The sequence below is a fragment of the Mytilus galloprovincialis genome, chromosome 7 (genome assembly GCF_965363235.1).
Source record: "Mytilus galloprovincialis chromosome 7, xbMytGall1.hap1.1, whole genome shotgun sequence".
Classification (NCBI taxonomy): domain Eukaryota; kingdom Metazoa; phylum Mollusca; class Bivalvia; order Mytilida; family Mytilidae; genus Mytilus; species Mytilus galloprovincialis.
This window is the reverse complement of record NC_134844.1, coordinates 32,925,920-32,998,008: the sequence shown is the minus strand read 5'-3', so window position 1 is coordinate 32,998,008 and position 72,089 is coordinate 32,925,920. Positions and strand designations below refer to the sequence as shown.

General features: G+C 31.4%; 2 protein-coding genes and 1 pseudogene across 2 annotated transcripts; all 3 read right to left on the bottom strand.

Moving 5' to 3' along the window:
- Positions 1-22,397: 22,397 nt before the first annotated feature.
- LOC143082796 (excitatory amino acid transporter 1-like) lies at positions 22,398-34,047 on the bottom strand. Its single transcript, XM_076258652.1, has 11 exons — positions 33,848-34,047; positions 32,999-33,073; positions 32,111-32,233; positions 30,453-30,531; positions 28,016-28,058; positions 27,152-27,278; positions 26,164-26,290; positions 24,998-25,231; positions 24,446-24,640; positions 23,778-23,912; positions 22,398-23,480 (listed from the first exon to the last, which is right to left on the bottom strand). The coding sequence occupies exons 1-11, from the start codon at positions 33,990-33,992 to the stop codon at positions 23,294-23,296; spliced, it is 1,470 nt and encodes a 489-aa protein (XP_076114767.1). The 5' UTR covers positions 33,993-34,047; the 3' UTR covers positions 22,398-23,293.
- A 5,127-nt stretch (positions 34,048-39,174) lies between these two features.
- Positions 39,175-53,497, bottom strand: LOC143082797 (excitatory amino acid transporter 1-like; annotated as a pseudogene).
- A 1,992-nt stretch (positions 53,498-55,489) lies between these two features.
- LOC143082795 (excitatory amino acid transporter 1-like) lies at positions 55,490-68,013 on the bottom strand. Its single transcript, XM_076258651.1, has 11 exons — positions 67,782-68,013; positions 64,179-64,253; positions 62,180-62,302; positions 61,621-61,699; positions 60,782-60,824; positions 59,436-59,562; positions 58,949-59,075; positions 58,215-58,448; positions 57,228-57,422; positions 56,615-56,749; positions 55,490-55,981 (listed from the first exon to the last, which is right to left on the bottom strand). Exons 1-11 carry the CDS (start codon positions 67,924-67,926, stop codon positions 55,774-55,776), a joined length of 1,491 nt encoding a protein of 496 aa, XP_076114766.1. The 5' UTR covers positions 67,927-68,013; the 3' UTR covers positions 55,490-55,773.
- Positions 68,014-72,089: the final 4,076 nt, after the last annotated feature.

Genomic DNA, 72,089 nt, shown 5'->3' with positions numbered 1-72,089 from the left:
ACGTATAGAAAGATTGGTTGATGTTATCAGTAAAATACTTTTCGGTGTAGGAAAAGGTAATATATAGCATAGTGTAAAGTGTGTTGTTGGAATTGTTAGCCAGATTAAATCAATGTAAGCTGTGTTAGGTAATTTGGTTAGGCTTAAAACTAGTTTGAAGTCACTTTTCGCTCTGACAGCTCCAGCTGTCGAGGAGTTCAGAAACTTGTTACATTTAGTAACGCAGTTAAATTAGAAGGGTAATGATCTGTATGAGTCAGATGTATGTGATTTAGTGGCGTTCACTGATGCCTCAGAAGTAGGTTTCGGGGGCTATAGTGTGCCCGTAGTTGATGGCATATGTGCTAAGTCTGTCTGTGACTCTTTGGAAATTCTGAATGACCGTGTTCTAGAATTACCAGGTAACAGTTTGAATACTGTAGTAGGTAGTTGGACAGTATTAGAAAGTGGTAAAAGGTCAACATGGCGCGAGATTGAATCAGTATACAGAACAGTGAAAAGTTCGTTTAGAAAACCATTAATAAGAATGTAACTAATATAGTTAAAAATGGTAGCAAAAAACAATCAGAACTTCAAAATATTGCTTGTGAGCTTAATTATTGATGTTCAGAGAACAATATAAAAATTAAACCACATTGGATTTCAAGACAACAAAATAGAATTGCTGATGGTCTAAGTAGATATTCAGATTGTGACGACAGGGGGTATTGAGGAATCTGTAATCTTAATGTTAGATAAGTTATGGGGTAGACATACAATAGATATATTGTTACGGATTACAACGCTAAATGTTCGAGATTCAATTATAAGTGCTGATGTAAGAATACAGAAGCAATTGATGCGTTCTCACAAAACTGGTTAGGTGAAAACAATTGGTTAGTATCACCACCGAATATTATTTTTAAGGTTATAATGAACATTAGTCCTGTTGTTCCAGGAAGGGAAAATAATGGGGTATTTGGGAAATATATTCAATTTCCTATATTGCATTTAAGATCAGATTTTATTTTGAATTTTATGTACAGGGTTAAAGCTTGGACGGTTTATAACAGAAGCCGTGGAGGATAGTGGTATCGGAGAGGATCATTCTTTACATAATTTGGTGGATAGTTTTTCGTCGAGACTGCTTGATGCCAGAAATGACAGTACTGTTAGAAAATATATTTATTCTTTAAAAAAACGGAAAACATTTTCGCATGAACATAATTTGACTTATTTCCCAGCATCGCCTATTCATGTTTCTTTATATTAAGTTCATTTGCTTATTTCAGGTGTTACATACAGTACAATAAATAGTGTTTTTTATTCTATTAAATGGGCTCATGACATGTCAGGTCAGTTAGATCCTACAGAGAAAGCTTTTGCAAAAAAATATAGTTGAGTCGGCTAAACGTACTTCTAAAGCTGCAGTTGTGAATAAAATTCCTGTCTCCAATGATAATTTGATAAGTTTATGTTCTATGTTTCAAGGGTCGAATGATTTAACAGTAGTTAGAGGTCTGGCTATGATTTAACTGAGTTATAGCGCTTTTCTTAGATTTAGTGAGTTGAGTAATCTGAAGTGCAACGACATCAATTTTAAAGATAACTAATCCATTGTAAAGATTAAGAAGAGTAAAACTGACCAATAGAGGGCCAGAGATGAAGTTTTAGTTTCCAAAGGTCAATCAATGGCTTGTCCATTTGACATGTTATTAAAGTATATTGGTTTGGCGCATTTAGATATTTTTTCAGACAAGTATTTGTTTCGTCCAATCTACAAATCTAAAAAAAATTTGGTCTAGTTCTAGTAAATAAACCGATATGTTATAGCACAGCTAGAGAATACATACTGAATCGTTTGAAATTAGTTGCACCAGAGTTAACTCTTGGTTTGTACTCTTTGAGGTCTGGTGGTGCAACTGCGGCGGCTAATTCTGACGCTAACGAAAGGTGCTGGAATTGTCATGGTAGATGGAAAAGCGATTCTAGCAAATATGACTATGTGGCTGATTAAAAGTGAATAAGCAACTATGTTTATGATTTATGAATCGCAAGTTTAGTGTTAAGAATATTTTGTTTTAATTTGAAATTAATTTTTATACTCTAGTTATCTTTGTTGTTTTCTATATACAAGCAACAAGCTAGTCGCCAAAAGCTCTGCTTTACTTGAGTGAACATAAATATTTTCAACATGTACGTTAAAGAACGTTTTAAGACATTTTTATATAAGTATGTTCAAATTGGCATTAAAACTAAAATCTTCTGTTATATGGTGGTATGGTTATATAAACGTAATCAGATTTGTTAATTCAGACTTATTCTTGTCTTCAAATTATTTTCATATAGTCGCAGTCTTTTGACTGATAGCAGATTTTATTTTTTGCATTTAAATATTTTCTTTAATGTCTTTTCAACATTCTTACATCAAGTGCGGTCCAACACTTGGGGTTTCGCCTGGCATGGAAAAAAGGACATGGGTTTCTAAAAGTTGTTTTTCATGGTCGGCCACGAAACAATTTGATATAAGCAGAAGATATTAGAAGTCATTATGATTGATTGCCACAAATTTTTATGTGTATTGATGTGACATTTTTATACATATTCATTGAATAAAATCGGCAGCTCAGAAAATATACAAGCAGCAAGCTAATCGACAAACATCCGTTTGTGTTTTAGTTGTCTTTTGGTAGAAGTGGTGCTATATTAAGATCATTAGGTATAGAGACGACCCATATATTGATAAAAAACTATCCGCTGAATAAAACATTATAGCATGTTTTTTTTTGTTTAAATAGAGCAGCCTTACTTGTGCATTTGCACCTAATTCGTCATTAAAATAACTTTTCTTAAAATCTTAAAAGAAGTACATCTAAATTTGAAACCAATCCATCAACAGTACTCATCTCATCAATAGTTAATGAAATGAAAATTCTGAAATTAGATTAATACATACGTTTAACATACATTTTTTTTGTGTTTCATATAACTATATCAAGAATTTGAGCGAAGGTTAAGATTATGCTTTCTTCAAAAAGGTTGTAGTTATAAACTGGTATTTTTCAACAAAGAACCATGTCAACTTTATATAGATACGTTAATTACATATGAAAAGCTCCAGAAATGACAATATCAGCCTAGGTTATATTTATGCCTATTACGACAACGCTAATAACAATCCGCTGATAAGTCAGGCCAACTGTTCATCGTAGTTGTATGTATAAACGATACACACATACCAGATAATTCATAAAAAAAATAAATCCTTCAGAAAAAGTGAAATCAGTATTAATTTGTGAAAAAGTCCGTGTCTTCCTTGTAATTTGGTAGTGTACGACGAGATCAATCTCACACGTACCGTCTGTAGTAAAATTTATTAATAGTTGTAACAACTGTTACACATTGTCACTGCTAAATCCTTAATACACTATAAAGGTCAAGCCGATTAGTTCCAAGGCCAATTACTCAGGAAATATTTTAGAAGTAAGATGATATGGGTGTTACATGACACATATTACAGTTTTTCTGCACACATAAACACACACAGCTGGTTTTTTTCGATGTTCTACTTCAATACGGTCAAAAAGTTTGATTGTATGTGTAGAAACTTCGATCGAGTTCAAAAGAAAATTTAAAATTCAGATGACAATTAACAATTGCGAAAAAACTTTTTGTAGTTATTGTTGACGAAAAACTCCCAAGGTAAAATTTGCTTAATCATTCTGAACATCCAAAGTTACACAATGATCCAAAAGTCTGGTCCGATGTCAATTGCATGAAAGTGCCTCTTGATATAAACTGTCAGAAGTTGTTTCATCATCTTTCCGGAAACCAGTTAACATAAAGTACACCTTCACCATATCAAGCACATGAGGGACAAATACTTGCCTCCCGATGCCGCTAAAGTTATATTTGCCCAAGAGCAACACACACACACACTTATATTGCCATGGCAGGTTTATTCCAAAGAGAAAGATAACATCCTATTTCAAATATTTATAATTACACAAAGGGACACAACTCCCATGACAATATTTATTGTTTAAAAAAAGGAATAATTGAACATCTTGTATTGTTTTCAACGGTGTCAATAATCTACCTGCATTTGAAAAAAATATGTGGTTGAAATGACAAAATGCATAGCCGCTTACTTTAAATTCGATATTCATTTCATCTTCACCGAATATTAAAGTAAGGGAAACGCATATTATCGGTCTGGAAACAGCAGTAGAAAGATGGCCTATATCATGAATTTTGTTCTAAAAATAAATCAAAAAATTAATGGTTACCATCAGATTTTTTGTATTCGAGTAAAGTGCCTGATACATGAGGTTTCGGCTTCTTTTATACATTTAAGTTTTCGTGGGTATGAGTTAATAGAATTCTACAATAGTACAAACGTACGTGTTAAATTATAAATACGATAAGCATGATAACCAGATTATCTATTTTTATAGTCTTAGTGACTCTGTGAATTTATTAAAAAAATTAATAAGAAGTGCGTTAAAACTCCGCCCACTGAAACAAGTTGCGGATGGGAGTTAACGATAGATTATTTTGTAAAGTACAAATATATAATGTGTAGTATAGACACATGACATTCTTATTAATATATTAACATGATATAGATATTTGATAATACAAGTACAAAATTTGATTATCAATCATACCAAAATACAATCAAAATGATCAAGTTAAATAGTTAAATTTAAAAATTTAAAAATTATTGTTATTGTAAGTAAATGATTAAATTTACAATCACAATCAATAAATATCATTAATAAACATAATATGGACAAATATGTCTTACAATAAGTAAAAATGAATATTTTTTAAGCTTCTTTTTATATTCTAAAAGTACTAAAATTATTGAAAGTAATCATGTAACACGATTGATAACTTATATAACTTTATCCAAATGAATTGGGAACTAATAATAAATTGTGATTTTGTTATGTGTAAAATTTACCTGTATTATGAAAATCTCACTTTTTCAAAACAAAACCACATACATTTTGTTATTTAATAATTATATGGTGTGTGTATTCTAAGGGTAAAAACTAATATAATGAGTTAATTGATGGTTTTATTCCAGACGATGACATATGTTTAGGGCAGGTATTGCTGACTAACAATAAGTAAAGAATAAAAAGGAAAAAAATGCTGAGATATGAAAAAGGCATTAATTGCAAGTATTTCTTTGTTAAGGACATATTGACAGTTACAGCATTTTTGCATGTTGGTAAATATTGTGTTCCTGATCATTTTACCACTTAAAGTTTCGGTCTATTTGTTCTGAATATAAAATAGTAAAGCAGAAAATATGTCAATAGTACACGCATATGCATTTTAGAGTAAGAACTATCAGTCACCTTTGTTTTTGTTGTGTTGTAACTTTGCAATGTTTAATTTGAAATGTGTTGTTTTTTGAAATATTGTTTTTTTCTATCTTTTGATTGAAAACATACGTTTCTTACCAACAAATTAAGCCAAAACGTATAATAATTTTTAGAATAAGAAGGGATTGTTATTCTATTAATAACCGTCTGCTCTTGGTTCAAGTTCTATAATTGCAATGTGGTAGACAATTTAACAGTTTTCTTAATATGACCTTTACTTATGACAATTGTTATCTTATAGATCGTTTCTGTGTGTGTTGCATGGTCGTTTGTTTTTTGTTGCACTTCTGTGTTGAGTTATCATTGATATGTTCATATTGCAAAAAAGGAAGGAAAGAAAAATAAAGCAAACTTATGCTGTAGGCGTTTGCAAATAGACATACCTCTACTACATTCTTAATTTGATACTTTATATATTTATATAAAGCTTTATAACTGTAGAAAAGAAAGAAAAAACCAACAAACTTATGCTGTAGGAGTTTGAAAAAAGACATACCTCTACGTATATATATCTGGAGAGATGGTATGTATCAGCGACGATAGTGCGTACGCTAGTTTCACAATTAACTTAATGCGGAAAAATGTAAATCAGGAAAGACAAAACATTTTAATATTTGTGTTTATTCGGGTTTATGACATAACAGGGTGGAAAATACTAAAAACTGAAGAATTTTGTTACTTCAAGGAGTGAACGAAATTGAACAGGAAATGTATTAAACACGAGAAATTAAAAGATTATAAAGTATTAAAATCCAAGCCATCACTCTGATGCATTGTCTTTGTACTGATGTAATAATTAACCTAAAAATTAAAAATAAGTATAATAAAAACCACAAACTTATGCTGTAGGCGTTATCAAATAGACATACATCTACAACATTCCTAATTGTATACCTTATATCTTTAGAAATCGTTAATGTCTGTGTCATTTTTGTCTCTTGTGGACAATTGTCTCATTGGCTATCATACCACTTTTTTATACTTACGCTTAGCAATCATCGCATGCAGTAAGTGAGGATGATATTATTTGAACATTTCCGTAAGTGGTTATTAGTAAGTTTGCAAATAAACGAACAGTTTCATAATTTAAATTAACAAATGATCTCTTATATATGTAATAAGTATCGTACGCACATTGGAACTTTTCCTCTTCATTCATACGTGTACATACATTTTTAAATAAGTGTTATAATGGACCCTTTGAAATTCATTTACACAAAATATTGAAAGTAAAAAGTAATATTGTGGCTTATTTTTTTTAACATCTCAGCACGTTATGAATGCCTGAAATCATTCCCTTAAAACAATTTCAGAGATTTATATATGCTCAGTATCTATCCTCAAAATAAACAAGAACGATGTTGATCGGTAGCTAGATTTGATAATGTCCTTCACTTAGAGATTAAATCAATTTGGTTATCGTTGTCCTTTCCTGTTAAATTATACTAAAACAAGTACTAGTAATAAAAACAAAATCTTTTTTGAAAATGCCTTTAACATCAAAATTTAGCGCTGACTTTTGTTTGGAGAATGTTAAAATTAAGAAATTCTATTTTAAGTAAATGATAGAATTCGCTAAGATTCAATTTTCAGTAGGATATTATTTACAGCTTATATTTTAGATTTATTATTTTTATCCTGTACGTTAAACACATAATGTCTTCCATACATATCAATAAAAATCCAATTCAGTCCAACCAAAAATATCAGCAAATTCCATATATACTTAGTGAAAAGTTGAAAATTTCTACCCAACTCCCCTCCCCTCGTAAAAATTCCAATGAAAGGGAGCTTGATTGTTTTAATCAATAAATCATCAACCTTTTACTTAATGATTAAGGAGGTTCGCTACTCAGTTTCAGTATAACAAGCTTTTCATAACACTAATATATATTGATAGGGGAATAATAAAAAAAAAAACCACAAAATTTAGAAAAGTTATAGGTCAATGTGATTGTTTTCTAGATATTAGCCATTGAAATTTTTGTTAGAAAATGTTCTCTCTTTATTTTGTAATAGCTTTATCATTGACAAGTTTAAGTTTTTAAAAACTATTACAAAATTCATAAGATTTTATAAGACTTTGACAGATGGCTTATAATTATACTTGTAAAATATTTATAAAAAGAAAAATAGGGGTCAATGAGAGGATTAAAAAAATCTGACAAAAATCCCAAAGCATGACACGCGAACATCCTTAATAACATGAAATGTAATGTTTTGTAATTATATCATATCTATATATTGATATATAGATTTGAACTTAAGCTGATTATCTTTCGTAGAAATTTACAATAATTATAATTATCGGAAATGAAGCGGATAGGGCTGAACGTATGAACTGTATTGACACTGTTGCACGTCTGCTGCAATGTTAAGTAACGCCTACTTCAGATTATTAAACATATATAAAGCCGGACTTTAATTTCATTATTCATTATCAGCACGATGTTAATCATAATATAAACGTTATAAGTGTAGCTGTTTGATGATTATTAAATTTGAAGATATAAAGAAATATAATTTTCCTTATAATGCAGTAACAACTTCAACATCGGAAAAGAACGGTCATAAATTATACAAATTTGAGGTATGATTTCTGTTAAATAACTGTGTTTTATCTTAACGCTTTTGAACAAATGTTACACTTTAGTAATGCATCGTCATATTGAGAATAAAGATGTAAGTTGATGTCTTTTTATTTCATGAGTTAAAGGAAAGCGGCGAAGCAACACCATGTTGATGAAGATTATTTAGTACTCGTTGTTGATCTAAACTTTGTTCATTTTAATTTATAATATTCAAATGCATGAATGTAAGATTACTGTCGATGATAAACGAATTGTGAATGAAAAATGTATATTATTTATCATGTTGAATCAGATGATCACTCAGAATAACAATTTGCATTGCCCTTACTTTAATATTCGGTGATATATTAATGAAACATCGAATTTAAAGTAAGCGGCGCTGCATTTTGTACTTTCCAGCGGCTGCACATTTTACACTTTTCATCATGTGTTCATTTCACTTTTACGTTATTCAATATAACCTCTACATTCAGTTCTTCTGTTGTTTTCTGTTGAGCTCATTTAATCTTCATCATTTATTTCATATAAGAAACTGTTCATATCATTATGAGCACACATCTGAGACAATGTAAAATCCAATATAGTGGAATTCGATGCGACTGTCATAAAAGTGAGAGATTTAGCTAGCTATAAAACCAGGTTCAATCCACCATATTCTACATAAGAAAATACCTGTACCAAGTCAGGAATATGACAGTTGTTATCCATCTATTCGTTTGATGTATTTGAGCTTTTGAATTTACCATTTGACTAAGGACTTTTCGTTTTAAATTTTGTTCGGTGTTCAGTATTTTTGTGATTTTATTTTTTTAAATTTTAACTAGAGTTATATCACACACATCTTATCGTACTTACGCTCTTGTAAAGAAAAACGACAGTATGGTCTTTCAAAAAAACAAAAGTAACGAATTTTATTCAAGTTAATTTTTCCAACTCTAAATATTATAATTTTAAGTCATTTCTTTATTATTCCCATATTGAAGACCTATTGTTGACCTTCTGCTGTTGTCTGTTATATGGTCGGGTTGTTGTCTCTTTGACACATTCCCAATTTCCATTCTCAATTTTAGTGTTATGAAAAGCTTGTTATTTTGAAACTGAGTAGCGAATCTAATAATCAATAAGTAAAATGTTGATAATTTATTGAATAAAAAAATCAAGCTTCCTTTTCTTGATTTTTTTCGAGGGGAGGGGAGTCGAGAAATGTTTTTCAACTTTTCACAAGAGACCTAAATGACACAGAAAGTAACAACTATAGGTCACCGTACGGCCTTCAACAACGAGCAAAGCCCATGCCACATAGTCAACTATAAAAGGCCCCGAAATGACAATGTAAAACATTTCAAACGAGAAAATTAACGGCCTCATTTATATATTAAACTGAACGAACAAGAATGTTTCCCCAGTACACGAATGCCCCATCTGCACTATCATTTTCTATGTTCAGTGGACCGTGAAAATGGGGTAAAATCTCTAATTTGGCATTAAAATTAGAAAGATCATATCATAAATAACATGTGTACTTAGTTTCAAGTTGATTGGACTTCAACTTCATCAAAAACTACCTCGACAAAAAACTTTAACCTGAAGCGGGACAGACGGACGAACAAGCAGACGGATGAACGAACATACGGACGGACGAACGAACGGACGCACAGACCAGAAAACATAATGCCCATAAATGGGCCATAAAAACAAATATGTAACACATAAACAAACGACAACCAAAGAATAACAGGCTCCCTACTCGGAGCAGGCACATATATATATAATGTGGCGGGGTTAAACATGTAAACGGGAACCCAACCATCCCTTTAACCTTGGACAGTGGTTTAACAGTACAACATAAGAACGAACTATAAAAATCAGTTGAAAAAGGCTTAACTCATCAGATGGACAAAATCATTCTGAACATCCAAAGTTACGCAATGATCCAAAAGTCTGGTCCGATGTCAAATGCATGGTAGCTATAGAACTATACAAAAATACAAGTGGACGTGGCCGGGTACTTGTACACCACAACAACAGAAAGACAATAGGAAAAGATCTGAGAGTACTGATAGTTCAAAGCCACTAACAACTGATAAAAAATTCATGCATCTAAGACTAAATTATCAATCCGTACACATCCAACATCCAATTGATTTAGTGTATAGAAACAGTCAGAGAAAAGATGACCTTGTGCAATGCCAATATACAGGTATCGACAGATTGTAGATCCATGAATGTGTATATGTATACAACATACTAGTAATATTTAGTTTGCTTTTAATTTACTTATACAAAAATCAATATTTATACCAATAAAAACAATATTCAATGATCTTATTACAGTGTTGATTGTGTAACCTTTTAGAATAAGTTTATTTAAAGGAGCGATACGTTTACAAGGATCATTTCTAAATTTACAGGCACGGGTAACAACATTTCCGTAAGAATGAGGATGTGCTATCCCGTTTGAAATAAGTGCAACCAAACTTCAATACCAAACTTTATTTCTATGGAAAAATTAAGTAAGGGTTTTAAGTAATTTATGGCAACAGTTAATTTAGAAAAGGACAACATATCCATAATGAAAGTGAAATCTCTCATGTGGATGAATGTGTCCAATGTAAATATTTATTTTCCCTTTTCATACTATTTTTTAAAAGACTTATAACTGTACTAAATACTATCATGTGTATCATGTTCATACGAGGAAGAGGCGGTTTTCCATATGAAGGTTTCTCCGTGTGCTACTGTAATTGGTTTAATAATTTTATTTTCATGTCAGAGATTCCAAACGTGTTCAACTTCCCTAAAGATAATTTTAAATAAGGGATAATTAGATTCTGTGCACAACTCATTTTATTTAATGAATGATACCAATTGGTAATCATCTTTTTTCTTCTGAAAATTTTAATGACACAAAATGAATAAACCTTTTGTTAAAATCTAAGAAACCAGTTATTAATCTTCATATGTAGGTCATATTTTTCATAAAAGTAAATAAATTAAGAAGTGTTTTTCCTGAAGTTTAGCCTGTAATCAAAGTTTAATAAAGTGTGTGTCTATCCCGTTTATTGTCTGCTAATTTTAATTCATAAAAAATAAATCATTGATAACAAATTGAATTCTATATTAATGTTTGAAAAAAAGTTTATGTTTTCCTTGTAATTTGCTAATGTACGACGAAATAAATCTCACAGTCTGTAGTAGAATTTTCTCAATTCTGAATTGTTCAAATCTGTTACACATTTTCACTGCTAAATCCTTAATACACTACAAAGGTCAAGCCGATTAATTCCGAAAGATAAGGGTATTAACTAAGGAATTATTTTCGAAGTAAGATGATATGGACGTCATATGACACAAGTTACAGTTTTCTGCACACACACACAGATGTTGTTTACTTGATGTCCAACTCCAATACAGATAAAAGTTTGATTGTTTGTGTAAAAATTTCCATCGAATCAAAACGAAAATTTAAAGATCAGATGACCATTAACAGTTACGAATTTTTTTAATGACATACATGTAGTTTAATGACAGTTCTTTAAATCTTGCATAATGCAGTTATCTATTTGCTGACGAAAAACTCCTATGGTTACTTCTGATTATTTGCTTAATCATCCTGAACATCCAAATTTTACACAATGATCTGAAAACCTGGTCCGATGTCAAATGCATGGTTGCTATAAAACTATACACCCTGTTGTATTCTTAGATTGTAACGTAGTCAAAATTAATTTCGCCGCCAGCCTGTTGGTCTAAAATGACAGAAGTTGTATCACAATCCTTGGGGAAACCAGCTCACATAAAATACACTTAACGGTATTATGTTGAAGTCCTCCACCATATTACGTTCACGAGGGACATACACTTGGCTTCCCATGCTGCTTAAATTATCAATTTCCCAAGAGCAACAAAAACAATTCTACTGCCAAGGCAAACTTATTCCAAAGAGACATATAACATCATATTACTATTCTATATGATATAAGCCACAATTCTCATGATTTTACCATAAAACATATACGACCATACATATACATATACATATACAAAATAATATCTGGTATTGTTTTCAACGGTATCAATAATCTACAGGCATTTGAAAACAAATTGGTTGAAATGACAAAATGCATAACCGCTTACTTTAAATTCGATTTTTTTATTTTCACTGAATATTAAAGAAAGGGTAACGCATATCATCTGTCTTGAAACAGCTGGAGAAAGATGGTCTTTATCAATTATTTTCCCTAAAAAAATAAATGATTATCATCTGATTTTTTGTATTCGAGTAAAGTGCTGTTGAGTTTACTTGTATGCATTTGTTTTTTTTTAAATATATCTTAAGATGGCAAATTGTAAATTATACACAAACACGTATATGTTGTACATATAAATAACTTGTACGTGTGTCTTTAGTTAAATTGTAAAAATGAGTCAGATACTTACTACATGTTAATACAAACAATCTACCTGATAAGTTTCGGCTTCTTTCATAAATTTAAGTTTTAGTGGGTAGGAGTTAATAGGATTCCATAATAGTACAAACGTACGTGTTAAATTCTAAATATGATAAGCATGATAACCAGATCATCTATTTTTTATAGTTTTAGTGACTCTGTGAATATATAAAAAAAATAATAAGAAGTGCGTTTAAACTCCGCCCACTGAAACATGTTGCAGATGGGAGTTAACGATAGATTATTTTGTAAAGTACAAATATATAATGTGTAGTATAGACATACGACATTCTTATTAATATATTAACATAAGATCGGTATGTAATAGTTCAAGAACAAAATTTAATTATCAATCATATCACAATACAATCAAACTAATCAAGTTAAATCGTTAAATTTAAAAATCGAAAAATATTGTTATTGTAAGTAAATGATTAAATTGACAATCACAATCAATACATATCATTAATGAACATAATATGGACAAATATAACTTATAATAAGTAAAAATTAATATTTTCTAAGCTTCTTTTTGTGTTCTAACAGTACTCAAATTATTGAAAGTAATCATGTAACACGATTGATAACTTATATAACTTTATCCAAATGAATTATGAACTAATAATTTAATTTTCGATGCAACGCGTCTTCTGATTGGCTGACGTGATTTTGTTATTAGCCCATAGACATAATTTAGTCATGTGACCGTGACGTCATCAACGTTTTTTCATGGTTTTGTACGGTTTAAAATGGAATTAAGAATTATTATCGAAATAACATAAAAAATGTGGTGCACACTGTTAAATAACCCGCTACGCGTGTTATTCAGTGTGCACCAAATTTTTTTATGTTATTTCTTCATAGACAGAAAAAATATTACAGTCACTCCTTAAATAATAAATTGTGATTTTGTTATGTGTAAAATTTACCTGTATTTGTAATAAAGGAAAATCTCACTTTTTCAAAACAAAATCTCATTCATCTTTTTATTTAATAATTATACGGTGTGTGTATTCTAAGGGTAAAAACTAAAATAATGAGTTAATTGATGGTTTCATTCCAGACGATGACGTATGTTTAGGGCATATATTGCTGACTAACAATAAGTAATGAATAAAAAGGAAAAAATGCTGAGATATGAAAAAGGCATTAATTGCAAGTATTACTTTGTTAAGGACATATTGACAGTTACAGCATATTTGCATGTTGGTAAATATTGTGTTCCTGATCATTTTACCACTTAAAGTTTCGGTCTATTTGTTCTAAATATAAAAAAGTAAAGCAGAAAATGTGTCAATAGTACACGCATTTGTATTTTAGAGTAAGAACTATCAGTCACCGTTGCATTTGTTGTGTTGTAACTTTGCAATGTTTAATTTAAAAACACGTTTCTTACCAACAAATTAAGCCAAAACGTATAATATTTTTTAGAATAAGAAGGGATTGTTATTTTATTAATAACCGTCTGCTAGTATAGTTCGTTTCTGTGTGTGTTGCATGGTTTGTTTTTGTTGCACTTCTGTGTTGACTTGAGTTATCATTGATATGTTCATAATTATAAATAAACTGTTAACAAAACTTTGAATTTTTGAAATAAAAAGGCTTTACTACCTCATAAATAGATAACTTAGCTGTAGGTCAAAACTTCTAGGAATTTTCGGTCATTAATGCTCTTCAACTTCGTACTTGTTTTGGCCTTTTAACATTTTTTGATTCGAGCGTCAATGATGAGTCTTCTGTAGACGAAACGCGCGTCTGGCGTATATATAAAATTTTAATCCTGGTATCTATGATGAGTTTATTCATTGTCTTTGTTATGTCGTTGTTTTCTTCTTATAGTGATGTCTTTCTCACGGTTTAAGCATGTAATCCAGATTTGTTTTCTCTCAATCGATTAATGACTTTCTGACCGCGGTATACTTCTGTTGCCTTTATTTGGAGTATGTAATATCGCTATGTCTATGTACCACACAGTAACTGTTGTTTGGCTTAAATGCCACAAAATGTTTTATCTACAAAACTAGAAATCTTAAACAAATGTTTTTAAGCTTTTCTGCCTAATGTTTTACTGGTTTTAAGAATTAATTCCTAGCTAATTGTTAATGTATGCCACTCATCTTTTATTCATACTGAACAACCTTTAACATTAGTTTGTTTCGACAATTACAAGTTTAAAATATGCTGTAAAGGATGCAGTGAGAATGTCTGATTGAGATATCTAATCACTGATTCATACTGTAGGCGTTATAGCCATTTAAAAAATACTATACACCCAAGAAACAAATGTATACAGAGATAGGTACAACCGACGCTAATCTATATCTAAAATAAGAAAGGATATTATTTTACTTTCTTAGCAAACATGAGAATTAATACATTTAAATATGTCTTTACAGAAAAAGCTATATCAGAAATACATAAAGATTGTCATAGAAAGTCTAAATTAGCCGAGACGAAATAAACTGTGTATATAACAAAAAGTTTTACTCACGAACCGGAGTTATCATCTACATTGTAAACTTGTAATAAATAACAACAGTATTTTCTTGAAATTGTGTGGAGATAAATATAGATGTAGTCTGTCGAATCAATTTAAATGACTTTTTCATGTAGGATAAAGGTTAAAAATGTATATGTTTATATTTCCTATAAGTGGTGGTATGGTTGCCAATGATACAACTATCTACCAAAATTCAAAAGAAATGAGAGTAAGCAATTTAAGGAAGAACATTCAACAACACGAAAACCCCATACCATATAGTTGGCTATTAAAGGCCCGCATGAAAAATATGAAACGGTCAAATTGTCTAGTTGTTTTAATCATTTATCGCGTTTAATGAATTTAGGTAGCATATATTTTAATAGGAAAATTGGTGTCATTTTTCATAATGACAATTAATGCCTATTCTAGAGGTGGCGTGAATCAGATGTGGATACTTAAAAATTCCAAAGATCTTTTTGAGTACATACAATCTAATTCTCTTTCATCTCGTAATAGTATTAAAACATTTGACTTTTCTACTCTTTACACAAGTATTTCACATTCCAAATTAAAAGACAAATAGAAAGAGTTGGTATTGCTTTGCTTCATAAACAAAATGGACAATGTAGATACAAGTATTTTGTCTTAGGGAGGGATAAATCCTACTTTGTAAAGGATCACTCTGATTCAAACAAAAAATTCTCTGAAACTGTCATTATCAAGATGCTTAATTTCTTGATTGACAACATATTTGTTACGTTCGGAGGACGTGTTTTTCAACAGACTGTCGGCATTCCAAATGGAACAAAGTGTGCCCCTCTACTTGCCGACTTGTTTCTTTATTATTATGAGGCTGACTTCATGCAGGAACTTCTTAGGAAGAAAGATAAGAAATTAGCAATATCCTTTAACTCTATTGTCCGCTATATAGATGATGTTCTTTCACTGAATAATTCAAATTTTGGTGACTATGTGGAACGCATCTATCCCATCGAACTAGAGATAAAGGATACTACAGATACAGTTTAGTCGGCCTCATATCTTGACTAACATCTAGAAATTGACAATGAGGTCGGTTGAAAACAAAGTTTTACGACAAAGGAGATGATTTCAGCTTTCCAACTGTGAACTTTTCATTTCTAAGTAGCAAGATTCCAGCAGCACCTGCATACGGGGTATATATCTCCCAATTAAGGAAGAACCGTTTCAAAAATGATATCGGATATGTTCCTTACGTCGTAACTACAATCCTCTTCCCTTTCATGAATGTGACCTACCCAATTGACTATGTATCGGATTTTTAATCACAGAAACAACACGACGGGTGCCACATGTGGAGAAGGATCTACTAACCCTTCCGGAGCACGTGAGACTACCCCTTGTTTTTGGTGGGGTTCGTTTTGCTTATTCTCTAGTTTTGTATGTCGTGTCATGTGTACTATTGTTTGTCTGTTTGTCTTTTTCATTTTTAGCCTTGGCGTTGTCAGTTTATTTTCGATTTATGAGTTTGACAGTCCCTTTGGTATCTTTCGTTCCTCTTTTAAACTTAAATATCGATTTTCGTTAATTTTTAAAGTATTGGGTTATAGATAGTTTAGTCAATTTTAGACTTTATAAACACTCAAGTATTTACAAAAAAGATGGAAATGAAACAAAAACACGAATATATGCGTAGGCGTGTTATTAAATGGACTACGACATTCGCGATTTAATTATGACGTATATCCTTGAGGAGGTACCGCAGACGCTTTTTCGTACATATGACAATAAATTGACGTATAACAGAAGAGAGGTATCAATGTAACTTAATTGTACGTTTACAAAACTGTTGGAAAATTAAAGATATTTTCTGTGAGTTATAATATAAGGCTTTACAAATATTTAGGTTATTACAAAAAGGAAAGAAAGAAAAATAAAACAAACTTATGTTGTAGGCGTTTGCAAATAGACATACCTCTACTACATTCTTAATTTGATACCTTATATATAAATCCTTATAACTGTAGAAAAGAAAGAAAAAAAAAAAACAAGCAAACCTATGCTGTAGGCGTTTGCAAAAAGACATGTTTCTACGTATATATATATATATATATATATATATATATATATATATATATATATATATATATATATATATATATATATATACAACTCGTCTAAACATCAACCCAACAATGTTAGATCTGTAAATTTGCTTTAAAAATTTACAGATCTAACATTGTTGGGTTGATGTTTAGACGAGTTGTATATACATTATGTACACAGCCATGTATCACCATCATTGATGGCGATCCGATGGATACATCTGTTGTAGAGTTGTCACTGACTCAGACGTACTTATATATATATATATATATATTTTGACAGGTCGTATGTATCAGCGACGATAATTCGTACGCTATTTTGACAATTAACTTAATGCGGAAATTGAAAAACGAAGGGCGAGACTCTACCGAGACCTTCCCAAGTTTTGCACCGAATACAAAAAAGTATATTTGTCTGATATTGACCTAATATTGTTTTATCCTGCAACTTAAATTAATGCATTGATAGCTGTTCAAATTGTTCACAAAATTTTAAACTTATTTTCATCCTTTAAGAAACCCCTGATTGTGGAAAAAGTTCTCCATGATGAAATTGACATTGCACAAAATATAGCTGTGTTACTATGTTTAGAAAATAAACACAACTAGTTGCAGTATAAATGAATGTATATGGTGGTCTTTTGTCCAACGAAATTGATATATTGATGTATGGATAATCATAATAATATCAGGCATCTTTTATGGAAACTCTTACGCTTATCAATTATCGCAGGCAGTAAGTGTAGATGATATTATTTGACCCTTTTCCGTAAATGGTTACCAGTAAGTTTGCAAATAAACGAATAGTTTCAAAAATTGATATAAAAAATGAGCTCAAATAAATGTAATAAGTATCGTACGCCCATTAGAATTTATCCTCTTCATTCATATATGTACATACATTTTTAAATAATTGTTATAATAGACCTTTGAAATTTACTTACATAAAATAATGAAAGTAAAAAGTAATATTGTGGCTTAATTTTTTTTTACAGCTCAGCACACTATGAATGCCTGAAGACATTCCCAAAACACAATTTCAGAGATTTATATATGCTAAGTATCTATCCTCAAAATGAACAAGAACGATGTTGATCGGAAGTTAGATTTTATAATGCCCTTCACTTAGAGATTAAATCAATTTGGTTATCGTTTACCTTTGCTGTTAAATTATACAAATACAAGTACTAGTAGTAAAAAGAAAAATCTTTTTTGAAAATGCCTTTAACATCAAAATTTAGCGCTGACTTATTGTTTGGAGAATTTTAAAATTAAGAAACTCTATTTCAAGTAAATGACAGAATTCTCTTGGATTCAATTTTCAGTAGGATATTTACAGCTTATATTTTAGTTGTATTATTTTTATCCTGTACGTTAAACACACAAATGTCTCACATACATATCAATAAATAACCAATTCAGTCCAATCAAAAATATCAGCAAATCCCATATATACTCCCCTCTCCTCGAAAAAAATCAATAAAAGAAAGCTTGATTTTTTATTCAATAAATTATCAACATTTTACTTATTGATTAATAGGTTCGCTACTCAGTTTTAAGATAACAAGCTTTTCATAACACTAAAATTGAGAATGGAAATGGGGAATGTGTCAAAGAGACAACAACCCGACCATATAACAGACAACAGCAGAAGGTCAACAATTGGTCTTCAATATGGGAATAATAAAGAAATCAAAAAATTAGATAAGTCAATGTGCTTGTTTTCGAGATATTAGCCATTGAGATTTTGGTGGGAAAATGTTCTCTCTTTATTTTTCATAGCTTTATCATTGACAAGTTTATGTTCTCAAAAACTATTAAAAAATAACAAAGATTTTATAACACTTTGACAGGTGGCTTATATTTATACATGTAAATGATTTATAAAAAGAAAAAAAAAGGGGTCAATTGGCAAAATATTTTAAAGCATTCAAATGGATAACACCGGAGGATTAAAAAAATCTGACAAAAATCCCAAAACATGACACGCGAACATCCTTAATTACATGAAATGTAATGTTTTGTAATTATATCATATCTATATATTGATATATAGATTAAAACTTAAGCTGATTATCTTTCGTAGAAAGTTGCACTAATTATAATTATTGGAAATGAAGCGGATAGGACTAATCTTATGAACTGTATTGACACTGTTGCACATCTTCTGCAATGTTAAGTAACGCCTACTTCAGATTATTAAACATATATAAGGTCGGACTTTAATTTCATTATTCATATAATCAGCACGATAGTAATCATGATATAAACGTTATAAGTGTAGCTGTTTGATGATAATTAAATTTGAAGATATAAAAAAATATAATTTTCATTATTATGAAGTAACAACTTCAACATTGGAGAAGAACAGGCCTAAATTATATAAATTTGAGGTATGATTTTAGTTATATAACTGTGTATAATTATCAACACATTAAAACAAATTTTACAATTTGGTAGTCCATGGCTTTATTCATCATGAATATATACGTTGATCATTTATAGATTCTATGAAGTCAAGGAAAGCGACGATGCATACTTCTTGTTAATGAAGATTGTTTCATACTAGTTATGGACGTACATCGTATTTATTTGAATTCTAAGTATTCAAATGCAATGTTACTGATGATGATTATCCGAATTGTGAATAAGAAATGTATACTATATATCATGTTGAATCAGAAGATATCTCAGAGTAACAATTTGCATTGCCCTTACTTTAAGATTCGGTGATAATGTTATGGAACATCGAATTTAAAGTAAGCGGCGCTGCAATTTGTTTTTTCCATCTGCTGCATATTTTACACTTTTCATCATGTGTTCATTTTACTTTTACGTTATTCAATTTAACCTCTACATACAGTTCTTCTGTTGTTTTTCTGTTGTGCTCATTTTATTCTTCAGCATTTATTTCATATAAGAAACTGTTCATATCACATCTGAGACTGTGTAAGTTTCTTTTTTTTCTGATTTTATTCGAGTTCTTTTTTCAACTCCAAATATCATAGTTTTATGTCATGATGATAAGAATCATTCAAAAGTATATCCAATGACAAACTAGAGGTAGTGCCATTTAAGCTTTGTAAAGTGTTATCCGTCCTGTTCAAAGTGATCAGGAAAACCCAATAAAACAATCCGGATAAACAATGAAAGAAATGCTCAATCTCATTTAGGATAAAAATTTTGAGAAAGCGTCAATAAATGTAATGATAAGAGGTCGAGAATTAGAACGGATATAAACGTGTACTTAGGTATATAAATATGACAAATTCCATGTCATGTCAGAGTAGATGACAAAAATTTTCCCGATGAAGTTGTCTGCTCTTTGGTGGTTGTTGTTTCTAATATATTTCCCATTTCCATTCACAATTTTGTTATTAACATTATATATTATAATAAGAGGTAAAGAAGGAAACGTGGATACAGATGTGTATTATAGTGTACACATATGACAAGGTTCATGTCTTTCAAAGTTGACAAAACTTTTTTTTGAGAAATAGAATAAAAAATGCCAAAGTATATCATGTGTTCATGTTGCACTTAGTAAGTCACATGTTTCCCAAGTTTTACCTCTTTTGGGGAGATACATAATATTCATGTATATTTTATTTTCTTTACATACTGGTTCCCAGATATGATATCTGTGTTTCATCTCACAGAGAAATAACTCTGTAGGGAATTTTAAAAGTTTCGAAACACATGGTAGCGACACAATTTAATTCTACGGCAGACCAAGTGTGAAGGGGTAGTTCAGAATTTTAGTATAAGTTTAAACTCTTATACATGTTTTAAATATACAGCACAGTCCTATATTTTGACTTTTGAATACAATATTTGTTCATATCCATTTTCCGTTCGAGGATATGATTTTTTACGAAACTTCATCGTAAAAGTCGCAAAGAGAAATTACATTGTCTATATTTATATTATCCCAACCAGAAGGAACGGTGAATGATTCACAAAATTTAATCAAATATCAGTTGGATAGTTAGATGGATGAACGTACGGACGTGTAGGCGGGTAGGTTTCCATTATACTATATACCAGCCGCCTTAAACGGCAGAAGTAAAACAAGATAACAATAAATGAAATGATCTATTGACATGCGTACTAAAGACTTTATCAGATATTTGAAAATATTTGAAAGCCAGGCAGTTTGCGAGGTTTGGCTAGCCAAAAAACTAGGTGCAACCCACCATTTTTCTTAAAATGTCCTGTACCAAGTCAGGAAAATGACAGTTGTTATCCTATAGTTCGTTTCTGTGTGTGTTGCATTTTCGTTTTTCTTTTGTTGTTGCACTTCAGTGTTTCTGTTGTTTTGTTGTTTTTCTGTTATAGTTGATGTGTTTACATCAGTCATGCCAAGAAATTGCCTCCGTTGAAATTCTGCAAATATCCCATAGAGAAAATTACATGGATGATTAATATTGACAATTTGGTATATGACCGTGTTCTAAGCGACATGTACATAATTTTAATGTCATAAATTAATTTGTAGAATGAAATCAAATCTTTAACTACTAATGAGTGCCGTAGGAGGTCTACCGGAATTTTTAGCTAGCATTTCTTGGCATGTTAATAAAATTGAGAATGGAAATGGGGAATGTGTCAAAGAGACAACAACCCGCCCAAATAAAAAACAACAGCAGAGGGTCACCAACAGGTCTTCAATGTAGCGAGAAATTCCCGCACCCGGAGGCGTCCTTCAGCTGGCCCCTAAACAAATATATACTAGTCCAGTGATAATGAACGCCATACTAATTTCCAAATTGTACACAAGAAACTAAAATTAAAATAATACAAGACTAACAAAGGCCAGAGGCTCCTGACTTGGGACAGGCGCAAAAATGCGGCGGGGTTAAACATGTTTGTGAGATCTCAACCCTCCCCCTATACCTCTAACCAATGTAGTAAAGTAAACGCATAACAATACGCACATTAAAATTCAGTTCAAGAGAAATCCGAGTCTGATGTCAGAAGATGTAACCAAAGAAAATAAACAAAATGACAATAATACATAAATAACAACAGACTACTAGCAGTTAACTGATAAGTTCGTAATCCAGATTCGTTTCATGTCAATCGATTTATGACTTTCGATCAGCGGTATACTACTGTTGCCTTTATTTACGGAACATTAAGTCCCATGAAACAAGAAAAAGATAAATTCAGGTAACAAACAAAACTGACGTTATCACATGAACATCTAAAGGTTCAAAACTTGGTGCTTTTACAGGATAAGCTTACACTGAAATACATCCATCAATACTTGATGCGACATCAAGGTATAACACCTTCTAGTGTAAAAGAGACTTGGACCATCTGTACGTGTTTATCATTGATATTCAGGTTCATAGTTCTTGGAATGAAAGGACATTTTGCTAGATATATGAGCAATTATAACAATCATGTTAATAAACATATTTTCTTTTCATGTTTGCATAATTATTTGAATGTTAAAGGCAAGAAATTTACAGAAAATGCATACATGACAATACATACATGACAAAACAATACATGACAATACATACATGACAAAACAATACATGACAATACATACATGACAATACATACATGACAATACATACATGACAATACAATACATGACAATACATACATGACAATACAATACATGTACACCATACATTTATGTGGAGCGCATTTATACCAAAGGTGTTATTTGGAAACTTGGATCGTATTGTTATACCGCGCAATAGCTACTGGGATATTTTGTGATACCCTTGACCGTCCGTCCCATTTTTATTCGCACTAAACTTGAGTTTGCCCAAAATGTTATGAAACTCATAAATAATACTAAGAACCAAAGGTTGCAGACTTGGTTCGAATTTGGGAAGCAAGTCAGTAACCATTCTATCTAGAGTAATGTCCAATTACACGTAAAACTTTAAAAATTGCATATTGGTTTTTTTTTTTTTATTTCTGCATAAGTTTTCCTGAACCAAATTTACCAAAACTCAAACACAATGCTTAAACCTTTTAAAACGCAGACAGATTACCTTTTTGGGTTGTTAGTCATTTACCGTTTTATAATAACGCCCTGTATTAACTTGCAAAGCTTGAACGAAGGCATTCGTATCATCGGACACATTTTGTGTTATAACAATAATTATTAACGAAATATACAATGATGGTCAAATAATATATTGATTATATTGTTATGAATTATAACAGACATAATATGCTGATCAAAGGAAACTTATCTGAATGATGAACTGCCTGCAAGATACAAACGAGTGTTGGGCTAAGGTACATTAAGCAAATGATATCAAAGGCATTGATTAAATGTTTACTCTTGTAGGTGTTTTTCATCATCGACTACCAACGCTAATTGTATTCCATTGCCATTTTCATTTATTTCTGGATTGTCTTCCTCATCCTTGTTTTCAGTCATTAACGAAGACAAACACAGCCTCTGTGTAACCACTACACAGGTTGATTGTACGCTGTAGTTTGTACATGACCTCATTCTGTCTCTGAATACAAGATAGAAAAGTTGCATAAGATTTTCAAAAAAGTATAGTAAAGGTTTGTCCTATTAATGTCACACAATTTCAAGTCAACTATACGTAAATAGCAAGAACTGCTATCTTATTTGTCCGCATTTTCTCGCTCAGTTTTGAGATCACGCGATTTCATACGTTTTCCTTTTGTTTTAATTTTATGTTGAAAATATATTAACGAGATAGATATATCAAAACACTGCTATTACTTTTTCATATACATAATCTGTTAATAAAGCACAGGTAAGATCCATAATGCGGTATACTTACAGAAGCCATTCGAAAGAGAAAAGAAGCGCTGCCGCTTCAGGTGGGATATTCAAGGCTGTGAGTAGGATAATCACAGTAATCAAGCTTGCCCCGGCCACAGACGGTACAGCCAAGGAAGAAAATGCTGTCAAAATACTGAAAAATGTATTGAACAAAATTCAAAAAATATCTGCCACTCAAAAAACTGAATATGGAAAACCTATTTCACAGCACTGGAGCATAAGATAGTTTTAAATATGATGCAATTTATAAACAACAAGATGGAAAAATCTATTTTGAAATAGCACAACGTATTTACAACAAGACCAAAACCTATCTTACCCCGTCTTGAAACCTTTATGCATTTTAAGTTAAGTTTACAAACCATGACACAAAATATGTGAGAAAAGCTTAACATTATGTAATGTCAAAAACAAATTACATGAAGATGTAGGATCGGTAAAAATATGCAAATATTTTTACAACTATGCATTTAAATAAATCAAATAGAAAATCAATGTAAGTACGGACAAACAATATTTCAAGATTTTGTGTGTCAAACTTATATCCTTTAGAATTAGTTTAGTTCGACAGAGTCCTACTTAATACTTGTATTCGTTTTTCAGCCGTGCAACTAACAACTATTTTATATGTAAAAAATGTATCATACTTGAATAGTGAACACTCACATGACTAAAATGACCGAAGCAACGTCCACGTCCTGATCAGTGATTTGCATGACAAACAAACAGGATATACTTATGTAAATACAGCTTCCACAGCGTCCGATAGCAGCACATAAGGGTATACTAAATCGAGTGACTCGACGGTCCACTTTGTTTGGTCCTTCTAATTGCCGAATACTCTCAGGGATAGCCATGGCTCTATTATGAGAAATGGTCAAGATCACCATTATATGTATTGTATTTCATATTTCTTAATATGCAATAGCGTTTCTCACGAAGTTTACATGTTATACGTATTGTACTATGTGTTACTTGCTGGCGTTTAATTTTATTCTTTGTATTCATGTGACATGTTTAAGGCTTGGTGAATGCTATATTCAATGATTTGATTGTTACATGCATGTTGTTCTAATTTCGAGATAAGCATTTGACTCCAAAATACTGTTTGTCTCTCTCAGTAGCTTTGATCGTTGACAAAATGAGTGTATATATATATATTTATAACCACCAATAATATCTTGTCATTAATATGTATTAATATTGTGTATTACTTACGTGCTAGAAGTAGCAAAAACTATAACAAAAGCATTAACTAATGTGAAAAGGAATTTAAACGGATTCATTTTCATCAGAGTGAAATACGTAATTGGTACTGCTGCTATTACCACGAGTAAATAACCAATCATTTGTGTTGCTATGTATAATCCAAGTCTACTGAAATCATCCTCCAAGTTCTTTGTTCCTCCAATAGTTTTACCAATCAAACTTGCCACACCAATTGGTGTGAACCTGAAAAAATGTTTTTTTAAGTAAAATTACGAGCAATTACAATTGTAACCTTTATTTCACGGTTTACGTAACTTGGACATGGATAGTACGAGCTTGGAACGTTATCCTATGTTCATTGTTGATTTTACTTGAAGCCTACTCTTATTATCTTTGGTTTTTGAAGGAATGAAATGAAAAAGATACTTTATAATTCCAGGTTAGCACCAACACATATAGTCAACTTGATCTAATGTCAACTTAATATGAAGAAATTCAAACTTTGTTTTAGAAATTTATGATTAAAAAAACGTACAATTTAAGAAAGATTTGTTATAAAACATTTCAGAAGCTAAGTTCTGGCTGCAGTGCTACTGAGCATATGATGTCTTCGGGGAATGATAGTTCACCAGCAGTGGTATCCACCAGTTTTGTAAATAATTATTGTTATGTATGTGCATACAACGAAAACTCTGTTCTATCATGGTTATGAGGACGAACTCAAATTGACACTTAACAAATTGATTGTCGACATCGCGAATTACTTTATCAACATGAAGTGTCCGTGTATGATCTGACGAGTGAAATGTAATCGCCTTAAAAAATCTAAAGACATAACAAATAGTCGTGTGATCTGTAAATTTGCCGTTAGTATTAGATTCCAATTATTGAAAATTCGACCAATGCTAGATTTGTACGGTTGGTAATGAATGCATAGCAAAAGTCGCTATCCTTATTTACTCGCCTATACTCCCTCCTGGCATGTATACTAAATATATATACTTTCCACATGATATTTGTAAGTCCATATCTTTTTGCACATTAATGTATTTTTGTATGCAATCACTACTATATGTGACTCCTGGTGTTTTCCAATGTATTACCTAAATCCACCTACTATACAAAACATCACATTGTTAAAACACAAATTACATCCACAAATATATTTTTCTTACCAAACTAGCTTTCCTAAAATCAGTAAGATAATTTCAGTAGCTGAGTAGAAGAATTTGAAGAAAGGTTGTCCAATTTCTTTTGCTGATGCCGTGGCAATTCCGAACACAGCACAAGCAATTAAAATACCTGTCAATGAAGAAGAAAAATACGAACATGTAATTTATTATATTTTGAGAACCTAAATTTAAATGCGTGATAAATTACAGCCGATTTCAATGAGTGTGTAGCTAAAGTTAATATCTTTAGTTAGCTTGTTTGTTAGCTGAACCGTGACGTAATTGTTAAATAAAGTATACTACCCTCCTTTTGAAGTAGTCTAGTCCTACAGACATATAGATTGGTTATCTGTCGGACTAGTCTTCTCTTAAAGGAGGATAGTTTACCTAGCAATGACTTTACGGTTCAGCTAGCAAACAAGCCAACCAAAGATATTACCTTTGACTATACACTCATTGAAATCGGCTGTACCAAAATTTAAGGATAAAATATATGAAATTATGAAATATGAATAAGTGATGAAATAATTTTCTCGATTTTATGAAAGTGTTTATTTTGTTGAAACGGATTCTTGCAACGAAATTTTCAAATTGTGTGACTTTCTGTTTTAAATTAACGTTGTTCAAAGTGATATTTTAGGATAAAGTTACAAAACTCAGATTTATTTCAAATTGGTAAAAAACTGCATATGTTTTCGATTGTTATTGGTTTTTTTTTTTCATACAGGTACTGAATACAGAAAGTTGATTCACGAATGTAAATTGGATGTCCTGATAACATACAAACAATAAGATGAGTTAAATATCACCTCTATTTACGTATACTATGATAAAAAATTAAACTCTGTTTCTGCAGAATACCTAGATTCATACTAAACATACTAAACCGATAGTTTAATTTTGAGATAGAATATTTTGTATTCAGTAAGTATTCAATCTTCTATTTGTTTTATGATAGAAATAATTGAAGTAGTAAGCTCAATAACTTTACCTAGAATATTTGTACTATTAGCAGACGACAGATTTTTACCAGTCACCACAGTTTTTATTACTTCTACGATTGTTCCATTTACTGTTTCATTTACCCTGTATTGTTCTGTATCATAGCTCGTCATTGTCTGAAAAAAACCAGAAAGTTGTAAGATATATATCTTTGTCAAACTTCAATGTGATGCTTCGGGTAGTGTAGAAAATTTCATGAAATTTTGTATCCTCAATGCTCTTAAACTTTGTACTTGTTTGGATTTATTCATTTTGATATGAGCTTCCCTGATGAGTCTTATGTAGACGAAACGCGCGTCTGGCGTACTAAATTATAATCCTGGTACCTTTGATAACTATCATGAACCTGACTAGCAATGTGTCTTCAGTGATATATGCTAGATGCCCTAGCGTTTGTTCATCCAAATCATGATGAAACCTTGATGTGCTGATGTGCAAGAAGAGTAACAAAACTAGAGAGAATCCTGGACAAGAAGTCAGTGCTGTACACGAAGAATATACAATCTAATTATTTTGTTTTCATATGATATCTTAGGTTTATAACTGAACATTGCATATCAATAGATATATGTATGTTGACTTCATTCCCGAAGTTTTTATTTACTGGGGTGTAGTTCCTTCTTGGCCTAACAGTCATCCCTACTCAAATGTGGATTTCAAACCCTATTTGATTTGGAAAATAATCTGTAAAAAAAAAAAAACATTTAAAGACTGTTCACATATATGTTAATAATACATACGCCCTTTTATTGTAAATATCATACACTGACAATGAACAATTAAGGTTCAATGTGCTATCATAAATTTAATTAACAGTTTTATTTCCGATTCCGTAGATGAATTACAAACTTACCTTGCGAAATGTCGCAGCTATCAAATTGCCAGGAAAAATGTTTCTATTAAAAAGAATATCAAAATGATAACACGATATATTGATGAAAAAAGAGAAGTATGAACTCATCATAGATACTGGGATTAAAATATGTGAGAATTGTGCTTCATAGACTGTGACGTAATATACAGTTGACGTAAAACCTTCCATGTTTTAGTGGAAAAATTAAACAATAAAGTTAAAGGTGAATAAAAAAGATGTAGGATATACATTTAAAAAAAAAAAGAAGCAAATTAAAGACATTTTGATATTCATTGTAAATCATTGCAATATTATACATAGTCTTCCTGGTCGATCTCACAATAGCTGTCTGAAATTATTGTCAGATATTTTATGTCAAAAAAATTTAAAAAATGAGAACAGCGCGTTATAATTGTATTCGTCCAAAGACATTTTCTTGATTAAACTACATCAGCGACTACAAAAGCCGAATATTTGAGCACCAAGGAGATTTAGAACCGAAACCGTTGAGGAGCTATATTACGGAAATGGACCTTAAAAACCAAATCAATATAAGGTCACCTTTGCTTGAGGGAGTTGAAAAATTTAGTTTCTCTATCTTATAATTCCAAAATTTATAAACGCACAATCTTAGAAATGTTTGTTATAAATCATGTTAATTCCGAAAAACTGACTCAAGATGCGATGATAAAATTGAGAATGGTAATGGGGAATGTGCCAAAGAAACAACAATCTGACCATAGAGCAGACAACAGCAGAAGGTCACTAACAGGTCTTCAATGCAACGAGAAATTCCCGCACCCGGATAGTCCACCATAAGAGGTATTTAAGTTATAGTATTATTCAGTGTTTACAATGGTCATGTAAATCAAAACAAAGTAGGGTCTAAACAATGTATGTTAAAACATTAGTATTGTCTAAATAAAACCACGATCGTTCGAGTCAGTTAAAAAAATATGTTGTTTCTATTTTATAATTACATCTTCAAAATGTCAACACTATGATTAATAACAAGACAACTAACAGTACCACTAGTACTATTTTTTGTGACTAAAAGGGGGTTCCAATAATGATAATGAAAACAATTTGAATGTTCCTTTTTTACCATTATGTAAATAGATAGTGATCTCAATGGCACCAATATTTGTTTTTGGAGGTTTCATTTCAGAAAAAAATATTGAAAACAGCTTTTTATATATTATATTCGTCCAAAGCCTTTTTTCTGGCTTAACCTTCACTTGGAAGGCTCAAATCCGAATATTTAGAAAAAAAAGGTCAACGATGTAAACATGGTAAAAGAAATGAAACAGTCAAATGTAGAACTTCTTCGTTTTTACTATTTACATTTCTGATTTCTAACATTTAATCAACTACAAAAATGTCTTCTCAATGCTAGATACCCTTAAATCCAATACTTATGACATAAATTGCGAAAAAGTTACCGGGAATTTTACTCAAATAAATATAAGCTTGACTTGATGTATTTGTATTTTCACATATACAGACAAAATTCAAAATGTATCATATTTTGATAACGATACGAATTGAATTCGCTGAAGTATAGGGTTACAATTGAAAAACAGTTTTGCCTATCTAAATTTCAATAATCATGATAATAGATCTCTTTTAATTTTGATATGTAATAAGTAACATTTTTCACATTATACAATGTATTCATTTCAATATACCATTCCAGTGAACAGAATGTTTTAATTTCGATACAATTTTGTCCTTTATTGTATATTTTTTCCCCAGTATGCATTGAATGTAAACTGTTCTAACTTAAAAATATCAACCTATATTCCTTTTTGTAATATGGATACATCGACATGAGCAAAAGTTACACATGCTACAGCTGTAGAAGGAACATTTACTTTTTCTAAAAAAACTATAATTTTTAGGTACTAGTTGTCAAATCCGAAGTTAGAATGCAGCTCTTTGTGGACAACTATTAGTCTTTTCATATGGTTTTCATTTGGTCATTGCATTTTTTTTTTATTTATTTCGAGATAAGATCCCTCTTGTTTCTTGTGTCCCTCTTTTAATTACTCCTTATTTAACCTTCTTTTTTTCAACTGAACTTGGTAAACAAATTTCAAAAAACAACACAGTATATTTGACCAATGAAATGGAATTACAGCTTAAACAAAGGTAGCTCAACGGACTCATTCCTCGATACAAACAATAAACTTATATAATTGAAATTACTGTGTAAGAATACATGTTTTTACTTTTAAAAATTCTTATAGTTACTTATGTCCCCATTAATGTTCAATAATAGGAAAGCTTATAATAGTTATATATCTAGAGAGGTCAAATAAAAATAATAAAAAGATCCACAATGTTTCGAAAAGAGAAACATAAAAACACTGCTTTTAATTGCAGTTTTGGTATGTGTCTGTACAGTATATTAAACATTATTTCACCCTTATTTTACCTCAGTAAATCGGCAAAAATATCCTCCGTTTCTAAAGGAACCGAGTTAAAAGCATGGACTTCTGTTTTAGCAATTTCCCCTAAAACAGAAAACATATCACACTTTTCGTATCTTCTTAACTTCAATTCACAGAAAATGCATTACATAATAGTATTGATATGTGACTAATACATAAATTATCAACTAGAAAATGCTTTTATCAGGCTTACAGTTCTTTACATTCCTCATTTCCATTCTAAATTTTATACTTTAATCAATTCTCTTCCTAATAAGTCGACATATTCTGCTTCCTTGTCATTATTTAAAGTATGAAATATTATTCCCCCTTGTTGGTAAGTATCAATTAGATGTAATAAAATACTGCCTTATAAGTAGATACCCAATAATCATAAACATGTATTACCAATTGAATATGTATCATAATAAGAGAAGTAGTCATTATCCAATCGAAAGTAAGAAATATATCAAAACTTCCTTTGAGTTTTCTATACTTTCTAGTAATCCCGTAAAGCAGTAAAATGATTCAATGAATTGTCAGTTACATATCTATATATATATATATATATATATATATATAACTGTCATTTCAATATAATTACATTAGATGTATGTTTCATTATAAAACGTTATTTTGATTGGCTAAATGCACAGCACGTGATATTCCTCAAACAATTGCATTACACAATAAAACTTAGTATTCATGATAACACGAGGTCCGACAATAAAGTGCACAGTTGAATTAAATAAAAAAAAAATGATAAAAAAAATTGTGTTTTCATGATCCTAGCTAAAAAATGTAATTATAAATATTGAATGCTTCTTTTTGTAACTTCATAGGGTTGTAAAAGCGTTGACCGTGCGCACATATTAGAATGAAACGCTTCTGCGCTTCATACAAAATGTACTTTGGTCAACGCTTTTACATCCCAATGAAGTTACAAAAAGAAACATTCAATTCTTAACTAAATTGCAATGCAGCATTTGCCAAAAAAACAAAGACAAAAAAATAAAACCCGAAGAATAACGTTAACAACGTCTTTTGACAATTGATTATCAAATATAGTTTGTGTGGTACTTGTTATTTCCAGTGGTCTGAGTAGTTCACTTATTTACAGCAAACATGAGCCTCTCAACACTGAGGTCGTGAGTTCAAACCCGCCCATGGTATCAGACAAATAATAGTACACTAGAATCAACACAGAAAACTAAAGACTGGGCAACACAAAACATATATAAAAGAGGGGCTTAAGATACCAGAGGGACAGCCAAACTCAGAGATCGAAAATAAACTGACAACGCCATGGCTAAAAAGACAAAAGCCAAACAGACAAATAATAGTAAACAAGACATGGAAAACTAAAGACTAAGCAATACGAACCCCATTAAAACCTTGCATTGCTCTCGGAAGGGTTAGCAGATCCTGCTCCACATGTGGCACCGGTCTTGTCGCTCATGGTATTAAAAACCCGGTAAATAGTCTAATTCGGTAGGTCACATTTGTGAAAAGGGAAGGGGATTGTAGTTACGACATAAGGAACATATCTGATATCAACTGTGGAACGCTTATTCCATAACAGTCAACCAACTTGTGATGGCGTCCGTAAAATGTTTGATTGTTTTAATTAAGTTTAAAGATAAGTAATTCAATACTACCTCACCTGGTCGGACGATAACGCAAAGTATACTACCAACTAAGCATCCAAGGAAATTCATTGACATTATATAACCAAGGCATACTAAGCTAATTTTACCATTTGCTTTAGGATCTAGGGTTGCTGTTCCTGTTAAAAAATTTACATGGATTTCATCAATGAAAATAGTATAAAGGAATATCAAAAGTATAGTTTCGTTTAAGATACAAGTGTAATCATTTATCAAAGATTAATGAAAAATTAACCCATAAATACACAAAAAATGAAACAGTACAGTTAAAATGTAGCAGTAATTAGAATTAGTATCAGTTTTATGTAAACTGGTAACGTTTCATTCCTATACAGATAGCCTCAACTTCTGTTGTGTCACTAAGTGTTTGTCTCATGTAGGTTTATTTCGCTTTTCTTTTTATTCATATATGACTTTTTTTCAATCGTTCCGTGATGATAACGTTTAACATGGCTTTTTAACAGTTTTGATGGATTTTCACTTTTTGTATTTACCTTAATTATCGGCATTTTTATAATACTTTTATACTATATTTTTAACATGTTATATTTTGAAAATGATTTCTTGAAATTGTCCTAAATCGTTCATTAATGATTTTCATAATAGTTTCTCTGTTTTAGTGAAAGTATCATGTACTAATTACACTTTCCGATATGATTGGAAACATAAAATCAAAAGGAGAAAAAAAAACCCTTAAAGAAACTGATTTGTTTTACTTTTCAAATGTCTCAATTTATGACTGTATTTGAAATATGCAAACGTATCCCATTTTTTTTTATATTCTCAAATTTTGTATTTAAACAAATTTAATTAACGGTTTCTAGTATGAAAACACTACACCTAACAACCTAACCACATGCACTCACATTAAATATCTGAATTACCTGTTATAACTGAAGATACTATCAGAGGAACAATCATCATTTTCAACATGTTTAGGTAAACCTCCCCTAAAATACCTGAAGAAATACAAATATCTACTGGTAAACATGTTATTGATGATAACAAAATATTAGTAATATCATTCAATAGATTATTACACGAGAAAAGACATAGCTGCAAATGTTTGCACCTATCCTAAGTCAGGAATCTGATGTACAGTAGTTGTCGTCCGTTAATGTAGTTCATACGTGTTTCTCGTTTCTCGTTTTTATATAGATTATACTTTTGGTTTTCCCGTTTGAATGGTTTAACACTAGTTATTTTTGGACCCGTTTTAGCTTGCTGTTCGCTGTGATCCAAGGCTCTGTGGTAAAGGCTGTACCTTGACCTATAATGGTTTACCTTTATGAATTGTTACTTGGATGAAGAGTTGTCTCATTGGCACTCATACCACAGTTTTCTATATCTATAGATCAAAACTTCGTATTCTTTTATTATTCGTTTACTAGTACTCTTTTTCTAATGGCTTTTAACCAATGGTTGCATGTAAACTATAAGAATAATTTAGGATGAAAAAGTAGCTATGTGTAGCTTCCTACCGGTTAAAGTATCCCTGAATTGTTTTGATAAACGCCCAAAATCAGTAAGACTGTAACTTTCAATTGCAGGTCACAAATAAGAAACTACCAAAGGTTTATGTTTTAAATCAAGAAAATAAACACCATCAACCCTTTTCAAACAAACAGGTAACGACGATGACCAGTTATTATATATAGATGTGTCTGCATTGCCATTAAATAATATCCCTTAATTAAACTTGCTTGTATGTAAAAAAAACTTAGTTTACTTACCAACCCACATGAGTGTACTATCTGTTGGGTTTGTATTCCGAACAATCACACCTATGATGAATCCAATTGCAGCCCCTACTAAGGTTAAAAGGACCAGCAAGTTTGCTTTCACAATTTCCAAGCACTTTTCTCTGCCTTTTGGCATATTGAAATTATTGGAGAAGAGTCGGTATGAACACGTTTTATTAATTCATCAAATGTTGGACACATTTAGCAAAAGTTATATATATACCTTAGAAGTACTTCATTTATGGAATGAGGAAAGGTGTAATTTTTTTTTATTTTAAAACTGTGTGTCGAATTTCATACTTTTACATATCAAGGATATGCATCTTAATTGGGTTCGAATTCACTGTCGTTTTGACATATCTAGATGATCACAACCAGGAACAACTCAAATAGGCAGAAAGATTTCTTGGTGTGTTATATGAAATATGAAACCAGACAAAACCAAGTATGATCACCTTTGAATTAGGCGTTCAATATCTTTTTTCAGTTTTAAGTACTTGAGACTGTGGCTTAAATATTTTTAAGCTTTTTTTAAAAAGCTTTAATTAATACAAAACTTTCAAACCGATGACCTCACTTTACCATTTCAACTATCAATTAAATTCCTTTTTTAAGAAAATCTCATACAAACCATAAATGTCGTCACCAGTGTAGTCGTAAGAACCGAAGAGATATATGTAGTTGTATGCTAGTTTTGTTTTAAATAACTATTTTTTTTTACCATTGACAATGATTAAAGTCATAAGAAACCTCAAATTAAAAAAAATAATGCATACGTGTTTTTATAACACAATGAATAGTTTTCTTTATAAAACTTATGTACATATACTTTTTTTCTGAAGAACATTCTTTAATTTGTTCATATTTAAAAGAAGTTTACTTTCTTTTAATTGCTTCCTTCCAGGAAGCAATTCCCAGACATATTTTCCGTATTCAAAGTGACCTCAGTGTGACCCATCTCGTAAGAATTCGGTGATCGCAATACGCATGGATGTCCATAAAATAAACTATTATCTGATTGTACATGTTAAACACGTGCTTAATATCCATGTTGTATTGTTGATTGTTGACAAACAGGTGACAATCGTTAAACTTCGGCTTCAAAACACGAACTTTCATTACCTGCCATATTTTCACAACAACACTGACCGATTGAAAAAAAAAATTGACGATTATACGAAATTTATGCGAAAAAATTTATCAGATCGTGCACAGAAGACTAAGTTTATGATGTTTGTATGCATTGGTTCAAGAATTGGAATAACATTATTTTTCACCGGTCATTCGTTTATTATGACTTTAAACTAATAGAACATATTCATATTTATTACCCGATTGATCCTTGTCCTGACATGTTTATTCTTTTAATTTCAATCAACGATTGGTTTGTTTGATCTCATTTTGGCGTCAAGTGTTCTTGTTTTCCTCTAAAAAAATTATGGTGACGTCATGACAAAAAGGTCATCATGACTGATGACGTCATAAAGAAAGTACACATCATTTAGTAGATCAGTAGGGGAAAAAAGAGGAATAAATGTGTCTGCATCTCGACAAAAAATGATAAAAACATCAGAGGAACAGATTCCACCACCAAATATCGTGCCATACGATATATGATTTACTTTGTTTCGTTTTTCATTGATTGATTTAAAAAGTGTATGTTTTAAAGTTTTGAAAATTTGAAGCGTGTTTAACCCGTATCTTTTTCATTAAATGTCCTGTGCCAAGTTCTCATCAAGTAGTCCTTTTCTATGTATGTTAGCGTTTGTTTTTTTGTTGCAGTTCAGTGTTTCTGTTGTTCCTTTGTTTTCCTCTTATAGTTGATGTATTTCCTTTGGTTGAAGTTTGTTACCCCGGATACGCTTTATTGATTTATGACTATTGATCAGCAGTTACCGTTACCACTGTTGCTTTAACATGTTTAATTGACACATTGATGTTTAACACACCACGATCTGCTCATGTTCTTACAGGATGCGAGGTCTGCTTTCTTTAGAATAGGCAAAAAGACAGTTTATAAAGTATCAGCACAATCTATCCGTGTCTGGTATTGACATATGTTTCAGTGTGAAGAGATTTCTAGAATCTATATGAACCTAGATGCAAGGCTAGTTCAGTACATGTTGATCTCAATAAACTGAAAGTAAAGTCAGCCCTATCTAAAACTCTTCCTTAGTGATACTACCTTTTCAGAGCCATCATTTAGGCAACATATTCTCCGAGGTTAACTCTAAGTTAACGTCTGAATAAATGACCAAATCGCCAAACCACCAGCCGGATCACCTTAGGAATATGGATAGAAAATGGAAGATCGTTCAATTGTTCCAGTATGTTTTGAAGGACTAATGTACTCCAAATTTCCACACGTAAAGAAACACACAGCTTACATATGCTATGAATAGAATGTGTCATGCATTTGTTGTTGTCAGGGCAATGTTGATTTTTAAAACAAGCTTACTCATCAGACTTTTTTCAGAGGATTGCTTCATTGAGGGTGGTGATTGAACTATGAACCTCAATGTGTAATTGCACAATTAGTCATGTGTTTTGCTGCTACTGGCCTCTGACTCCGATGTAAACGGAGATATCTTTTTCATAAAAGGAAAACACGACGAACAAAACATAAAAAACTTCCCAGAGGTATCTGGCCTTGACGTGGTTGTTAGGTTTTCAAACCAAAACCAACAGAAGACATTTTGTATCGAATATTTTAGAAGTGTTTCATACCATGATATCGACATCAAAACATCATTTAAGAGTATTGTGTTACCATTTCAAAGTACTCAATATCACATGTGGCATGTTAACAAAACTTGAATGAAAACGTGTTTACATGCTATCATTAAAGTATTGCTTAGCTTACTACCAAAAGAAATATTTTTGTTAATTATTACCGATATTTTGTTTTTATAATCTTATACGTTTGAAGCGGCGGGGGTGGGGGGTGGGGTATTGGCATTTATCGCTGACTTTCATGCATTAAAGTGATAAACTGAATTTGTGCAACGATCATAGAGCATAATGCAATTCGTCGCTGGGCTTCTAAATTGTCGTATCTGACTTTTTGGGCTAAAAATGCTTTTTGACACCAATGGTCTGGGCGGGAGGAAATCTTTGGTATTACAAAATAGCATACAGTTAGACCAATCAAAATGTGTGAAATAAGACATATTACAAAATTGCCAATGTCAGTTGTTTGTAAAGTTTGCTTCCTAAATGTTGTATGAAAACTTGAAAATCGTTGTAGAATGGCTTTGGGAAAAAAATAATTGTACATTTCTTTATTTCTGTGAAAATAATTTAAGTTCTTGGATAATCCAGAAATGTCAAAGTTTTTATTTCACTGCTATTTACAAAAATGTTCAAGTTCACATACAACATTTTGGAAGCAAGCATTTTGCCAAAATTTTCAAAGCCTGTTTGTGAGACATTTTTTTTTCTGAAAAAATTGTACAACATTTTAGAAGCCCAGCGACGAATTGATTTTGTTTTAAAAATTCATCAAAAGGGAAGCCGATAAATTTCTAAAAATGAATATCTAAAAATCCAACATTGATTCTGTTCTCAGAGGACATTCATAAAAAATTTGCACCTTTTGACACCCTAGGACAAACCTCTAAGAACATTATATTACTCTTTAAAATAGACCACATACGCCGTGGGGTATTTCGGTCCATCATATATATGATTTAACCTCAACCTATAAACAAAATCCAAGGGGTCGCATGAAATCCAACTGCGAGACTGGGAACGTCGACTATATTTATTCTCTCACAACTCAACAACTACGGAAAGAAGTGACATGTCAGAAACAAAATGTCAAACCTAAAGTGTAAGCAAACGATGATATTGCTCAGTATGACATTTTAGCCCAGTCAACATCGGTTAAGCCGTTCCTGCTATGCATGCCTGACCAGCTATGATATATTGTATCGATCGACATATTCGTGATGGCAACGGTAACACTCCTGTTATGTCGATTTCAGTCTCGTTTCTCATAACTCTTTAAGAGTCATTTTGTGTAATGAGTACATTCCTGATAATGCAATCCATCTATTGGGAATTAACACGAACGTGGCATATTAGAAGAGATTTATTAACCATACGACGTGAAAGGTATGTTAATGTTGAGAAATGGGAGTTTAATATTGTAACGCTGAAATCATTACGTTTGTCATAGATTCTAATTTGAAGTCATCTACTTGTACCAACATCGAGGAGTAAAATAAGATATGAAGCAAATCTTCTAGGTTCGATTTTATCATAAATTTCTTTGAGTTTTCTTTGGTATGTGAAATGCAAGCACGCATTGCAATATTGAATGCTGACTGACACGACAGCATCAACCTATTTGTGAGTTTATTTGAAGATTTTTGCAAGTTTGTTTTTCGTTTTGTCATTGAAATGGTTTTATATGAAGCCTGCTTCCTTTGAGTATCACAAGGACTGCAAGTTGAGGGCACAATTAGAACCCATTGGATTAACCACTGTATGCTGAAATGTAAAATAAAATATTGCTGTTTATATTATTATCTTCGGTGTGTTTGGTGTTGAAATCGGTGCGGTTCTTCTAAACAAAAAATTTAATCTAAAACAATAACTGTGTATAAAAATTTCAATCTTTGTAGAAAAAACCTTTCTTAATGAAAATTTCCATCTGATTAACAACGCTTGTTAAAATTCCCAATATTTATCAAAAGCTTGTTTAGTGTAAGACCTTTAGAAAAATGTTCAGTCAATCATTTTGACGACCCGGCTACATATCTTTTTTTGTATGGTTTTTCGTTTAATCAATGTATCCAGTATCACGAGGGAATATTGGCTGTGTCTTTGTAATACCAATGCTAAAGGAAAACAGATTACCTTAGAAATTTTAAAAGATTTTTCTTTTTGCGAGTTATGTAGAGGTAAATCTGGAATTCCAAGTTTTGTTTTGAACTCTCTTGTTCGATAGTTTGAAACCATATAGTTTAAAATTAATATGACAACAATGTCGCTCCTGAAATTAATATAATGTTGCGATCCACTTTTTGCCAATTGAAAGTTAACTTTAACCTAACTTTTTTTAGTTCGAATCGTCGAGTTTCGCCTGGAAATGTAAAATGACTATATAAAATGACCTAGAATTTGAATATTAGCTACTTCGGGTGGATTTTGTAGGAGGACGGGGATTTGGCCCCCTTTATGGATCTACATATATATGTATATACTTTTCACAGGTATCATTCCTAAAGTTGTTCTCCCGCCCCTTTCAAATTGTAGAATTTACCATTATGTGTGTACTTCAGGTCTGTTAATCCATTTCAAACATCTGTAACTGTATTGAGTGTTGCATTATTTATTAAATGTAAAATATAATAAACTGGCAACATTAACATTATATCTTATAAAACATACAATATTTATGCAATATATTATACTTAGTTAAAAGCTATATAATGTGGTATATTATTGAACAGAATGTATGTTAGGTATTGTGCATTCATCTTTATTCGTTGGATACCAATTTTCGTGAGTTTCGTGGGTACAGTTAAAACACGAACTAAAGTGTTCAACGAATAAAATATTTTCAATAAACTTTGTATACAGATATTGGCAAAACCATGACGAAAATGCTAGTTTTCAGCTATCCACGAAAATTGATACCAACGAAAATGAATGAACCCACATTATGATATTTTGAGGTATTCAATTTTTCCATTTTTTAAATACACTGGATACGATAAAATACAAAATATGTTAATAGTTATGTAGAACTGGTAATGAAAAATATAAGTTTGGCGTTGTATTTCAAAGGCGTTGATTGAATGTTTCCTATGATAAATATGTATCGTCGTCAACCATCTCAGCTCCTGGAATTCCATTTTCTTTTTCATAAAATACATCCAATGTCTCATCATATCTGTTATCAGTCTTTAATGAGGATAAACACAGCCTCTGAGTAAACACTACACATGTCACTTGTACGCTGTAGTTTGTAATTGACCTCATCCTATCTCTGAAACGGGAAATTTATTAACAGTGTTGTACGATGACAGCATGAATACATTAAACAAAGTACATCTAAATGTTTGTCACGTATTTGGCATATACATCAAACACATACAGTTATACCACCCGGCATCAAAGAAGAATGTGTCTGAGAACACAACTGCCGATCAAGCTTTGCAATTTTTCAAGTAATTTGGGGCATAACCCTATATCCATAAGTAGCTTACAATATAAATTCAAAATCTGCATATGTGTTGTGGTTCTCAGCATTCTTTAGCGTTTCATAAAACATGAATGGGGAAAACTTATTTTTAGTGTGCTAAAACATGTAAAACAAAACGTAACGAATTGCATTGTTCGAAGTTATAAAGTTTTATAAATATAGAACGGTTACTCATTGCCCTAATTCTAGCTCTGTCCAGAGGTTTTGGTTCATTGTATTTGGTTTGAATTTCATAAAAGGAATATGCTCAATAAGGGCCATATTTGGCCCCAATTATTAAGTTCAATGTAACGAGATGAAAAGTGTTGAAAGTATACTTGATTGATTGATTGTTGATTGCTTAACGTCCAGTGGCAAATATTTCATGCATGTTCAGGACGAGAACAAGTTAACAATAAATACTATAGGTAGGTCTTGTATTAGAGGCCATCCGGAGTGATCGTCTGGGCAATTTGGACTGCCACTGAAAAATGAAGGTATATCGGATAGGGAAAGAAATTTTGCCTTGCAACAGGCCATCTACGGAACCCTCAACGAGTTGGTGCAAGGGTAAACGTATACTTAAATACATGTGCGAAAGTCACATATATCTATTTCTGTCAATGTTTTTTTTTCTAAAGCGTTCATCTTTTTTACATCCCAATTACATTTTTAGGTAAAAATACTGGATTTTGGCGAAATTTGACAAAATCAACCAGATTTCAGCCACATTAAGGACTAGGAAACATAGATCGCAGCTAGCAGGCGTCGACAAACTAAACATTCAAGTTATACATATAAAATGTCATAACAAACAATATTTTCAACGATCGACGTATGCGCTCTATGTTTCATGTCCAGTAATCAATGGAAATGTAGTTATTTTCATTGATTTTTTAGTGGAAAATCAAAACTAGTACTATTTGTGACGTCATGAATAAAACGCAGGAACGTAAATTGTCAACAAATAGAATTATTTCTTATCTTGTCATTGTATTAGCTATGATTCATTGTAATATTGGTCAATAAATCCTGATTTTAAATTTAAGCTAAATTGAAGGGCTAATTTATGGCCATGTCGAACCTACTCCCTTTGATGAGGGAAACTTAAGTAAAAATGCGGACAAAAAAATTTGGATGACCGGGAAAGTGCAAGGACAGCCGGACGGCGGGATGGCCAAGGACCACACTTGATGGCCAAGTTGCCTACGGTGAGGAATGAATAAAATAATCATATATAAATATTCGAAAAATAAGAAACAAATCAGATTGCATTATAAAATATACGTTATACTTACAGAAACCACTCGAATGAATACAGAAGTGCAGCCGCTTCCGGTGGAATATTTAACGCAGTGAGCAGGATGATAACAGTAAGCAAGCTAGCCCCTGTTACAGATGGAATGGCCAAGGACGAAAAAGTTGTTAAAATGCTGAAAAGAAAATCATTCATTAGTACTGAATTATTGGTACATTATATAAATAATAAAACTATGTAACTGTTACGATCAGCATATTGAAACACAAGAATGATGTGTTTATACAATAATATCTATATATTTTTGTGGTCGTCTTTTTCTATTTTGAATATATCAACGTTATCTAATTCTAAAAAAAAGAAATTGTCTTGTATGTACGTAACTTAATCTGACAGTAGGAAACTCACATTACTAAAATGACCGAGGCAGCGTCCACTTCCTGGTCAGTGATTTGCATGACAAACAAACAGGATATACTTATATAAATACAGCTTCCACAACGTTCAATAGCAGCACACAATGGAATAACAAATCGAGTCACTCTACGGTCTAATTTGTTTGGTCCTTCTAATTGCCGTATACTTTCAGGAATGGCAATTCCTCTGAACGAAAAATAGTCAGGTCTATAGTACATGTATGAGTATGCTCTGCATTTTGAAAATGCAAAAGTGCTTCTGATTTACATGTTTCATTAATGTTTTGTTTTGAAGCAAAATGCTAGTGCCCCTATGTTAAACATTTATGAATAAAACAATGAATTTACTACAATATTTATTAATCATACATAAATGAGTAAACATATGTAAGATTGAGTAATATTGATTTCAAACTCTACATACGTTTCAAAATTTTACTCATATATACGAAATTCGGTATTTGTTTAGCAATATTTTTTATCGAATTTCACGAGTAGTAATATCGTTTGCTTAGGCGATATTCATATACTCACGGGATTTGTTTGATTCTATTTCCATCATAAAATAATATAGGGCTATTGCATGAATATTGGGGAATATTTTCCCGGGTAGAATTTAATATAGCACGAGCTTGCGAGTGCAATTTAAGTTCTACGAAGGACAATATTCCCCAATATTCATGCAATAATCCCTTATTTATTGGATAGCAATATAATACTTGAAAGTAAAACTTGGTTTAAACTAAGATTTTGTTGTTGAGGACGTCGTGAATTTTGAAGATTTATTGCACTAGTGCAATATTGGAATTTATTGCACGCTAACTTTTGATTACTTTCTGTTGGAAATATTATATTGCTATGCAATAATAATATATATTAAGGGATGGTCTTTCATATCTGTTATATAGAGAGGTTTTGTTATAGGAGCTGATGCAGAGTGAAATATACATCAATCAATCTAAGCTACAATGTATTCAACCTTTATGAACTGGTACTACCAATGGCTCATTTTGACTACTAGCATTTGTATTTCAGAATTCTGTTAATATGTCGGTTTTATTTTTAAAGTATATGAAATTTAAACTCATTGGAATACAACGAGCTCTAGATTGACTATTTGTATGACGTGTTCATGCTACTTTGGATTTTTTGTCTATTGTTTTATATCAAATGTTAGTACAGAAATATCTGTATTCATATCACTCACTATGTCTTCTGTTATCTACTATAGCAGTAATTTCGGACATTTATACATAAGAAAACGTGTTTAAATATTTAATTTACAGTTTTCTGTACTTACGTACTAGTAGTAGCAAACACTATTACAAAAGCATGAATCAGAGTGAAAAGAAATCTAAACGGATTCATTCTCATCAGTATAAAATACGTAATCGGTACTGCTACCATCATGAAGAGTAAATAACCAATCATTTGTGTTGCTATGTATAATCCAAGTCTACTGAAATCATCCTCCAAGTTCTTGGTTCCTCCAATGGTTTTACCAATTAAACTTGCTACACCAATTGGCGTAAACCTGTACAATTAAACGTTTTAATACTTAGTTGGTAACGCCAATAAAGGCTGCTCATGCAATAAAATGGCAAACTAGATAAGTATGCACCCATACCACCTCTTCTTATGGAAAAAAAAATGCAAAAGAGTTAATCATTGATTTTAACTGAATCTTCATAAGCTCTGAATAAATTTACTACATTACCGTAACAAAGTATTCCTACACATAAATAAAAAAAGAATATTTATCACAATGGCCTTACACTTTTAACGTCACTGATTGGCTTGTTTTTGTAGCTAAACGCGCGTTTTATTCAAGTCTGGTATCTCTAACGAGTTGACTGTCATACTTACTATTTTAAAATCCTTACCAAATTAGTTTTCCTAATATCACCAAGATAATTTCAGTAGCTGCGTAGAAGAACTTGAAGAAAGGTTGCCCAATTTCTTTTATCGACGCAGTGGCAATGCCAAATACGGCACTGGCTATCAAGATACCTAAATAAATCAAGATTTCTTTAATCCTATAACAAGGATTAAAAAAAAGCTGATTCACACTTTCATACTGACATTGTTTCAGAAAAAGGGAGAAGGTTTTGTACCATTAAAACGTTTAATCCCGCTGCAAATGTTTGCACTTGTCCTAAGTCAGGAATATGATGTACAGTAGTTGTCGTTTGTTTATGTAGTTTATACGTGTTTCTCATTTCTCGTTTTTTATATAAATTAGACCGTTGGTTTTTCCGTTTGAATGGTTTTACACTAGTAATTGTGGGGCTCTTTATAGCTTGTTGTTCGGTGTGAGCCAAGGCTCCGTGTTGAAGGCCGTTCATTGACCTATAATAGTTTACTTTTATAAAGTATTATTTGGATGGAGAGTTGTCTCATTGGCACTCACATCACATCTTCCTATATCTATGTAAAGATCGAAATAAATTCAAGTATTGAATAAATGATGAGTGTTATGATATGAAAAAGAATACACACCAAAGCGTATTTTAATGTATTGTTCGTTACTTCTGAGGGTTTGTATGCTTAACACGTCAACATGGTTACAAATACAATTGTTGGCATATATTAGGCACACTCAGTACTCTATATGGATCTGTGTTTTCTGATCATTTCTTTTTTGAAATAAATTAAATACGTATTCGTTGATATATAATTAAAACTGATCATAACAAGCTATATCACAGGAATATACCTAGAATATTTGTGCTATTAGCAATTGATAGATTTTTTCCAGTCACCAAAGTTTTTAAGACTTCTACGACTGTCCCATTTATCGTAACATTTGCTTTGTACTTCTCTGTATCGTAGCTCGTTATTGTCTGAAAAACAGCAAACAAACGTGTGTCATTCCAATGAAGATGTAAAGATATTAGAAGATGTGGTATGAGTGCCAATGAGACAACTCTCCATCCAAGTCACAATTTGTAAAAGTAAACCATTATAGGTCAAAGGCTCACACCACAGCAGGCTATAAAGGGTACCAAAAATTACTAGTGTAAAATTGTTAAGCTATTTCTCAATTACAAGGAAATAATTCGATCCAATTAATCCGTATTCATGTGAACTGCAATTGAACCCCTTAGCTGGAGATGTGTAAAGCATGAAACAGGCGTGTTCATGGTGTTTAGCTATTAAAGAGAAAAGAATGTCAACGTAGGAATTGAAACAAGGGCAAATTATTTGGTTTACTGATTCGATCTACAAAAACTCATTTTAATAGAGGTGAAAACTATTATTAACATATGTATTAAACCTAATATATGAAATCAAACAGACCTATAAAAATCCGATCGAACAAGTTCGCTATCTATTTATATTATATGTTGATGTTTGTATGAAATATTCATTTCATGAAAAGCGAGGTAACCGCAACATATGATATTGCTCTTAACTAGAGTTTTGCGTTAAGATATCTGTTAATGTTTTACTATTGTGACTTATTAACACAAAGCACCCTTTTCCTTTTACAAAGTATAATATTAAGATCGGTTATTTATCAGCTACTAAACAGAACTAATAAAGTATCAAATCATTCAAAATAAAAAGTTTTATACAGTTTTTAAAATGTATATTAGAAAAATAAGTTATATAAATGCATGTGTTAGTTGTAAATGTTGACATGACCTGAAGGCATAGATGTAGTAGTAAGCGACGGTATCAATTTTTTTAAAAATGTCTTATTATGAACAGTTAAGAAGGATAGAGCACAACTCTACATGAAACAATAAATATATTAAAGAGAAATAATGGAAATAACAGAATGATGTATAGATATAGTCCTTCGACAACTATGTTTCGGGAAGATGATAAATGCATAAAATTATATTTTAAGATGAAATGGAATAAAGAAACATTTTTTTTGTTTGTTTATGTGTTCCTTAATATGATAATACTTTGTTGGCGCATATATATGGCTAGTGAGAGACGCCTAACACTTAAAAATATTTTTTTATAGATGGACACGCTTCTGCAACATTACAAGATAACACATACTGAACTTATAACAATAGCTTACCTTACGAAAAGTTGCAGATATCAAATTGTCAGGGAAAATGTTTCTGTAAAAGGAATCCCAAATATTTGATGAAAAGAAACTACATAAAACCTGTCCTAAACAGACATTGTATGTGATATAAACATGAAACATAACTGTCAATGCTTAATGAAACAATATATTTGAAAATTTCAATATAATGAGATATCAGATATGCTTCACCAACGTTAACCCAACAACACAAAATACATTTGGTCATTCAAGCCAACATTAACATAGTAATCAAAAGTTGTCTTGCATTCTAGTTATTGTTTCTTTCTTATATTATACAGATAAACAGGCCATTAATATTACACCTTAAGGAAATAATTGAAGTTTCATTCGTATCAAGTATGGTGTCAATTTTAAAAATAAAGTGTGATCATATGAAGATTTCTTCATTCTACTAGTATTTGAAATAAATTGAATAGATAATAGCCTTCAAATGACTGTATACATCTTTACAATTATAGTTACATCTACACTACCACTGTTGATAAAGATAATAATGATAATACGGTATGTTATTTTCAGTCAGGTCGTTGAAAGTTAACATGTATATAATTTAAAGGCATAGATTACCTTGGCTGTATTTGGCAAAACTTTTAAGAATTGTGGTCCTCAATGCTCTTTAATTTCGTACTTTATCTGGCCTTTCTAACATTTTTAGATTCGAGCGTCACTGATGAGTCTTTTGTAGACGAAACTCGCGTCTGTCGTATATACAAAATTTAGTCCTGGTATCTATGGTGAGTTTATTTACCAATGTTCAAATGTTGCACTTGTAATTATCGGAATATCATCAATAGTTAAAACGTAATTGAACGAGATGCGTAGTTGACGACCAGTAGTAACTGAAATGAAAAGTTATACCTGAGTAAAATGTACCTGAACAAAGACCAGAAATATAAATGAGGCAGATGTACCCCTTAATTTCAAATGATCGTTAAAGTTTTATTACAAAACAATTTAAAACAAACAGTATCCGTATTTTCATGTCGGTATTGAGTTGAGTTGGTATCCTCTTGTGGAATAACAGTCCATGAGAACATGGTTGGACATAATCGGCGCCTAGAATGCACAGGAATCCAGTCCTGTTATGATTGAGTTTACGTTGTTCAATCGTTAGTTTAATGTAGTATATTCGTCTCTTTTTTTCTATTTGGTAATAGAGTTGTCTTTGCTCCTTTAATTATTCTGACTGTTTTCTTTGTATCCTCTTACTTTTTGCAACTGATCTCAAATTTGTTTCTTAAACTATCTTTTTAAACTAGCCGTTACATACTTGGCTAAACGAACTGCTAATTATGGTGTATAGGATATACAAGTGTGTATAAGTCGACACAAACCTTATTACTATCTTTTCGACGTGTAAGAATTCCTGTCTTCATTTAAATGTCAATAATAAAAAGCGTTATAAAAAGGGCAAGTATAATTCTCTCCTTATATTACCTCAGTAAATCAGCGAAAATGTCCTCCGTTTCTAAAGGAACAGAGTTTAATGCTTTAACTTCTGTTTTAGCGATTTCACCTGAAATTAAACAAGAAAATACTGTTATAGACTGTATTTGACCACTAGAGTCGCAGTATTCTTCAAGAAATAAAGAAGGAAAGTTAACATATAAAATGACAAATAAGATTATAGCTAACAGATTTGTATCGGTTTTATAGAGGTAACAGTTTTGTGACGTGTAAAAGATGTATCTATTTTGTTTATGACCATTTTGAACATTATCAAAATTGAATGTCTTGAAAATTTGAAATGAAAAGCGTCTGACAGATTTTGAAAGAGATAACAATTTAATCAAAGTGTGGCATACATTAGAAAAGCCTTTATCCATAACTAACAGAAAGGAACGATTTTAAGTAGACAAGCTACACTGTACTAAACTCAAATAAATGTAAAGTACATTTGATTATATGTTCATTAGAAATCAACAAGTGTATAATTTATACAGCTTTGTGATTGTGTTTTTGTTGGTTTTTTACAGACTATTTTATTTGCTTGAAGTATTTATTGCCTTTGAATATGAAAATCTTACCTGGTCGAATGATCACACAAAGTATACTGCCAACTAAGCATCCAAGGAAATTCGTAGACATAATATAACCCAAGCTTACTAAGCTAATTTTCCATTTGATTTAGGGTCTAGGGTAGCTGTTCCTGTTTAATCAAATAAATGACAATGTGAAATGAATTAAATTTCAGAAAAGTGATGTACATGTACCACAAAATGTATGTACCTGTTCTTAGTTATGAGTACTTAGTATATAATTCAGTGGTCGTCGTTTGCTGCTGTATATCATATATGTTATTTTGTCATTTTTTTTGTACATTAAGTAGGCCTATTTATCTTTCGTTTGAATCTGTTTCACAATTGTCCTGTCAGGCCTTTTATATCTTGATATTTGTTTATTGTTGAAGACTTCACGGTGGCCTATAGCAGCTAACGTGTACATCATTTTGTCTCTGGTGGAAAGTTTTATCATTGGCAATCATAGTTCTAATGATAAGGCTATTGACATTTAAGGGTTTTCGTTAAAGTACATCATCAAAAGTTGCTTTTTTTGGAAATTAAACCATAAAATAGTAGTTATAAGGATATCAGATTGATCATACGCAACTTAGCTGTTAGTCCTAAACAGTTGGTAGATCAAAATCTTAAGTATCTAGCAAATTTTTCATGTCACTATTCATAATTTTGAATTAAGTAGAAATGTATAACATATTTATAAATAGATGCTCTTGGAACTTAGGAAAAAGAAAAAAAAGTAAGCAGTATCCTAGGCCTTTAATTCACTTTCCGCTATAAAAACAATGTTCTCTCACTAACTAATATAAAATTTGGTGACTATATATGTTGAACGCATCTATTCCATCAATGTTGAGATAAAGGAAACCACAGATACAGTAAAGTCTATCTCATATCTTGACTTACATTTATTTATTGAAAACAAAACTAAAGAAATGATTTCAGCTTCCCAATTTTGAACTTTCTATTTTTATGCAACAACATTCATGCAGCTGCGCCTGTACATGGAGTATATATATCTCCCAGGTGGTACGATATTCAAAGGCTTATATGCCCTTGATAGATTGTCGCTGAGCACAAGGAAGATATAAAACCAAGAGTTTCAAGTCGTGAAGTTGAAATCGTCCCATCACGAGCGTTATGAATATCTGTCTCGCAGATGACTACGTGATCGTCCAATTGTCGTAACGAAAATATTGTCCCCTTTCCCCCGAATATGACCTACCGAATTGGATTTATCATCAGTTGTGTAGTTGAATGTGAAACACAATAGGTGTCATATGTGAAGCAGAATCTGCTTATCCTATTGGAGCACTGGATATCTCCCCCTAAATTTAGTGGAGTTCGTGTTTCTAAATTTTTAGTTTTTTATGTTGTGATTCGTTTTCCATTTCAGCCATGGCGTTGTCAGTTTATGATTATATATGTCCCTTTTGTATATTTTGCCTCTCTTTTATAATCAATCTGATAATCATATTTCTAGTTATTTACTGTAATTTCCATACTACGGAAGATACACATAATGAAATATTTGACAAATAAACACCCATTTAAAATCACCAGAATAATTTACCCCGTCATATTTTCTTGAAAAATCCTTTTTGAAATAATAGCCTATCAAAAACCTCGTTAGGACGTAGTTGTCATTTATTAGATTTTTTTATTTAAATATTTGCTGCTGTGTGGGGCCTTTCCTTGTTTTTTCCTCTAAAAATATTCCTTCTAACCACAATTATTCAACCAAATTACCTGTTATAACTGAAGCCACTATCAGAGGAACTATCATCATTTTCAGCATGTTCAGATAAATCTCTCCAAGGATACCTTAAACAAAAGGTAAAGTTAAATATTCGTTTTGTATCCGGATATTTTGAGTAGGCTCATGGAGGAAACCCGCTTTTTCAATTTAATTTTTAGTTTAAACATAAAATCACCCTTTTTACTGGATGCCAAGTTATCTTTCATAAACGTATTTTCGCTCTACTAACATGAGCAATCGTTAATATGATAATGTGATTGTCAAGTCAAAAGCTTTGATTTTAACTGGATATATTGTGAGAGAATTTCATACACCCTCTCGCCATACGTCAATATTTGAAAGGTGACCTCCCATAAAATTAATAATAAAGATAATAAAATTTAAGATGCGCAATAACACTGCATGAAAATATTCTGTACATATATCATAATTGAAATACAGTTGGTCGTTTAAAAATGTATAGACTGCCTACCGAAATTTGTAGGTTTGACAAAGACAATGATTTGCAGTAAACAAATTTTTAAATCTTAATTCTGTTAGATTAAAAGATCATAGCAGGTGAACTATGAAATAAGTAAAATTAGAAAGATTGTGTTTTATCAATAACTACATTAAAACTGAAAATAGAAACGGATTTATTAAACATGTAATTGAAATATTCAGAAACTGCTGGCTTTAGCCTATATTGATTCGTTTTGATTAGATAGAAAACATGCTTATATGCAACGTAATGTGGTTTGTTGAGAAATAATTAAAAGATAGTATATAACTTGTAAATGTTAGAAGTGACCTCGTCGTCACCATTTAGTTTGCCCAGAAATTTAAATGTTTTAATTCTAAAGTCCTGCAATTAGAATAAAAAGCACTCTCGCTTGAAAGGTCAGCAATTTCAAATGATTGTATTTTTTTCGGTATTGGTGTATAATTTCGTTCTACAAAATATGATATTTAACTTCATAAGGTAGATACACAAGGACACACTAACAAAAGGGTCGTTTAAAGGTCAACATATATTTTCTTTTCTTTAAGAATATACAAGTCTTTATATGTATCGGACCATATGAGTATTTGGACCATAACGGTATTTTTTTCAAATATTAATAAACTTTATCTAAAAAAAACCAATGATGTTTACATGAAAATGTATTAATTTTATAAGTCAAAGGCTATATTAAAATCAAATATTGATGCCAGTTAGTTTTCATCGGCGAATTGTATTCTTAAATTTACGCTTAGGATGGCATTTACTTCCACACGGTACCATAACATTTTCTGCATTTGCACGTCTTGATTGTGCACGATCCTTTGCAGTTACACCATTTGCATTCGAGCGAAAAGCTAGCCTTCTTATCAGCTGCGTGCAGTGATACCAAAGTCTCGGGAAATTCCGTAACAGTCATTAAGAATTAAGAAATTATGGAAATATCTACCTAGGTCGACATATTGCCATGCACTCGTAACAACAATTCGGTATAATGACTATATGTATAAAATGTGTTTACTATACTGACTAGTGAGTAAAATTAAATGCACGAAACTGCATATTTTTTTTATTATAATATAATGAAATGACCTTTTTAATGACGTGACAACTATAAGGGTTATACCTTATGAAGAGTTAGGTGTTACCTGTAAACTTGTTAACTACCTCTACCTTTCGCGTATGGTCGGACCATATGAGTATATACCCATATGGTCATGACCATACGCGTATGGTCCAAATACTCATATTGTCCGGAACATAGTTTATATACTATATAAAATTGAGAACGGAAATAAGGAATGTGTCAGAGAGACAATTACCCGACCAAAGAGCAGAAAACAGACGAAGGCCACAAATGATTTTTCAAAAGACCATGAGAATCCCGCACCCGGAAGAAGGTATCATCCGCCCCCAAAACACAATGTATATGTCGAGCTCTAAAATGTCACTACAAAACTAAAAAAAACCAATTGATATGCGACTGCTAATGATCTGCCACAAAGTTATAATCAAAATAAGTACACAATCAGAAATATCTATATATCGGAAATAACTTTTTTGTTTCAAACAAGGAAGCAGTTGAAATATATAAAACGAGAAGAAAACTGTTTTTTTTCTAAGAAATACGTGATTTTGTTTTCTTTCAGGAACAGATGCTGGTGTTCTAAATATGAGAAGAAAAATTACTTTGAAAATTATTTATATCATTTAACAGTCAAATCAAATCTATAACAGTAAATATAAAGATAAGAAAATGTGGTACGATTGTCAATGAGACACCTCTCCACAAGAGACCAAATGATACAGAAGTTAATAATTATAGGTCGCTGTATGGCCCTCAAAGTCAGTTATAAAGCACTCAATGAAAACTACTGATAAACAGGCTCCTAACTTTCGATAGGCAAATACCAAAAGTGACGGGGCTTAACTCGATTGAAGGCGCCAATCCGCCCCTAACCTGGGACAGTGGATCAACACTAGAATATAAGAACTAACTATAAAAATCAGTTGAAAATTCTGAACTCATCAGATGGATACAAATAGAACACATCTAACAACAACACAGAGAAAATGTGGTAGGTAAGTATATTCCCAACAACTAAAAGACACTAACTAAAGATAAGAGAGTACTCACAGTTAGTGACAGCTAGTTCGAAGCCAATAACAACTGAGTATGTATCTAAGACTAAAAAATCAATCAGTTCACATCAAGCATCCATTCTAATGCAACATCGCTTGTAACGTTCAATATGATTGGACAACGTTATAAATTTTCATGGCATCAATTGGCAAGTTTTGCCATGAAAATGTACGCGCAACCGCAGACGTACGGCAGACTTTAAATGTATGATTTGAGGTTGTTTTCTGTCAGTTTCATTAGAATGGAGATAACTGTATTGTATTTTTAGCTCCGACGACATCAATTAGTGATTTGATGGTCGCAAATTAAGTTTACTGGCGACGCGTTAGCGGAGCCAGTAAACGGGTATTTGCGATCATCAAATCACAAATTGATGCCGTCGGAGCTTAAAATACAATACAGTTCTCTGCTAAATATATTTAGTGTAAAGACGTCATATACAGTCAGAGAAAAAACTGCAGCTTCTGAAATGCCAAGATACAGGTACCGACATATTGTACAGTCATTAATGTGCATATGTATATAACATAAAAAGTTCGATTTTAATTTACTGATAACAAATTCAATATTTATGCCAATAAAAACAATATTCATAGATCTAATTGCAGTGATGAATTTGTAACCTTCTAGAACAAGTTTACTTAAAGCCATTGTTTTTGATAAATTTACTGGTCACTACCATGCTTTTGTTGGTCAAACGATTGATATATTCTATTCTGTATTATACAATCATAGAAAAGCCAAAGGCTATATTAGTCGTCTCATTAATTATTCTACCTTTATACAGTAAAGTTTGCTTGTGCAATATGCAGGACGTAGCTTCAACTGGTGAAAGCATTACTGATAAAACAAAAGCTGCAACGTTAAATGGGTAGAAACAAGTTGAGGCAATGAATATGATAAAGTATAACTATCTGTTTTATGTTTGATTTAAAGCTAGCTTAAGGTTTGTACAAATGAGCCAGTCTAAAATATGAAAAACTGTTTTTTGTTTTGCATGGGTCAAATAAAATACAAGAGTATCTGTAATATACTTACCAACCCACATGAGTGTGCTGTCCGTTGGGTTTGTATTCCGAATAACCACACCTATAATAAATCCAACTGCAGCTCCCACTAAGGTCAAAAGTACCAAACAGTTTGCTTTTAAAATCTCCAAGCATTTTTCTTTTCCTACTGCCATGTTGAAATGCAACGACACTCAAATATCAGGGCAAGCGGTATGCGTTTCATCAAATACTATGAACACAGTGACTATGAACTTTCGAAATATAGGACAAAAATAATGAGATACAAGTAAATATACATCATAAGTGCTTCATTTGTTGAATGGTGGAAAGACATAAGCTTTTCATTTAAAAATGAGAGTCAATTTTCATCTTAAAACTTCAATGAATGATCTTTAAATAATGTCTGATTACGCTGAATATGATTTTTATCATTTATTACTTTTAGATAAACACAAAGTATAAAATGCAATCGCATATTAAATGTATAAGTTACAGTTATATCGTCAAGTTACACGGTCGTCTTAGCAAGTTAAATTGTAAAGTATGATTTACCTGTGAGGTACGTTAACAAGTTATAATATATGCGAAACTAAGCTACTATATGATTTTTATGGAGTCGGGGTGGGCTAGAATGAAATCTAAAAAAAGGTAGACAGAAGTTTTTTTTGTAAAATAAAAGGCAGGATGAAACACTTTGTCAAAAAAAAAAGACAAAATATCAATTTATGTTAAAAAAACGTCAGGATAAGCGGAATACAGAGAAAAATAAAAATGCAGGACAGAGATTACATTACACATAAAAAAAATCCAGGACATAATTTTTCTTCCTAGCTCCCCTAAAAAAAATTCAAATGGTAGCTCCCTTAATATATGAATGTATAATTTTCAGGCTGCAAGCCTGTTATCGAAATCTCAAATTGTATGCATTCATCCCGTTCTTTATTTGCTTAAGTGACATTTCCAATTATTTTCAGTAACTGAGATTGTATATATATTTAAGGGATCAAGTATTGCTGATTCTTATCGTCATTTTCATATACTTTTTAAAATACCCACATATTATAATAAGTTTATCCGGATTTTCTTGTCTTTTGCTGGTACTTAAAATACTATAAAAGACTTGCGGAGTAAGCATTTCGTTTCATATCCTATTATTTTCTCACTAATTAATTAAACAAATGTGAGACATACAAACACTGAAGTCATGTGTAGATGGGTGATGTATAGTCTTTTGTATTGTGTGATTTGTAAACGATTCCTTTTATCCCTTTTTTATAGCAAATTTGTGGCCAGTTGAAATTTAACATCGGGGAACTAATATTGATATAATATTATGTACAAGTATAGAAAACGTTTTCTTTTTTGCGTATTTTACATTGAAATGATATATTAAATGTTTATATAGTTATAAAGCTACATATATTTCTGCATCTTCTTTAACTTATGTACAGAGTAATCTAGGTAGGACTTGTACGTATTTAAATGTATGGTTGTGAAGTTTGGGGTGTTCATAGAGCACCAAATGTAGAAAACATTCATTTGGACTATTGTTGTAAAACATTACTCGGTGTCAAGAGGTCCACTTCTAATGTAATGGTATATTATGAATTAGGAAGATTTCCATTGTTGCATGAGCGAAATTTTAGGATGCTCAAAGTATGGACTAAAATTCACGGTAGTGAAAATTGTATTATAAATTCATGTTACAAAGAACTAGTAGCAAATAGCAATAAATGTAAAAACTGGGCAACTTGTATTAAAACAATTTTATATGATCTTGGTATGAATTATTATTGGGACAACAAATGGGTACTTTGTTTGGATAGTTCATTTTTACAATTAACCAAACAATGAATATATGATCAAGCTAAACAAGAGTTGCCTTTTATAGCTCACTATGCGCTATGGGATATACTCATGGTTAAAGGCCGTACAGTGACCTATAGGAGTTAATTTCTGTGTCATTTTGGTTTCTTGTGGAGAGTTGTCTCTTTGGCAATCATACTACATCTTCTTTTTTATATTTGACATATTTGTGTTTTTAATTCGAGTTGTCGATTTTCGCCGTGAAATGTCAAATGACTTTATAATATGATCGGAAATTTGTGATTAAATGGCTACTACAGGCGGATTGTGTATAGGGCTGGGAACCAGGCCCCTTTATGAAGCTAAATATATGATTCATGAAACATTTTTAGGTGTCATTCCTAAAGTTGTTTGCCCACCCTTTTCAAATTGTAGAACCATATTTTGTGAACATTAGGTCTGTTTTAACATATCAAACACCTATAACATCTTTTATCTACTCTTTTCATTGTTACATCATTTATTAAATGTAAAACAAAATGAACTGGCAGATTTACAACGTTTACATTATATCGTATTAAACATGCAATGTGGTGTATGATTCACCAGAATATATATAAGGTTTACTATTTTAAGACATTAAGTTTTCAACTGAAAAATATATACAATATCGGTATTTTTTAAATACACTGGATACATTAAAATACAAAATATACAATATGTATAATTGATATTTAAAACTATGAGTTTGGTTGAGTATTTCAAAGGCGTTGATTAAATGTTTCCTCTGATAAACATTTTTCGTCATCAACCATCTCAGCTATTTGAATTCCATTTTCTTTTTCATTCAATACATCCAATGTCTTATCATCCTTGTTACAAGTTTTTAATGAAGACAAACACATCCTCTGAGTAAACACTACACATGTCACTTGTACGCTGTAGTTTGTAATTGACCTCATCCTATCTCTGAAACGGGAATATAATTAACAGTGTTGTACGATAACATCATGCATGAATGAAACAAAGCAAAGTAGCTTTTAATATTTGTCATATTTTTCTGTATAATAATCAAACACATACATTTCACAAAACCCGGCATTTTAAAAAAGAAGAATGTCTTTGAGAACACGCGCTCAAACTTTGCAGTTTTCCAAGTTCAAAAGTGACATAGCTCTGAACGGTAAAAGATTTATAAATCAAATTTAAACTCTGTATGCGTGTTGTGGTTCTTACCATTCTAAATGCGTTTCATAAAATTTAATCGAGGAAGACTTAAGTTAGAGTGCAGAAACGAAACAAATTGCAATGTTCCAGGTTAAGTGACTCACTACCCAAGTTCTAACTCTGTCTGAAGGTTTTGATTCATATCATTGTGTATGAATTTCATGAAAAGCGATGATGCAAATTAAACTCACGTAAAAATGCGGAAACCAAAACTAGACTTACGAGAAGACGGATTACAGATGGACGGATGGACGGTTTAGGTTTACACTTAATGTCCTCATTGCTTCAGTGCGGGAATAAACATATTAATATGTTAATATTCGAAGGATAAGATACAGATTATATTGCATCGTTTGTTATCATTATTATACTCACAGAAACCACTCGAATGAATACAGAAGTGCCGCCGCTTCTGGTGGAATATTTAAGGCAGTGAGTAGGATGATGACAGTAATCAAGCTAGCCCCTGTCACAGATGGTATGGCCAACGACGAAAATGTCGTTAAAATGCTGAAAAAAAAATCCGTCAGTACCGAATTATTTATACATTATAGTATTACTAAAATATTGCTGTACCAAGTTTTTTTGTTTTAAGGTGGTACCTAACACTACAGGGAGATAAATGTGTAAAATCTTCTAAACGTTTTAAATCGTTGTATTTCAAGGGAATATTAAGCTTCTCAATGATCAAACTAAGTGTTTGTCAAACTGCTATATAACCAGTGTATTTTTTTCTGATAAAACGGTTGGTTCAAATTTTTTGAATTTTTTATATTTTTGTCAAAGGGTCAAAGTAAATACCTTGTCAACATTTTATGAAAATTAAACGAGCCAAATTTATTTTAGTGAAAGTGTTGGGTACCACCTTAATACGATGATATTCATATTTGGTGGTCGTCTTTTGGAATTTGTTATATCAATTTTATTTTATGTTAAAACAATAATCATCGTGTACGTATGTAACTAAATCTAACGGTAAAACACTCACATTACTAAAATGACCGAAGCAGCGTCCACTTCCTGGTCAGTGATTTGCATGACAAACAAACAGGATATACTTATGTAAATACAGCTCCCACAACGTCCAATAGCAGCACATAATGGAATAACAAATCGAGTCACTCTACGGTCTAATTTGTTTGGTCCTTCTAATTGTCGTATACTTTCAGGAATAGCAATGGCTCTGATACGAAAATTATCAGATTTATCGTACATGAATTAGTATGCTGTACTTATTTGAAAATACAAAAGTGCTTCTTATTTAAATGTTTCAATAATGTTTTGTTTGGAGCAAAATTCGATTGCTCCCATGTTACATATTTATAAATAAAGCAATGAAATGACTACAATACTTATTATTAAGTTTAAATGAGTATACATATGTAAGATAGATTAATATTGATTTTAAACACTACATACGTAGCACTTTTCCACTCATAAACGCAAAATTCGGTATTAATTTTGCAAGATGTCTTGTCGAATTCTATGAGTAATATGAAACAGTTGCTTAGGCTTTATTCTAGTTCCATCATACAATTATAATTTTGTTTATGGATGGTCTTTCGTGTCTGTTTTATAGAAACGTGTTGTCATACATGTAGGTATATGATGCTAAGTGAAATACACATCAATATATCAATCAATCTTAGACACAATGTATTCAACCTTTATGATATGGTACGACAGATAACTCATTTTGAATACTAGCATTTGTATTACAGATTTCTTTTAATCTGTCGATTTCATTTTTAAAGTATGTGAAAATAAATGAAATTAAACGAGATCTGGATTGACTATTTGTAAGGCGTGTTCATGCTGCTTGTAATTCTGTCCTTTTCATATTTAGTGGTGGTGCAGAAATGTCTATATTCACAACACTCAATATGTTTTCTGTTGTCTGCTATAGTAGTAATTTCTGATATTTACTAATAAGGAAACGTGCTTTCAAGTTTAATTTCAAGTTTGTTGTACTTACGTGCTAGAAGTAGCAAACACTATTATAAAAGCATGAATCACAGTGAAAAGAAATCTAAACGGATTCATTCTCATCAGTATAAAGTATGTTAATGGAACTGCTACTATCATGAAGAGTAAATAACCAATCATTTGTGTTGCTATGTATAAACCAAGTCTACTGAAATCATCCTCTAAGTTCTTTGTTCCTCCAATAGTTTTACCAATCAGACTCGCTACACCAATTGGAGTAAACCTGAAATTAAACTCCATAATACATAGTTGCTAACGCCAACAAACCTTATTAATGCAATAAATGACAAACCAGATAAGTATGCACTCATACCACATCTTCTTATTAATACATTTTTTGGGCAAAACACTTAATCATTGATTTTACTGAATCTACATAAGCTCTGAATAACTTCACTACATGATATTGTAGATATACCATTAACATCATCATTTGTCTTAAAGTTTTTATTAAATCGGAGACTTAGTGCATGTGACAACTGATAATTAAAAATGTGATCAAGTCGATATGCAATATAGTTCTATCAACGCAATTACCATAACAAAGTATTCATAAACATAAATTAAAAACAACATTAATCACAATGGGTTAACCCTTTTAACGTCACTGATTGGTTTGTTCTTTGTAGCAAACGCGCGTCTTATTCAAGTCTAGTATCTCTGACAAGTTGATTGTCTTTTTTGACAGTAGATAACGTTTACAAACTATTTTTGAATCCTTACCAGATTAGTTTTCCTAATATCACCAAGATAATTTCTGTAGCTGCGTAGAAAAATTTGAAGAAAGGTTGCCCAATTTCTTTTGTTGACGCAGTGGCAATGCCAAATACGGCACTGGCTATCAAAATACCTAAATAAATAATCATATAACAAGGATATAAAAGTGCTGACTCACACTTTCCCACTGACATGTATAGATCGAAATAAAATTCAAGTAAATTGAATAAATGATGATTGTAATGATATGAAAAACTACTCTGGACGTGTTATCTAAAACACACCAAAACGTATTTGTATGTATTACTCTTCACTTCTGAGGATTTGTATACTTTACACGTCAACACGGTTACAAATACAATTGATGGTGTAGAGTACAGTACTCTACATGGGTCTATGTTTCCTGGTCATTTCTTTTTTAAATAAATTAAAAACGTATTCGTTAATATACATGTAAACATTGATCATAACAAACTATATGACAGGAATATACCTAGAATATTTGTGCTATTAGCAATTGATAGATCTTTTCCAGTCACCATAGTTTTTATGACTTCTACGATTGTTCCATTTATAGTCACATTTGCTTTGTACTTCTCTGTATCGTAGCTTGTAATTGTCTGAAAAACAGCAAACAAACTTGTGGGACTCCGATGAAGATATGTATGTTTTTTCTTACCAATATTACGATATAAGTGAGACGTCCAGTTTTCGATGGGTTTTCGCATGCATTGTTATTGAAAAAAGTAAAATAACAAAAATAATGAACTCTGAGGAAAATTCAAAACGGAAAGTCTCTAATCGAATGTCAAAATCAATAGCTCAAACACATTTTCGAGGAAATTTGAGAAATACATTATAGCCTAAAATAAGGTGAAAAGATACTTAAAAGGGCATTATCTACGAGTTAGATTTTTTTTTATTAATTAATCATTAATTTGAGGTTTCTCTGTGGAAAGGCATATGATGATGTTTTATGAACATTGATTGTTAAGCTAGAGTATAGGTTTAAAAGCGGGGTGTTTGGCTAGCCACACAACCAGGTTCAACCCACCATTTGTTCTGAAAATGCCCTGTACTAAGTCAGGAAAATGGCCTTTGATATTTTATAGTTCGTTTCTGTGTGTGTTGCATTATAGTGTTGTTTTTCTGTTGTGTCTTTGTTCCCTCTTATATTTGATGTGTTTCCCTCTTTTTTTGTTATTAACCCGGATTTTGTTTTTACTCAATTGATTTATGAATTTCGAACAGCGGTATACTACTGTTGCCTTTATTTAAGCTTGTGTCATTTCGTGAACTGTACATGAAACTACTACACCCGTTTACCTTGAAATTATATAGGCGTCTAAATAATGCAGAAATATGTCTTTTCATGAGGTTCATAAAATTACTATTATAACTTTTTTCAAAATTGAATGAGTAATTTGCAGTAAATGAGGAATTAAGAAAAATATTTTATTTCATAAAAAGCGAGGTAACCGCCATATATTTTTTTGAACGAGAAAAGCATTTTATTCTTATATCAAGATATCTGTTAATGATTTATTATTATAAATACAGGTTTAGAAAATTTAACAAAAATTAGGGAACATTGGCAATATGATATATAGTCCTTCGGTAACTTAGTTTTGAGAAGATGATAAATAAAAAAACTAAATCTGAGATAAAATAAAATGAAGGACTTTTGTTTTGTTTGTGGGTATATAAAATAATAGTTTGTCTGTTCATATATATGGTTAGTGAGAGACACCTTACATTTAAGTAAATGAATTTTTCATGATGGAAACGCTTCTGCAACATTACATGATAAAACATACTGAACTTATAACAATAGATTACCTTACGAAAAGTTGCAGATATCAAATTGTCGGGAAAAATGTTTCTGTAAAACAAAAACCAAGCATTTGATATATCGATTGATAAAAAGAAACTACATGAAATCTGTCATTCACCAATCCAACAACACAAAAAACTATGATACATTTAGTCATTGAAGCTCATTTCTATATTGTTAACCTCGAGCCATTAAAGTTGTCTTACATTCGTGTAATTGTTTCTTTCTTACATTTTACATATACACAGACCATTAAGGTAACACCTTAAGAAAATATTGAGGTTTCATCCGTATAAAATATAGTACATGTTACTATCGATGACTCAAAGTTCACAAAAGCGTGATCGTAAGAATATATTTCTTCTTTCTATTTGTAATCAGTCAAACGGATAGAAGCCTTCAAATGACCGTATATAATTACTTCTTTCCAGCGGTAACATCAATACTACAACTGCTGATAAGAATAGTAATGATAATACGGAATTTAATTTTCACTCATGTCGTTGATATACAATTGTATAACAGTCATTGGACACTTTTATGGACATAGCAGTAGTAATAACATTGAATTGAACTAATCTTACCGCGAAATTCGGCAAAAAGTCTCCTAGAATACACAGGAATTTAATCTTGTTACGATTGAGTTTAAGTTGCTATTTTTTTTTTATTTTGATAATTTATATAGTATAGGTTATTGTAGTGTGCTTTTTCGTCTTTTTGTTCTATTTGGTAATAAGATTGTGTTTCGTTCGTCGATTATATTGACTGCTCCCTTTGTATCCTCTGAATACTAAAGATGCGTTGTAAACTTAAAAGGGCAAGTATAATTCCCTCCTTATTTTACCTTAGTAAATCAGCGAAAATGTCCTCCGTTTCTAAAGGAACAGAGTTTAATGCTTTAACTTCTGTTTTAGCGATTTCACCTGTAATCAAACGATAAAACACTGTTCTAGACTAATTGACCATTAGCAGTAATCTTAAAGTATGAAAGAAGTAAAGTTAAGCCATGCAATGACAAATAAACATATAATTAACAGATTTGAATCGGTTTTATAGATTTAGAGTTTTATGACGTATAAGAGATGTATTCAATTTGTTTTTAACCATGTTGAATATTGTCAAAATTAATGTCTTTAAAATTTAAAATGAAAAGCGACTGGCAGATTTTGAGAGAGATAACAATTCGATAAAGTTAAGCACACTTTAGAAAGTCCTTTATTCATGAACAACGGATAAAAACGGTTAAAAGTACACAAGATACTAAACTCAAATAAATTTCAAGTACATTTAATTCTGTTCATTGTGAATCAACAAGTGTGTAAATTATACAGCTTTGTGGTTTTTTTTTACAGAATAAATTATTTGCTTGAAGTATTTATTGCTTCTGAATATGGAAATCTTACCTGGTCGAATGATCACACAAAGTATACTGCCAACTAAGCATCCAAGGAAGTTTGTACTCATAATATAGCCCAAACTAACTAAGCTAATTTTTCCATTTGACTTAGGGTCTAGGGTAGCTGTTCCTGTTTAATGAAATAAATTATAATATTAAATAAATGTAAAAAAAAGTGATGTATCCTTTTCTGTATGAGTCTGTATTTCAGTGGTCGTCGTTTGGTGCTGTAAACATGTATCATATATGTTATTTTGTTTATTGTTTTTTTACATAAATGATGCATTTTTTCCCTCTCGTATGAATTCGTTCCATATCTTCAATGCCAGGCTATTTATATCTTGCTCTATATGGGAAGGGTTTTGTTCATTGTTTAAGACAAAACACAAATATAGTCCCTAGTGTTGACAGTGGGTTACTTGCCATTAATTTTTATACCCCTTCCAAATTTAATTCTCCATGTTTAATGCCTCAAATTGCAAGTAGGGGGGTGAAATTACACTGTAAAAAAATTGGGGTCCAGAATTTTAAAGGAAAGTAGTAATTTGGTCCTGGTGAAAAAGGTTGAAAAATAGCACTTTGGAAGCTGTCAAAAGATTTCAAGACGCTCTAAAGATAAAATTGTCCATATTTTGAGTTAGAGACGATGAAGTTTTCTATAATTTTGATATAATTTGTCCCAAAAGTAGTACAACACACTGTAAAAGTTTCTTTGAGAAAGCGAAGGTGGGATTTTTTTATTTTCATTTATGTTCTAAAAGAAATGCACTACGAAATAATTGTGGTCTCGGACCTTCTGGTGGAAAGTTGTATCATTGGCAAGCATAGTTCATATACTAAGGCTATTAACATAAAAAGTTTTGTTGACGTGTATCGCAAGTCATAATTTTCAATTAAAAGTAGAAATGTTCAACATATCTATATTGATGTTTTTGGAACTTCTTGGGAAGAAAATAAAGTATCCTGTACTTTGCTTTCCGCCATAAAGATTATGTTCTCTCACGTAATAATTGTGACCATGCTCAGTACATCTATCACATCGAGCTTGATATAAAGGATAAAACCGAAACAGTGAAGTCTGCGTCATATCTTAACTTACATCTACAAATTGACAATGAGGGTCGTTTGAAAACAAGGCTTTAATTCAAAAGAAATGATTTCATCTTTCTAATTGTGAACTTTCTATTTTTATGAAACAACAATCATTCAGCAGCACTTGTGTATTGAGTACATATATATCCTAGTTGATACAATATGCAAGGGCTTGTATTTCCTATCAGGATTTCCTTGATAGTTGGTCGCTGCTCACAAAGAAGCTATTAAACTAAGACTTTAAACTAGTGAAGCTGCAATCATCCCTTCTTAAATTTTACGGACGTAATCACGAGTTTGTTGACGGTTATAGAATATCTGTATCGCAGATGACGACGGATCGTAAGTGTTACTTACAGAATTGGACTTATCATTAGCTTTGTACTTACAGGAGAAACACGACGGTCGTCATATGTGAAACATGATCTGCTTATCCTATTGGAACACCTCAGATAACCCCCAATTTTGGTGGGGTTCGTGTTGCTAAGGTTTTAGTTTTCGATGTTTTATTTTGTGCACTTGTTTGACTGTTTGTCTTTTTCTTTTTTTGCCATGACGTAGTCAGTTTATGAGTTTGTATGTCCTTTTTGTACATTTCGTCTAATTTTTATAGCCAATCTTATATTATATGACCCAAGTTTTTAAATAATAATTTCCATACTACGGAAGACACATAAAAAGAAATATTTGACAAATAACCACCCATTTAAAATCACCAGAATAATTTACCCCTTCATATTTTTTTGAAATTTTTTTGCTTCTGAAATATAAGCCTCTCAGGAACCTTGTTAAGACGTGGTTGTCATTGATTAGTTTTTTTTATTTAAATAATTGTGAATGTTTTCGTTTTTTTGTTTGTTTCATTTTTTATCTAAAAATATCCAACTATTATCACAATAATTTAACCTGTTTACCTGTTATAACTGAAGCTACTATCAGAGGAACTATCATCATTTTCAGCATGTTTAGATAAATCTCTCCCAGGATACCTTTAACAAAAGTAAAAGCTAAATCATAATTATTTTTTTTTTGCAACTGTTATTTTATGCTGCTTTCACACGTTATTTGAATTCGATTCGCATTAACTAATTCCGAATTAGTTTAATTCGCATTCGAAACGTTTTATGTCCGGACGTTACAATGTCCGAACGACATTAACTTTTTTAATTCGTATTAACAAAAATGCATTTCTAATGCGAATTGGATAACGCGAATTAGAAATAAAAAGGAAGAGCGTGTGAACGCGATTAGCGAATTCGATTTGCATTCGATTCGAATTCAATTCGAATTAAATGTACTTGTGAATTAGGCATTAAGTACGATCAATGAGGAAAAAATCTTTTTCAATTTTTGTTTACATGAAATCATTGTTTTTACTGGATGTTATTTTCGAAAAACGTATTTTTGCTCTACAAATTTAATCAAGCACAATTGTAATATGATAATGTGATTTTGTATAATGTTATATTAATTTAACTGGCTGTCAAGTCATAAGATTAGATTTTAACTGGAAATATTATGAGAGAATTTCACATACCCTCTCGCCATACGTCAATAATTGAAAGGTGACCTCCCATAAAATTATTAATAATAATAAAAATAAAAATAAAAATGCGCAATATCACTACATTACCAGATTTTTTAAATGTGTCATAATGAAATACAGTTGGTCGTTTAAAATTGTATAGATTGGTCACCGAAATTGTAGATTTGACAAAGACAAGAATTTTCAGTAAACAAAATCTTAATTCAGTTAGATTAAAAGATCATAGCAGGTGCACTGTGAAATAAGTAAAAATAGAAAGATTGTGTTTTATCAATAAATACATTAAAACTGAGAATAGAAAAGGAATACTAAATAGGATTAATTAAACGTGTAATTGAAATATGCAGAAACTGCTGTCTTAAGCCTATATTGATTCGTTTTGATTAAATAGAAAACATCATGTTTATATGCAACGTAATGTGGTTTGTTGAGAAATAATTAAAAGATAGTATATAAGATAAGATAAGATAAGATAAATTTTATTTTCCAAATTAGGTCCCCAGGGGGGCATATACACATAACATATATAATTGATACCACATACAGTATTTTACATAACATTGTAAAATAAACTATTGAAATAGTCATACATGTATTATTTGTTAAATAAAAAAAGTATTTGAGAGTTGCTACTCTAGAGATGTGGCAAACTCCATTTATTTATCTACTTTTTTTTTCCTCACTTGATTTTATAATATTTTGCTGAAAATGTATAAATATAAAATATAAAATAAATGATTGTTTAACTGCAACAGACACCAAGGGACGATGCTCTAGGATTGTGATCTTAACAGCTCTAACAATCCTCCTCGTATCTGATGCAGAAAAACAAAAACAAATGGAAAAAGTTTATGTATATTCACAGCAAATAACATATACTGCAGTAAACAAGTATTGAGAATAGTGTAGGTTTCCCTACTGCAACAGACACCAAGGGGCGGTACTCAAGGAGCTGTGGTATTTACACAGTCCTCCTCGTGTATGAAGCAGACAAGAAAGCCACATAACTAACAATTTTTCGAAATAAATTTACATGCAGCAGTGAGAATAGACTTATCTTCTGTGTTCATAAGCCATATCAGTTTATCTCTTGCGTTAAGAGTTAAAAAGTTGGGGCAACTTTTAGTTATCTCTTGAAATAGATGATTGCGGTCATCATTAAATTTAACACATTGGAATAAAAAATGATATTCATCCTCCACATCTCCGGAGTTACAACGAGTACAAGTTCTGTCATTTAGGAGAGTACCCTGATACCTTCTGGACTCAATTCTTAAGTGGTGTGATGAAATATATAACTTGTAAATGTAAATGTTAGAAGTGACCTCGTCGTCACCTCTTAGTTTGTTCAGAAATTTAAATGTTTTAATTCTAAAGTCCTGCAATAAGAATAAAAAAGCACTCTCGCTTTAAAGGTTAGCAATTTCAAAGGATTGTTTTTTTCGGTATTGGTGTATAATTTTGTTTTACAAAATATGATATTTAACTTCATAAGGTAGATACACAAGGACATACTAACAAAAGGGTCATATAAAGGTCAACATATATTTTCTTTTCTTTAAGAATATTCAAGTGTGTATATACTATATAAAATTGAGAATGGAAATGGGGAATGTGTCAAACCCAATGTATATGTCAAGCTCTAAAATGTCACGTACAAAACTAAAAACAACAATTGATATGTGACTACTATACATTACATGTATATATAAAGATCTGCTATAAAGTTTTAATCAAAATAAATACACAATCAGAAATATATATGTTCGTTTATTTTTTTTCAAATAAGGAAGCAGTTGAAATATATAAAAGAGAATACAACTGGTTGTTTAGTGTATAATACATAATTTTTTTTTTAGGGACAAGTGCTAGCGTTCAAAATATGAGAAGAATGATCATAACTTGCAAAGTTAATTTTCTCAATTAACAGTCAATTCTAATCTATGGCAGTAAATATAAAAATAAGACGATGTGGTACTTCAGACAACAAAAATTAACAAACTATAATGGGTCATCATATGGACTTCAAAAAACGAGGAAAACCCATAAGGCATATATATATATATATACTTATAGTAAGTTACAAAAGGCCCCGAAGACAACCATTGTCCTGATTTGGGACATGCATTTTGTAGAATCTAACGGGTATAACACGTTTAAATTTGAAGGCGTCAATCCGCTCATAACAAACGAACAGTGGTGTACATGTAACAGTAGAACATAAGAACAACTATAAAAAAAAAGAACATCAAAAAGGCTTAACTCATAAGATGGATAAAAATAGTAATATTTCTAACAAAAACACAGAATTGGACGTGGACGGTATTTAAACATCCCCAAAAACAAAAAGACACGAACTACAGATATGAGAGTACTCGGAGTTACTGACAGCTAGTTCAAAGCAAAAAACAACTAATAAAAAGTCATATAAACAGTCAGAGGAAAATATGACGTTCTGCATTGCAAAGATACAAGTACCGACATATGGTATAGCTATCATTGTTTATATGTATACAAATATAATATTTAGTTCCATATTAATTTACTAACAATAAAATCAATATTATGTCCAATAAAAACAATATTCAAAGATCTAATTGCAGTGTTGAATTGGTAACCTTTTAGAATGAGTTTATAGCCGTTATTTATAATACAATTACTGGTACAATTCAAGTCACTACCATAAGTTGGTTGTTCAAATGCTTGATATGTTCTATTCTGTATTATACAATGATTGAAATGTCGCGTACAATATTTATCGCATCAGTAATTCTTCTACCTTAAAAAGTTTATACATTCAACTTTACTTGTGCAATATACACCATGACGTAGCTTCAACTGTTGAAAGCATTACTGATGATACAAAAGAAGAAACGCTGGATATAGGTTAAAACAAGTTGAAGTAATGAATATATTGATTATTTTTTGCATCGGTCAAAATACAATACTAGAGTAACTAATATTTACTTACCAACCCACATGAGTGTGCTGTCCGTTGGGTTTGTATTCCGAACAACCACACCTATAATAAATCCAACTGCAGCTCCCACTAAGGTCAAAAGTACCAACAAGTTTGCTTTTAAAATCTCCAAGCATTTTTCTTTTCCTACTGCCATGTTGCAATACAACGACACTCAAAGACCAGGGCAATCAATATGCGTTTCATCAAATATTATGAACACAGTGACTATGAACTTTTGAAATATAGGACAAAAATAATGAGATACAAGTAAATATACATCCTAAGTGCGTCAGTGTTAAGTGGGGAAGGCATAAGATTTTCATTTAAAAATGAGAGTCAAATTTCATGATCGTAGAATATCAATGCGAGATCTTTAAATAAAATAAATGTTTGAATACACTGAATATGATTTTGAGCATTTATTACTTTTAGATAAAAACAAAATATAACATGCAGTCGTATATTTTATGTATAAGTTACAGTTATATCGCCAAGTTACACAGTCGTCTTAACAAGTTAAATTTCATTTACCTGTGAGGTACGTAAACAAGTTATAATATATGCGTTAACTTTAAAGGTCAGGGGACTTTCAAAGTTTGTATTCGATTCAAATTACTGCTCATGACAATTGAATACTAGTAGCTGTTGCAGTAATTAAAGCGGGATAGCACGTCCTAATTTTTACAGTTGTTTACTGAGCCAGTAAATGTAGATACTATCCGGGTAAACTGATCGATCTTTTGCATAAACTTAATATTCTCAAAGGTTACCAAGCTAACACTGTGAGTCAGAATTTTCATTAATTATAATGAAACTAAGCTACCATATGATTTTTATGGAGTTTGGGTGGGCTAGGATGAAATTTTTAAATAGGTAGACAGAAGTTTTTAGTAAAATAAAAGGCAGGATGAAACACTTTGTCAAAAAAAGGCAGAATACCAATTCATATTAAAAAACGTCAAGAAAAGCGGAATACAAAGAAAAATAAAAATCCAGGACAACATTTTTCTTCCTATAGCTCCCTTAAAATTAAAAAATCAAATGGTAGATCCCTTAATATATGAATGTCTGTGTTTTTAAGGCAAAACGCCTGTTATCGAAATCTCAAATTGTATGCATTCATCCTGTTCTTTATCTGCTAAAATGACATTTCCAATTATTTTCAGTAACTGAGATTGTATATCAAGTATTGCTGATTCTTATCGTCATTTTTATATACTTTTAAAAATACCCACATATTATAATATGTTCATCCGGATTTTCTTGTCTATTGCTGGTACTTAAAATACTCATAACATCAAAGACTTGCGGAAGTAAGCATTTTGTTTCATATCCTATTATTTTCTCACTAATTAATAAAACAAATGTGAGACATACAAACACTGAAGTCATGTGTAAATGGTGATGTATGGTCTTTGTATTGTGTGATTTGTAAACGATTCCTTTTATCCCTTTTTTATAGCAAATTTGTGGCCAGTTGAAATTTAACATCGGGGAACTGATATGGATATAATATTATGTACAAGTATAGAAAACGTTTTCTTTTTTGCGTATTTTACATTGAAATGATATAATAAATGTTTATATAGTTATAAAGCTACATATATTTCTGCATCTTCTTTAACTTGTGTACAGAGTAATCTAGGTAGGACTTGAACGTTTAATCAAGGCAGGACCGGAACGTTTAATCTGCAGGACCAGGACCATTAAATCATTACAATAATCGTCGTTATACTTATATAATAACTAGTCGAAGAATTCAAATCAAGAAAAATACTCATTGAGGGACAGAATTACACATTAAATCACGAACACGCGTTTTGATTTATTAATTTATATTCCGTCTAGCATCTAGACATTTATAACATAAATAAATATTGTTAATCTCCTTTGTCGGACAACTAGTAATAAAATGTTGTTCATCTTCAAGCAGATTAAAGGTACACTCTTACAAAGCTTCTGATTTCTTCCTATAAATTATATATAGTTTTATATCTGTCTCTTTCTATTTTGATGGGACCTCGGTGGTCGAGTGATCTAAATATTTACTACTGTAATTACTATAGACATTTGGTTGATTATATAGGGAATCACTGACGCATGACTAAAGCGAGCCCCCTTATGTCAGTCAGTGGGTCCCCCCTTATGAAAAGTTCTGGATCCGCCACTGCAATCTTGATTGACTAGGATTGTCAATTTTCCTATCGAAGGTCGATGGTTTTCCCCGGGCACTCCGACTTCCTCAAACAAAGAGCTGACCGCAACGAAATAATCCAAAGCGGAGCATAAAAGTGGTGTTAAGACACATATAAAACAATCTTTCTATTTTGAGATCATTGGCGCTGATCTAATTTACATATCACTTGTCTCAAACGAAATAAATTTGTTTAAAAATTGATACAAGTTTTAGTTTGAAATAAGTATCTTCTTTACTACTTTTTTTGTATCTGTTCATTTTATATGTTCCAAAATTGTGATCATAAATACGTTATAAGGTCAGGAATATAACTGATATACTAGCAAAGTAAGGATAGATCGATTTGATCAATGTAATGTTATTAAACATTTAGTCTGAATTATAAACAGACCTAGTCGTTCGCAATTTATACACGATCCCAACCAGACTCTATAACTACAGCTGGTGTTTGTGAGACGACTTTTAGACATACGTTAGGATTATACGATTTCGGTTCTCTGACTAGACTTATTTACCAGTGCGCAAAAAACGACCAAAGAAGCGCATTCTAAATAGAACAGAAATGATATTGTTTCCTCACAGAGAATCCCTACAGACACGTTAATAAGCGGTATTTTGGACAAGTTTAGTATTCAAGGAGAGATAACTCTATGTTTATATTTTTAGGAGATGTAAAAGACCGATCGACGTGAGCTTACACGTTTAGGTCATACCGTGTACAGTAGTTAGTACATATAAGTTATATAAAAACACCCTATATGAAAGAGAATTATGGTCAAATTTTAGCTCATAAACTTTTATGATGTACGGCAGCCAACGAAAACAACTGAGGTATTGGCGTTAGACAGACACATATTGCATGTAGCGTACGTGCATGGTTTCGAATGTTTATAAGTGTCGCACCCTTATCTATGCCGTAAAACTTAAGTGGTTTAAGAGCCACTGGGATATTAATTGTAAGCATGGGGTCGGGACAGCAGTTCACAAGAGGCTGAACGATTTAATTAAACATTTGATTTTTATTAAAAAAAAGTTTTATTAAATTATTTGTAAGCACATGCTTACAATACACTGGTACTACACCACCGTGACAGCACAACATCAAACACATTATATATTTAGAGCAAATATGACAGGGTAAAAATTTTAGACGAATCAGACTTCCCGTTGTAAGGATGCTGCCCCTGAATTGGTAATTTTAATGATTATTTTTCAGTTTTTAGTTATCATCTTCAATATCATAATAGCCCGTACGAAATTATAAGGCGTATTACGCCTGGAAATAAGGCGTAAACCAGGCGTAAGTGGTAGTTACGTGTCTAGATCCAGGCGTAAGGGAGCAGGAAACGTAAATTTGTAGTCCTTACGGCGTAGAAAAATGCAGTAAACCTGGCGTAAATTGAAATAAGCAAGGCGTAAATTTTTTAACGGGTGTAAAACTGTTGGTATGGCGTAAATAGAACCCCATAATGCTTTTTTTAAAGGATCATGGGATTTTTTTTCAAAATTAGGCTCTTTGGTTTTAGTTTGCAAGAGTTGGACTTATGGCAGCTTCATATATTCAGGAATAATTAGCTTGTTTTGTGCTTTTTGGAAGAATTTTAAATTGGAAATACTGAATCAAATTGATTAATGAAAATTATGAAATAAAAGGAAAGTAGTATACATGGTAAATAATAATAATGTGAGTATAACTAAGTTATTAAGGTTTATGTAACCTATCAGAAATTTTGAAATCCCAAAACCTTTATCCTTGGATAATAACATTAAAATCTTTTACTTTAAGTTAAATTGCAGTATTATCATTTATATTTTAGTTCAAAAGACAATAATTTTCAAAAACAACTTAGTTAAAATGCTACTTTTATTTCAAGAAAAATTAATTGTCATAATTCTTATTTAAACTTAAACATGTTAAACTTATTTGAGCCAGTGTCTGTCTAAAATGTATTTATCATTTATTTATATATAGCTTCTTCAATGGTTAATACTTCAAGTTTTTTGTCATACAATGAGAAATAAAAGCAACAGTACAGAAGTTTGTATCAAATACACAAAAGTACACAGCTAGGTTACTACACTGATCTAAAATAAGTATAGTATTATGTAAGGATATTACG

Excerpts from the sequence above, each read along its gene's own strand:
- LOC143082796 (XM_076258652.1), bottom strand. The coding sequence starts at position 33,992 with ATGCCAAAAGGCAGAGAAAAGTGCTTGGAAATTGTGAAAGCAAACTTG. Across the intron at positions 25,232-26,163 it reads ATTTTAGGAAAGCTAGTTTG|GTTCACACCAATTGGTGTGG; the intron begins GTAAGAAAAATA and ends ACATTTTTTCAG. Across the intron at positions 23,481-23,777 it reads TTCTCTTTCGAATGGCTTCT|AGACAGAATGAGGTCATGTA; the intron begins GTAAGTATACCG and ends TCTTGTATTCAG.
- LOC143082795 (XM_076258651.1), bottom strand. The coding sequence starts at position 67,926 with ATGGCAGTAGGAAAAGAAAAATGCTTGGAGATTTTAAAAGCAAACTTG. Across the intron at positions 59,076-59,435 it reads TAATAGCACAAATATTCTAG|GTATTTTGATAGCCAGTGCC; the intron begins GTATATTCCTGT and ends TTATTTATTTAG. Across the intron at positions 56,750-57,227 it reads GCTTCGGTCATTTTAGTAAT|CATTTTAACGACATTTTCGT; the intron begins GTGAGTGTTTTA and ends TTTTTTTTTCAG.